Raw genomic sequence first — 72,089 nt, 5'->3', positions numbered from 1 at the left:
AAGCTGCACAATATCTGCATTTATTCTGGAATTAAACTATATATGTTTAGTTATGTGAGTTAAAAAACGGGAATTTACTTTGGGGCTCACAGGAGAAGTGGGTTATATGTATATTAATACAACAGATTTTTTTTTTTTAGATATATTTTTTTAAGGAGAATAAATCTTACCCAAGATAAATTAGACCCTGTTATAGTGAAAACAACTCAAAGGCTTACAAATAATTCGGACAAACCTGCAATGTTCCTTTTTTCCTTCTTGTTTCATTTATAGAGAAGTTACTGACCTTTAATACCAGCATGTGATAACAGTGTTTGTTAAAAGGGAAGGAACTGAAAACAATCTTACATCTAAAACCTTCACATTAGAAGTAACAAGGTCAAGAAGCTGTGGCTTTGCTGTTGCTACGAAAAACAAAAAAACAAACAAACAGCTCTTTCATTTTGTTGGATCAATAGCTCCATCTAGTGCTCAAAAAATGAAGGGATTTAATTAATAGGAACTTGAGCACCTTAGAAATAAAAGGGAATACTTGTGTACTTTGCTCTCCTTTTTAAGAGTGAAGTCCTTAGTCCTTGGGAGCTGGCTCAGAGCTCGTCTGTCTGGCTGTGTGTCTCCTTGATGTGGCCGCCTGTGGAGCTTCTGGACAGTTGCCTTTTTTTTTTCCTGCTTCTTTCTGTATGTCTGCTTCTGTCTCCTTGAACCCCAGTCGGCCTCAGCAGATGGCCGCTCACTCTGAGCCTGGTTCTGCTGGAGGATTCTTCCTGTTAAAAGGGAGTTTTTCCTCTCCACTGTCGCTACAACCATGCTTGGTGTGAAGGATTGCTTTCGAGTCAATGAGTCAACGCAATCAACTCGTTTTCCTTGGATAGAAAACTATTAATAAATCTGACTGTATGATCTGGTTGAATTGTAAAGTACCTTGAGATGACATGTGTTGACAATTGGCACTGTATAAATAAACTGAATTGGATTGAACTGAAGTCCAGAGGGGCAAGATGGCAAAATATATCTTTCCAAGTTAGAGATATGCACTTTCAGCTGAATTGCATATTTATCAGCAAAACAGTTTTTACCTGCTGTTACGTACATTTGACACAATTGCATTAATTTGTAACTGCTGTTTAGATCAGTTTTGCATGTGCTGACAAGTTTGCATATCTTTTTACATGCACAAACCTACATTTACATCTTATCTCCAAACATGGTAATGGCAGCATTATATGTTGGAAACTATTTTTTAACATATATAAGCCTTATATAATCTGTCCTTGACATCTATATTTTTTTTTGTTACCCCATCTTAATAAGAGACATACCAGTGCTAATTTAGAATCCTTAAATTTATCATTTTTTTGAAGTACAAGCTATGATTTTATGGGATTGTGGAGATGTTCAATCATGTCACTGGCAGATTAATCATTTTGCCCTGCATGCGTCATGGAAGGTCAGCAGGAAATCTGTTCTACTGAGATTCATCTTCTGGACTTTTTTCTTAGTTTGAATTGAGCTGCATGCAAAAAGAGATATCTTGAGCTCTACTTTAGCCCACAAGAATTCCTGAATTTAAATCTTTTCTCTCAAGTGTTTCTATATGGAATATGAATAATTGTGATGAAGTTTTTATATAGAATATGCATGCTGTCCTTGTATGGAGTGTCTCACCCTGTGTCTCTCCTAGTGTAAAAGCAGCAGGTATAGAAAATGTATGAATGAACAGACAATCCAATTATTCCTGAGACACATCTACTGATGGACCACATGGTGGCGCTTTAGGAAAACATTGGAACATTTTGAAAGAGAAAGTCAAGATAGTTCATGTTCTTTTCTGATATGTCCATAATCCAGAAAGACAAGTTCCAAAACAAAACAAATAGCCTTATAACATGAAGTTCCTATAAACATGGGCTGGACTTTTATGGATAAAATCTTAGAGATTAAATTTTTTGTGTCTTTATAGTAACATTATTTGAGCCTATACCATCAAGGGATTTTTCAATTTAGATTTATTGTTGAGCATTATTTTGATCTTAAAAATAAGTCCTTTTCGGTAGGATATCTCTTCTAATATATCCGTCGACTGTGCATGTATATTTAAAAAGATATCAAAATAAAAAGATCTAATAAGCGTCAAATATGTGTATTTCTGAAATTGCAAGCTTAACTTATCTGTGGCCTTTCTTCTGACTGAGCACAAAGCACATGGCTCTGAGCAGTTTTTGGAATAGTCTTTGAATCTGTGATGTTGTTAGTTGTAGTGTTCTGAAAAAGTGAAGAGATTTTTTATTGTTTGATGACCAACCAGTCATGTTTAGTGCTCTTACGCACTGATCCTACTGTTTGTCTCTGAGCAACAAACAGTAGGTGTGTCTGGGATTACATTTTCCTAAAGCAAGCAAATGAAAAGCTTTTCTATTTTAGCTTATAACATATTAAAATATTCAATAATGCATTATAAACTATTCAATCAATGCTTTCATTGAAATTGAATTCAAGCACACATTGAGTCATCATGTCAAATCAAATGTGGAATGAAATGAGCAGAGATAACAAGGTCAAAGTACTCTAAGTACTGCAAACACCAATTTGGTTTAGGTGAGATTACTTGCTAGTACATATAACTATTATGACTGCAGTGCTGTGGAAAAGTTTTTACATTTTTAACATTGTTTCACTTTACAAACCAGAAATGTCTATCATTTTTGAGTCTATCAGTTTTTGATCAAGATTCAGTCTGAAAGAACAACAGATTACAGTCTATGTTATAAATCTTTTTTTTTTTTTTCTTTGTGGGGGGGGGGGACGAATCTCTGGCAAAGTCTGTAGTGTAATGGAGTTTCCATCCCCTTCGGTGTTTAATCAATTAACAGATTCAGTGACAGCTAATTTACAAAGTTATCTAAACATTATTAAATTATTTGTGTAGTGAAAGAGACTCTTGTTAAGGACTGGTCTGATAATGATGACTATTTGTAAAACAAGAAGCAGAAGTAAATGAGTGTTTAAGACTTTAAAACATCTTTCAGCATCTCCACCTGCTGCTTATGTGTCTTAGCATAATTAGCTCCACTTTCAGTCTCTGCGGGTTGTTTTTTAACGCTTTGAAGTCACTACACTTAAGGATAAAATGTGAAATTCAAGTTAAAGGGGGTAAAAGAGTTTGGACTTGTGACACATGTAACACAACCAAAGCTAGAGAGGATATATGTGTTTTCTGTCATTTTCTTAAATATAATTTTTTTTAATTATCATTAAATGACTCTGTTACACTTATGATGTTTCAGGATAATGGTGTAGAAAAACTATTATGATTTGAAATATATGTGTGAAAGAAACCTATGTTTAGCATTAAGCATGGCAATAATACCTATTTAAGAACATATTTAAAAATACATACACTACTGTTCAAAAGTTTGGTGTCACATTGAAATGTCCTTATTTTTGAAGAAAAAGCACTGTACTTTTCAATGAAGATAACTTTAAACTAGTCTTAACTTTAAAGAAATACACTCTATACATTGCTAATGTGGTAAATGACTATTCTAGCTGCAAATGTCTGGTTTTTGGTGCAATATCTACATAGGTGTATAGAGGCCCATTTCCAGCAACTATCACTCCAACGCTAAACGCTAAAATGGCCAGAAAAAGAGAACTTTCATCTGAAACTCGACAGTCTATTCTTGTTCTTAGAAAGAAGGCTATTCCACGCGAGAAATTGAAGATTTCCTTCAACGGTGTGTACTACTCCCTTCAGAGGACAGCTCCTCCCATGTGCGGAGGCCTTGGCCCTCGGTGTGGCCGACCCGGGTTCGGGTCTGGCCTTTGGTCCTTTCCCACATGTCTCTCCCCCTTTCTCATACCGCCTTTCCTGTCACGTTGTTATTTGAAAAAACAAGCCACTAGTGCTGTAAAAAAAAAAAAAAAAACATTAGCTGCCGCCAGTCCTCTTAGTCATTCTTCTAGCATACAAGAACCCAGATAATTCTTTATTAGTTTGAGCTTGGAAAGGCTATGTGCAGGCCATCCTCAGAGCTCCCTAAAGATGTAGGTAAAACACAAAGTTTAGAGAGGTAAAAAATTCAAATGGGGCCTAATGTACATCAGGGACTTTTCCATCTATGTAGCCAATAAACTTCTATCACTGTCAGACTGTTCTCCAAAGATATGATGCAAATATTAAAAGCATGTCCAGGATGCTGGTACTGTACCCTCCTCTGGGGTGTAATCAGCCATCTTGGAATTTCTGAAACTGTTGGGTGACATGTCTTATTATCATTAACTGACATAGAAAATGGATATGTTTGATGTACGGTTGTATCCAATGCAAACCAATGGTGCTTAAAAAGACATCATACATAGTAACTATATCTTGTGGTGACTGAATATTTTGATACCCCTGTTCTTCCTTGTGGGGAAATCAAAGCGTCATGACATTTCTGTAATCCCCTATTTCCTTTTATCCTTCTCTTTGTCTTATAACAAAGAAAAAATGTTTTAGGTATGATCTTTATTGAGGTCAAACAAGATGAATATTCGTGAGATTTGGGAATTCACAAACATCCAAAAATACATCTTGCCAGAAGCAAAAATACTTTGGCTTTACAAAATTACACAAAAATGTATCAAGACCCATGTAGATACGGGTGATTATATATAATGTCCATTCATCAATCAAGCCATCCATCTTCTACCCCTTAGCCCTGTCATGGTCACAGTGGGGCTTGTGCCTATCTCCAACAGTCTATGGGCGAGATGCGGGGACAGGTTACTAGTTTGTCTCAGGGCTGCACAAGGACACATGAAGTCACACAACCATGAACACACACTCACACCTAAGGACAATTAAGAGAGGTCAATTAACCTAACAGTCACGCTTTTGGACTTAGGGAGAAAAACGGAGTACCCGGAGAGAAACAACGCATCCATGGGGAGAACATGCAAAATAGTTTATCTTTTGCCCAACATGTATTGACAAAAAGATCCCTCTGATGCTTTGCAGGCTTACCCAAGAACACAGCTATTGTTATGCAATAAAGAGAATGTCAAGAGCTAAAGAGACACTTTAAAAAGTGGCAGGTCTATAACGATTCCTATTTCTAATAAATTCCATAGATATAAGTGGATTAGTATGCCTGAGAATAGAAAAAGTTCTTCAATCATGAATCGTTTCATTTATCAACATTCCTAAGAACCAGAATTTCAGTCGTATCGTGTCGTTATATTACATCTAGTGTAAAATTTAAAGACACCTTGAAATATTTGCTATTTTGACTGATGCTGCAGTTTCTTTCAATTTTCAGTTAAATGTGGAGGATGGGAAAACGATACAAATAGTAACCAAAGAAGACAAATAAAAAAGAATTTCACAAATGCTGTTTATTTTAAAAACGTACAAAACAGGTTAAAAACATGTCACAATCTTTCCATACAGTCGCTGCACAGTAAAGTGCAGTACAAATTATGAAAAAGGAAATGTTTCTGTGGTCAAATTTAAGCAGAAGAGCTGCAAAATAGGGCTTGCAACCACAACTGCAAGCTTGGCTCTTTGTTAACAAAAGGGAACTGCAAACACTTCAACACACTGGTATCTGTGCAAAGTTCGTGGACAGATAGAAGTGTTGGAAATCCTTTTTCTTTTTTTTTTCCCTTTGGACAGTGTTTTGTTTCCAGCACCTTAAAGATATATCCAGTTTGACCAAACCTGCCCCAGCTTTTTTTTTTCTTTACAACAGTAAATAAATTATCTGATTATGAAAGCATCTGTCCTGGGACAGCTTTGCTGACAGTCAGCCGTCATCCTGTGCAAAACCGCAGACAACGTCCGTTTTTTTCTCTTGTGTCACGAAAACATTTTTCAAATCTTATCCCATTTCATCTTGTGATGTTCTAGAAAATGCTGAGCTTTAGTTGCTGTCTCAAAAAATAAAAAAATAGTTTTTACATTTTGTAACATAAACCAGTAATGTTTTTGAATCTATAAAACCAAAAAGTTTATCAGTTGCCTTTTTCAAGTTTCTTCATTGAAAATTTCTGCACTTAGAAATGCTTGTTTACCTAACATTAGCTAATATCCTAAAACTCTTAGTTTGAAGTCAAACATGAAAGTCACAATCACTCAGAGAAATATCCATTCATCCATCCATCTTTTCTCTCTTACTCTATCAGGGTCACAGTGGGGCTGGTGCCTATCTCCAGCAGTCTAGGCAACATGCAAACTCCATGCAGAAAGACCCCGGGCTAGAAATCAAACCTGTGAACTTCTTTTTGCAAGGAAACAGCACTAAAAACTGCATTACCGTGCAATAATAATAAGGCACAATACAAAAACAAAGACAAATAATTCATTAAAATCAATACAATCTCAACAGCACAGCAATTAAAAAATGTTTAACTCATTATAGACTTTATAAAAAAAATAAAAACAAAACTAAGACACTGTAAACCTTTTCAAATCTAAAGCATTTTCTTTTGTACACATTTCCTACTTTTTTTTAACTTTTCCTGCTGGTCCTTCTAGTTTCAGTCTTTCAGTATTCTGGTCCAGGTTTTAGCGCGTGCCTTTCCGGCCAGAGAGATGGATCTGACTTCTTCCCTGACTTGCAGATTTTTACCAGAAGAATTGTTATGATGCAGAGCAAGATGATGACAGTTACTGCAAATATTGCTATCCAAGTATTAGCCATGCATTCTGAACCAGCCAGAGCTTTGGCATCCCCTGTAAAAAAAAAAAAAAAGGTAATAAAAAACATGTTTCAACATAAGTGATTGCAACATCCCTAAAGAGGAAAGTAGCTGGAAGGTGAAGAGAGCTTACCTTCAGCACCAACAGTTATGTTCATTTTACCAGACCTTTCCACTGCAAGTTTTCTCCACCCATAAGCAAGAGAGTAAACCCACTCTTCTACTTCACAGAAATACAAGCCACTGTTTCTAGGCTTAGTATTTGAAACTTTAAGGTTGAATTGACCAGGTAGGGGGTGGCCATACATCACAGCAACATCCTCAACGCCGACTTGTAAGGTTGAATTTCTGTAAGCTGTAAACATGGGTGTAGCTTCAGTGCCTCTCTGCCAAAACCATTTGACCTGGAACTGGGAGTCATTGCTGGATTGTTGGGTGATATGGCAGGGAATGGAAAATTCCTCTGCAATGCTTATATTCTTCACTGTCTCTATGTTTTGAATGGACAATTGTGCTTCTGTAAAAAAAAAAAAAACACAAATACATACAAAATAAAAAAAAACTGAAACATGGGATTCAACAACATCTGAATGAGGCAAAGAATCAATAAGCAAAACTTAACAAGCTAGAGAAAAAGGCAAATATGGAAATTAACTGAAATAAGTGCAACAGAAGATATGGTAAAGGAGAAAATAAACGTAAAATAATAAGGGGCAGTGAGCAGATCTTGCTTTTATTAGGATAACAATACAAAGACAGAAAGTGTTAGGTGCAAGGGTAAGAAAAAAAGCTGCCATCCTGCAGACACCAACTGCACTTATAACATGGCAAATTAGGGGATGACACTTACTACTTTGGCTTTGAGAACTTTATCATAACCTAGACATATAGCCATTATGTATTTCTAGAGAACAGAGCTAATGTCTCTATTATCTAGCTAAATGTATTAACATATTCCAGGAAAAATCCACACTAGCTTAAAAACAACCCAAATCACATTAAATTGTTGCATGAATTTGTATACAGCTCTTTTTTTCTTCAAAACCACTATGTATATTTTTCTAAACTGCTTCATTCGAATCAACTAACTGATTTCAAATATTTCCAGAAGCCAAGAAGCCCAGCTCAGAAAGAGCTGCAGAGATCCGTAGCTTATGTGGGAGAATCCCTTATTAGCTTAGCATCTTACAAACTGGAAATTTTGGAGGAGTCTCCACGGGAAATCAGTCAGTAGAAATCTAGAGGTAGGTGTTGAAGTCTGATTAGGGCAAAATGCAACTTTTTATGCAAAATGCTGTGACAGAAAACTACAACTGCACATCACACTGAGCACACCCTCTTCACTGTGAAACATTGTAGTGGCAGCATCAAGCTGAGGGAATTATGTTATTCAGCAGTCATGTAGAAATGCAAAAAAAGATAAATGGGAAATTGAATTCAGGTAAATTCAGATAAATTCTGGAAAGAAACCGGAAAAACACTGTAAAAGACTTGGGTGGATATTCTTCTACAGTCCCTAACAATTAGACATAGCAATTAAAGAATGTCTTAGGTAAGATATTATTAGAAAGACCAAGACTTATCTCAATAGGGATCTTTGACACATAGTAAGAAAGTAGATTTACAGTTACTTCTAGTATGTTTGTACTTAAACTAATTTAAAGAAATGTATAAAGCTATGAATATGGATTTTTCGGGGGTAAGGAGTTTTTATCTAATATAAGGCAAATAGCTAGGAAAAGACAGAAGCAAAACTGAAAAGACATTCAAATCAAGCATTATATGATAATGTTAATCAAAATGAGAATTTTTCAATGAAAAAAAAAAAGAAATTTACCAGGCTCAGTAACGTCTAGGGTTGTGTTTGAATTTTTTTCTGAGAGTAAATAGCACTCTCCCAGTGGATTTTGTAGATACTCAGCCACGTTGCACACATAAACTCCTTTGTCTGACATTCTGGCTTGTCTGATAGTTAGCTCAAAGTTAGGGCCCGAAGTGCGGCCCATGCTGATGCGTTGCTGGTGACTCTCCTCAATCTCTGGCCCAAAAGTAACGAGAGCATTTTGATCTGAGCTCAAAATTCTTTTACTTCCAGTTTCTTGTTGGAGGTCCCAGGTGACGGCATATAGAGAAGACTGAGATGTTGCTGAGGTAACTTTACAAACAATTTGTATATCAGTGTTGATGCGTTGCATAATGGTTGGCTTAGATGATAGGGCAAGCTTGCTTTCTATAAGAGGGAGAGAAAAATATGTAATAAAAAGTCAACTGTAGAAAGAATAATAGAAAATAAGTAAAATAGCGTTATGTAGCATGTCAAATATCTGCATTACCTGGATTATTGACTTGCACCTTCAGGGGGTTGGATGGAAGAAGCTTTTTGTATACATTATCCAGGAAAACTGACACCCTACACTGGTAAGTTCCTGCCTCCTTGTGGCTTGCACCAAGGATTTTAAGATAGTACATGACAGAGTCCCTTTGTTTGTTCACCTCCACTTGGTAACGGTGCTGGTTTCCGGACCAGCTGATGGAACCATTTGACAAAACCAGGATGGTATTTAAGTTAGAGTCATCTGTCTGTTGACTCCAAGTCAGAGTAATTGGCATACTTGGAATTTCAAAAACCTTGCACATTAAATCTAAGTTCTTTCCTACAGTCACGGTGGGTTCTCGACTCTTCAGTGACGCTTTGACCAGGGTCTCTAAAATAGCAAGAAAAATCATATTTACATTAAATTCATTGTTTTTTTAGACCAATACTTCAGGATTTTTCATTTCACTTTAATGTAAAAAAGCTTCTGATTCAGCTGATTTTGTGTGTGACCAGCTGGCTTGAGTTGTTATGAAATGTTTCTGCGTATTATTCAGAAAGCTAATGTCCTCTTTCTTTTCTTCAGCCTTCAGGCATGGCTCATGATTTGTAAAAAGCTAAGTTATACTCTTTAACTTCCAGGAAACCTAATTAGATGCCTTTGTTTGGTACACTGCAAAAAATTTTAAGCTCAGTAAGTAATTTATTTCTTAAAATAAGCGCATTTTTTCTTGAATTAAGTAGACAAGTAAGACACTTTACCAATGGAACAAGACAATTTACAATTAAAATAAGAAAAAAAATGCATCATCTTATTTCAAGTGCATGATATCTAATTATCTTATAATAGGAGTAAAAATACTCATTCCATTGGCAAATCCTCTTATTTACCTGCTCAAATTAAGAGTAAATACACTTAATTTAAGACATTTTTACTCATTTTTAGATCATTTTTGCAGTGCATTATCGGCGGTCAAGACAAAAATACAATGTTTTAAAAAATAAGTCTCAATCTTTGCACATGGCTTCTGGTTTAACCAACTGTGGTCAATCTTTTTATAATCGCTATGGGTTCTTTAGCCCCTTCTCCTTAGAGGTGAGTATTGGCATGAGTGTTGCGATTCGATACATGTCGCGATACTTGGGTCACGATATGATATTATCACGATATTGCAGTATCACTATATATTGCCATATTTTCCTCAGCTATCAAAATTAAATGATGAGATAAAACAGTAGCCTATTTCCCACACCCCTACTTCTCCTAATGCAGTTTGGGGTAAAATTCATGTTGTCCATCTCTTTGCTTCCTTGGCCAATCCTTTTAATTTCTCCCCATCCAGAGACAAACTGCTAATCACATCCCTAGCCAATCAGTGAATAGCAGTTTATTCATGTGACATTGGGGCTCTGTTTGCCGCTGTTCAGCCCTGCCTCAGAGCAGATACCAAAACATAGGACACAACCAAAGTGCATTTGAAACTTCTGTTAAAATTGGGAGAAATAGGTCAGAGAAATTTTCCTCTGTGTAACATTGTATTTTTTTTTTCTAAACAGGAAGCTAGAGATTATTAGACAAAGGGTACTAAACACTGATAAACTGCCAATGCAAATTAAAAATCCCCAAATATTTTAGTTCCTTCTTTTTGGTATTATTGGGTTAATAATCATTTTTGCGACATGCATATAAGATTTGCTTCCAAAAATAAATCAACCGATATTTGTTGAAACTAGTATTTAGCTACAGTTTTTTCTCATCACTTTTATCACAATTTCTTTAAGGATTCACAAGTATCACAGAGTATTATGCCTTTAAAACACTCAACTACAATTGGAAAAAAAATCAGTAGGTTAATCACTAAACAAACATGCATATCTTACCAATAGGAGTCACAGTCACATTGGCACGTTGAGAGTGGCTTTGAGTTTTGCCGTTGGTTTGCGTTTCAGTGACAACACACTCGTAGATACCTGAATCCAACGGTCTCGCTTCATCCATCTCAAAGACAAAGCTTTGTGTTGCTGGACGTGTCACTCTCACCTTACGAGTCACAAAAGCTTCTGTTTTTTCTATGACACCATTCTGACTCAGACTAATGATGGTGGTGAATAAAGGGGACTGCGTCTGCATGAGCTTGCGTTGCCAGGAGACAGAGAGCCGGCCTTTGATCCCCTCCACCTTACAGATGAGGCTCAGTTTCTCTCCTTCGGAAACTTTTTGCTTCAAGTTTTGCATTTTGACTAAAAGCCCACTTTCTGTAAGCAGATAAGTCAGCAGACATTAATGGGTTTGACAAGATGATGATAGAAGGCAAAATGTTATCAATATTATTATCAGCTACCTCTAATCATCACAGATCTTTCTTACAAAAGTATTCATCGCCCCTGAACAATTTTGAATTTTAAAGCGAATCATTTACTTAATCAAACTGGGTTTCATATAATTGAACTGCACATAGTAAAAGGCGTTTATGAATTGAAAGGAAAACAACATGGTTTTAAAATCTTGAAAATAATTTTTTTGTACTGTAAGTCTGGAAGGTTATAGTCATACCAACTTTGCACATCTACTGACTGCAATGTTTGTCTTTTTTGGAAAATAACTGCAATAAATAACAGAGAATCTGAGAGTAAGGCCATTCTTAACTCTTGCCACAATTTTCTTACATCAGATTTCGATCTGGACTCTGAATAAGCCACCGTGTTTGGCTTTGTGTCTAGAGCGGTTAACCTACTGGATCCAGAACCCTTGCTCCAGTTTTAAGTAACTTTAAAACAACAACTTTAAAATGTCAGTGGTGGTCTAATCTGACCAGAGCACTCTTTGTTACATGTTTACTATGCTTTTTTACGTAGGGGAAGGGAGTTAACTGGGAAAGCAAACCACTTAAGATTTCTTTTTGTAAAAACAGAATATTTGAAACCATGCATCCACTTCAAAATCGACTATTGCATTGTATTCCAATGTAAATAAACACAATAATTCATTAAAGTAAGTTGTTTTATGCAAGAAAAGTACAGTCTGAAAGGGTGTGAATACATTTGTAAGTCACTATAGGAATTTGTAATCATATACTGTACTGTAAAGTTGTATTTAAGACGGTGTGTGTGCATTTTCCATGAACCTGGAGTTGAGATTGTGATATCCAGTGGTTGGGAGTTCTGAGCTGCTCCTTGTTGAAAGTTTCCGTCCTCACTCCTCTCTTCCGACCATGCCCTGCAGATATAACTCCCTCCATCTGTAGTTTTCACAGGCTGTACTTTTAGTTGGTAGTGTCCGTTCCCAATCCGGGTCACTCTTAATTCCCCATCTCTCTCTCTGTCACTGTATTCCTCACTCACAGTCAGAATGCCTGTAGGGCCAATCCGTGCCAGCTCATATTCTTTCCACACCCATGCTACAGAAAAGAGCCGTGTGGCGAGGTTCTGTGCGTTGATCCTGCAGGACAGTGTAAGTACCTGCCCCTCCTGCAGTGCGTTCTGTGCAGAAAGACTCACATCCAAAGATGACGTGTCTGTAACCACTATGTAGAGTAAAAGAAAAAATATACCAAGTACTTCTTGTCAATAATCCACAAAAGTGTGCTGATTTCACAACATGCCATCTAATTCAGTGCCTCATATAAGTAATTTAAATTATTGTTTCCTCTTACCTTTAGCTTTGACTGTAAGAGATATTTCCTCTGCATCCTTTTGAGCGATCCTGTACCAGGAACGATCAGGATCTTGAATCCACTCCTGGGCTTGGCAGTAAATTTTACCCTGGTCTGACAGCTCCAGCTCAGCTATCTTAAGCGTGTATGTGGCCTCCCCTATTTTATCTAACCTGATGGCTTTGTTTCTGTAGCGTTGCTCAAAGCCCTGACCAGGAGTAAGCTGGAAATCTTTATCCAAAGAAATGATAGGTTCAGCATCTTCGGCCCCATCTTTACGGAGATACCAGCCGAGAGACAGATGGACGTGCTGGATGGTGTTGGTGGAGGCATGGCAGGTTAAAGTGAGAGCTTCTCCTTCGGTAAAACTCAATGAGGAAGGAGAGTCGCTAGATGTAACACTTAAGGAGTTGTCAATCACTGTGGAAATTAAAGAAGGTAAAGATTGCAGCTTTTAAATTTTATAAGCATACCTCAATAAGCATCTAAAAGGATAATCAGTTACCTTTAACAACTGATTTTGCAGTGTAGGATCCAATAAGTGGACTTCCTGGATCTAGTACGGTGCATTCATATTCCCCATCATCCTCCTTGAGTAAGTTTTTTATTTCAAATATGATTGAGCATGGACCAGAGCGTATGAGGTTAATATCATTTCTCTCGATGCGACGCATAAAACGATTATAACTAAAATGTTCATCTGAGGAGCTAATAACATTCATCTCTCTTCCAGGGATGCCAGTTAGCTTCGTGCGGATTTCAAAACCTTTTTCAGAATTGGGGTTGGAGAAGCCACTGGCATTGCAGAACATGGAGAGCCGAGAGCCAACTACACGATACAGAGGTCCAGTCTGGATCTCAGTCGTCACTTTGGCCTCTGTGTGGCAAAGGAGACAAAACACAGATGGTAATGGATAACAGCTGATAAAAGGTTTACCATAGCTTAGATGTTATGCAATGATGATACCTTTTAGTAATATATACATTTAACATGCAGAGAAGACAAGGTAAAAACATCCTTTGGATTTTTTAATAATGGTGAAGTAAAAATAGTATGATTCAGGTTTTTGGAAAATATATCTTGAAAATTGTTTGTTTTATTTGCCCCTTGACTCTAACACCATGAAATCTAGCAACTGTCCTTTTTAGGAAAGAATAATCTTTGCAGTATTTGACTTTAGTTGAAATATATCTGTTCTGTAGAAGCATCATTGGTTTGGAAGAGAACATGATAGAACAAACCGGGGCATTTAAAAAAGGAGAAAAGCAGACAGCTCAGACGTAAATTTGTAATGTTTGTAATAAAAAACAATAAAAAACAACCAAAACTGGGAAGATTTACAGTATGGCCGACCAAGAGACGGTCGGCCATATATGGTAAACTGATTAAATTAAAGTAAGACTTGAAAACCTAACAGTCTCAGCTGTAGCTTCCTGACAGAGGCTGCATCACCAATGAACGCTCTGCTCCAAACCAACCACTAATTTATTCATTTCCACTTTGCTGCTGCAAGCTGTTACTATATTATTTTAATTCTCTTTGCACAATATTTTACATCACTTTCATTGTGTCAATTTGGCTTCTTTGTTCACTATAGTATTAAATGTAGATTATTGTTATTATTTATTTCTAACAATTTTAACTGGGCTGTAAGCCTTTTCTTTAAGGTGTGGTCATATAGAATATAATATCAAGTCTAATACTTCTGCTACTACAAACAATAATAACTTTCACAGTAATTGTTATTGTCATTTTATAACCATGAAAGTAGAAATATTTTAATATTATCTTTATGATCAATAATATAAAAATAATAAAAGCTACATTCATTGCAATTCAAATTTAAAAGTACTGAAAGTCTGAAGTTAAAGTATGAAGAGTATGTCATTTTTTTCATTAAAATAAAAATAAAATATTAATTAGATAACAGGAAAAGATTATTGCCGAGGGGGTAATTTGTTTATTAGATCACTTTCCCTGAATGGTCTAATTAAGCAAACTCTTAGCAAAAAGTAGTATACTTGAAGTAAATTCTATCAAGAATACTTAAGTATAAGTTTAGAAAGTATAACGAACAATGTACTGTTTGTGTACTTGAAGTATTACTAAAGTAATACTTCTTCAAACTAAATTGGGACATTTTTAAGTTTACTAAAGTATACTTTTGTAAACAATAAAGTAAACAATAGTATAGTCAAGTACACTTGACTATACTCTTGTTAGGTATATGAAATATAGTTTAAAATAAGTAAACTCTAAGTGCACTGCCTGATTTTAAGTATGAAATTAGTGCACTTTTAGCATACTTGAATAAACTACTTCTTGCTGAGGAAAGCTTTAAAATTGCGACAGAATGTTGCAATATTGGCTATGAAAATGATATAATTGTTATTGAAAGTAATATAAACACATGTTTATAAGTCTTTGGACTCATGATTGTCCCTTTTATCTTTTTTTTGTATAAGTAAATTATCCAAAATAAATCTAGTTAGAGAAATTAAGTTCTGTTAACATGTCCCTAAAAAAAAAATCCACAAGTATATTTTTGAACGGCTCATGAATTGTGGACGGTTTAACTATACGCTCAGGTTGGTGGCACGTAAGAATATAAAAACAAATGTTGTTCTTACCGCATCCTACAGATAAAGCCAGGAAAAGCAGCAAAGTTGGCCTCCAGAGAGAGAACTTCATATTGAACACCTCTGACTCTCGGCAGACACAATCTTGACAGACTGTGCTTCATTCTTCCTGTATGTGTTGTAAGAGGAAATGAAAGGCTGCATCATAGTACATTCACGCCCTTTAGGTAAGGTTTAAAAAAAAAAAAAAAAACAGACACATGCGCAACGCCCAGGTGTAGTTTGCGTAGCTTGAACTGGCTGTTCCTGCAGAACAGCCACTTCCTTTGGTTGAAGAAAAGAAAGACACACGCAAATGTCTTAAGTTAAAGCACCCGCACTTTGTTCTGCAATTATCATTTTTTCACAGTACAGTGTTTAAGAGCTATGTGACTCAATATAACTACCACAACGAAATATAACTTTTTTTCCCCCCAATAATCATCAAGCGCCGACTTGCTCTGCGTTGCTAGGTAACAACCTAAAAACACGTCTGACCTATTTCTCTGCTATAAGTCAGGAGATCAAATCCACCTTTGTGGGAAACATCAATGCAACAACAGTGCAGCCTGGTGGTGAATTAGGACACATACAGGTTTGTCTTATGATCTGTATTCTTTAAGTATCAGTGGATTAGAACTAGACTTTAAAACTATTTGCTAATAAAAATAATTCTGAATTATATCGGTATGTAGAAGAGGTAACATATTATGAGTGTATTCAGTCTTACTGCTCCTGCATTTGTTAGTTAGGATCAATTGCTTTCATTAATAAATTTTTTCTATTTTTTTATTTATTTATTTTATAAATTCATTCATTAAAAGAAAACAGCATAATAAAACCTGTGCAGGTGCAGAAAGAAATAAAAAATGTATAATATCTTAACGTATATCTGAATGTACATGTCTGAATGTAAAGATTTAAATGTATATATATTTAAGGTACTAGCTATATATAGAAAGGACTTTTTTATTAGATTAGAAATCAAATATAGTAGTGGAGTTCTGCTGTGTAAACATCTGCAATGATAAACCAGAATTGTAGAATATAGTCAATAAAGTTGATTTAAGAGTTTCCATATATTTATTTAGCTAGGTTTTCACAAATTTTTTCGTACATGCATTATTTATAGCTGCATTTGCAACAATTGAACTCAAATGATAGAAGCAAAAATTTGGTTTGTTAGGTAGTCAAAAAATTGTATTGGATAACTACAGCCTGAGAGGTTGTAATATAAAAACGCCTTCGCTAGTGTGGAGGAGACAAGAGGGGGGATAAGATCTAGGCTGCTTGAGGTCCAATGGGATGGCTGCATTATAATAATCAAAATGAAAAAAAAATGTATGCAAAAAATATAACCCAATTTATGTAAATGTATTTCTTATAAATAATTACTTAAATGTATAACTTCATTATTCATAATAAACTAAGATACAGAGTTATCTATTGAAATATAAAAAAATATCAAATTTCTGGAACAAATTTGCAGTAATAGGTTGACTGATCTTTTCTACTTTGACTTAAGCATTAGGCAAAACAGACAATATTGCCTTATATTACTTTATTGATAGACTCTTTTGATTGTTTGTTTGTTTATCAGGTAATATTCCTCTAGAACAACACAATCTAACAGAATCAGGGCCTCTGCACTATTGCAATCTGCCTTCTAATTTTATGTATTTACTTAAACAAAAAAAGAATGCATACTTCAATACTACTATGATTCTTTTTTTTTTTTTCTTTACATACTGTCCTTTTACTCCCTTTAAATATGCTTTTTAAAGAGTTCAGTTGTTGCTTTGGACCGCGGACTTCGATATGAGTCATTTGGAAACCAAAGTCAAATTCCTCATTTGTCAGCACAAACAATGACCATAAGAGCTAAACCACCAAAAATTTACTTGAAATCTGTAAAGTGGGAATGTGAGATATTATTACCTGGCTGCTGTTCCTTTTTGTTATTTTTGCTGCATTGGTAAGTTGAAGGAGCAATGGCAGCCTCGTGATTAGTGCATAGAGCTTGGAATCTTGAGGTTCTGAGTTAAAGCCCCACTCCCACAGACTGCCACTCTGCTTCTCTGAGCAAGATCCTTAAGCCCACACTGCTCCCCATGCACCCAACAATGGCAGCCCACTAAACCCCAAGAGGATGGGTTAAAAGCAGAGATAAATTTCTCTAATGTGAGATCCAGATAAGGTTGAATAATTAACAATGACATTGTATCCTCTCGTATATCGAGAGGCACAACAGTGCTCTGCCTTGTAGGAGGGATTTCTCTTATATTATATATTCTTAATTGCTTTTATGACACCAGAAGCCCTAAATGCTTCAATTGCTTTTTCTTTTTTATCATTGGTTACCCTAATCTTGATCTTTTTTTAAATTAAGAGTTGTTGTATAAATAACGGCCACAGTGAAAGTTTACTTCTACTTTCAGTATCAGTGTAATCAAAAGCTGAACTTGTACATAAGTCATGTCAAGTTTTACTTTCGTTGCTATTTAGATCCAGCAATATTAAATTTGTAAGTTAACACATATTGCATATTGACTATTTGTGATTGGAAATGGTAAATTCTAATCAAACTATTTTTCTTCTTATGTTCCTGTACATATTATAGCTTCATATGATTAGTAATATATCAATTGCTAGTGCTACATTTTCAAGTTTGCTCTCTAAACCATTGTTTTTTTTAGGTATGCATTGTCTAAGTCTAATAAAAATTTTGCAAAAATATTATTTAGGTCTTATATCCTCCACCAGAAAGGAGAACATTAGGGGATTTTACACAAGGGTTCATTTTTGGTTATGACAGGTTGCCATAAAGTTAAGCACAGATATATAAAAATCTTTACTGAATTTATAAGCAGCATCTATTCGTTTTAGTTGTCAGTTTTTAGCTATCAAGAAGACTGAGAAGGTGAACCAAACAAGAGAAAAACAAATTATTAGACTTCCCTAAACATTCATTTCATCAATTGTTAGCTGTTTATTGGTTTCCTTTAAAGTTATTTTACTTTGCTGAGGCTTTGGATGGTTTTAAATTTGTTTCATTTTTGCTTTGTTTCTTTTTTTCTTGCAAAAAGTGGAATATTGGGTAAATTAGGGGAAATCTACTCAGCTTAATAGAAGAGGAAGTGTTGAGAAACAGCATATGAATCTTCCTCACAGAACAGGAATAGGAAGTATGATGAGGACAGACGAAAAAAAAAAAAACGAATTCTCATCTCAACCCGTCACAACTGCTCTGAGCGTGAACCACAAAGGTTTGTTTTTCTCTTCTCTCTGTCTGAGCCTTCAGATGTTCCTAAAGGTGCGGACTGCTTTTTTTCTGTGAAAACCGTATTTCTGTGGAAATTGCTGGTGGGAAATAAGATGAGTGGCTCCCTGGAGAGGACGACAGACTGTCCGGTGTTGCCACTTGCAGATGGGCCAACTCTGACTGACGACAAAGAGAAGCCTGGAGGTGGAACTGAGCTATGTTGGCAAGATGGAGGCCTGGCTGTGGAGCTGCAGAGAGGGATGGAAACATTGCGGGTGAACAGAGAACTGACCGATGTGACCCTCTGTGTTGAAGGGAAAGACTTCCCCTGCCACAGGGCTATTCTGGCTGCTGCCAGTCAGTACTTCAGGTAAATAAAAGTTAGTTTATGAGTGAAGGTATTGCCAGAGACTTCTGGCTTCACCAACCCAATGTTTGTCCGAACAGGGCCATGTTTTGCAGTGGACTCAAGGAAACTCACGAGAAGCGTGTGGAAATAAAAGGCTTAGACAGCGGGACCATGCGCTCTCTCTTGGAGTATACCTACACCAGCAAAGCCCTCCTCACACACTCAAATGTTCAGGGAATACTGGAGGCAGCCAGCCAGTTTCAGGTACATCAGCTTGAAATTTTATAAAAGTACATAAATGTTAACGTTGAATGATTTTCACATGCAGGGTGGTTTTCCCATGTTTGACCTTTTAAAAAATACATAATGCCATCTACTGCAGGGTTCCTCATTTCAGCCAAGTATTAGGTTATCCCAGTTGTTGCTGCTTTAACATTCAAGTTATTTTCTATGCTCTATGTTTTGGCTGTTGTAAGTAAATTTAGCCATGCAATCCCTATGAACCTTATATAATAAATTCAGTTTTATCAGTGGTCATAATCTTTCAAATAAAATAAAAGTAAACTAGATCAAATGGAATCAGGATTTTAAAATGGAAACAAGGTCAAACACAAGGCAAAGTTTTCATGATGATACACAATTGATTTAAAGAATGTATAAGGTTTGAGCATTTTGTGATCATTCATCTTTCCTAACGCAAAGGAATTATTAGAAAACACTGGAAAAAATATAAATTTTGTACATGTCTGTTTGTGCTCTTTAAGTGTTAATTCCACATGAGGAGCTTACCTGTTTTAAGCTTTTAAAATGCTTACTTATTTTTGTTCACTGTTATTTTTCATAAGTGCAGTTTAAGCCAAATATAAGTCGGAACCTAGCGATGTAATACACACTGCAGATAAACAACCAAACAATTTTATTTTTTTTTAGCATTTTATTATAGTTTATCTTGAACTTAAAACATAAATTGCAATAAAAAAAAAAAACAGGGTTTAAGGAAGTATGTGTGAAACGGTTTGATTTTTTGTTAACTGTTAGTAGGAAAGGTCAAAATGTCAATGCTTGATTATAAAATAAAGGTTTAAAATAGTGAATGGACGGGACTTGAAATGATAAACTACACAAGACAACCCAAACTTTTTGAGAACTTACAGCTCTGTAATAAAAGCTTTAGGTTAGGAGATTTAAATATGCCTATCTGAGCTGATCAAAGTGGATTTTAAGTAGTTTCAATATTGATAGATTTTTTTGACAGGTATCTTTTGTGTGGGTAGAGAAACAAAATCATTATTATCTCTTTAAAGCTTTTGATAACCCCAGATATTATTTTTGACCACATGATTGACCCAATAGTATGTTATTTAGAAAAGCTGCTGCCCTATAGCACAAATTTAACAGAAAAAAATACATTCAGAAAAGCTGTAGCCCTGAACATTAATGCTGCATTAAACTAAGCTATCTTCTCATTCCACCTGTGGAAGACGCACAGTAAATGGGGTAAGACTTCAGTCACTCTGAGAGGGAAGTGAAAGTTGGCTGTTGTTTACAACTTGGATCAGTTTTCCATATAGGTTTAAATTTATTGCACAGCTGTGCCGTTCAAGGGAGGAGGCAGGTGTTTGTGTTTTTGTGTTTCTATTTTTGCAGCAAGCAATTTGTACGTTACAGTTTGAAAAAAGAAAATAAAAAAACAAGCATTTTGGCAGGTTTTTCTAGCTCTTTAAGGGGCACAAACTTAGTGTAACCATTAATTGTGGTTAGAGTTAAAATCAAACAAGATTTAGAATGCAATATAATCTATATCTTGAGTGAATTATTAAAGATGAATAAAAATCATGAACCACATTAGGGCAAATTAGAAATTATTTTTATTGTATTGATCAGCCTAACAAATCAGTTTCATATTTGATAAAATGTATTATTATGGGCAAAGTTCATTTTGCTTTTGTTTCAGTGATGACAAAGGTTTGTAGTAGGACATTAGATAAAGTTAACTTGAAAAAAATGACATTTGCAACCCGGTTTCCATTTCGTTGGTAAAGACAGAAAACAATACGTACCTCCAGCTATTTATATACTAAGATAAATGACTAAAGTTATTACGGTTCTGGAAATTCATAGAAAAGCTTATGAAGCTCTGAGACCCTAATGACAGAACCATATATAGACTCAAGTGCTTAAAAACACAGGCGGAAATAAGACAAGCACATTGGTGGGCAACTGTATGGAAATAAAATCACTGTTTCCATGTAAAGCGAAATTCAGCAAACATAACAGTTAAGTGGTGGAAATCAGGGCTCCAGTATTATAGAACAAACAATTATAGAAAGGTAAATATTTGTTCTTTATCATCATTACCTGAAAAATGTCTGAAATACTAAAAACACAGAAATGTGGTGGGTGAATAAACTAGGAATTTGTGGTATATAGAAATAATATTTATTTATTTTTATTCACTTTTTTTTTTTACGTTATTGTACCTGTGGGAATAAGAGATTATTTTACAACTAAACTTTATGCATAGGTAAAAAAACAAAAAAAACAATATGTATTACAAATTGATGTGTTATCAATCAACATATTCTCATTATTTCATACAAACTCATAATGAGAATACACTGTATCAATATGTATTTTATCTAAAAATAATTAGTTTAGTTTTAACTGGTCTGAGGTGGCGCGGCAGTGGTACAGTGGTTAAGCGTTGGTCCTCAACGCTGCGTTCACATGTTCACGTCCTAGTGAACTTTGCCGCATGTCTTCCCCCTTTCTTTAATCCCATTTGCTATCTATCTAATGTACTTTCTAAAATAAAGGTCACTAGAGGCCAAAAGACGGTTTTAGAACGGCTTTATTATGACCATAAATTTGAAGAATTCCAGTGTGCAAACTTGTCACGGTTGACTTTATTTCAAGAAGTACATTTTTATGGAGGCCAGCTTTAAATCTGTACAAACCAAACTTAAAGGTGAGCCCCATCAGACAACATTGGCATGGATTTTTCCTGCTTGAGCTCATCCATTTGATAATAGTTTGATTATTTCTAGCTGTCCACAAGCAGTACGCACACCTCTTCACCATTCACATAGCAATGACTTTAATCCAAGTAGAACAAACAGACTGACATCTAACATCCTTTTGCCCAAGAGTAGAGCTGTACCCACCCATGAAAAAGCTGTCAGTATGCTACCAAAGCCCTAATGGAATTTCAACTGCCACTGTGGAGTCATGCTGATTTCTTAGGTAGAGTGTTCTTAAAGATTTGGCTCCAAGAGATGAGAGAGTTGTTGTGGTTTTATCCTAATTATTACTGTATTAATGAATGTTGTATATGTGTCAGCTGGGACTGACCGTAAAATAAAGGAATGTATTCTTGTTTTTCAGTTTCTCCGTGTGGTAGACGCTTGTGCAAGCTTTTTGAGCAATTCTATTCACCTCGAAACCTGCGTAGGGATCCTAAATCTGGCTGACCGCCACGCTCTGCCCATGCTGAAGTCCAGGGCCCAGGACTTTATCACCTCCCAATTCTCTCAGGTGGTCCAGCAGCAGGACTTCCTGGAGCTGCCGAGCGAGTCTCTGGAGGCCATCTTGCAGAGGGACGACCTTGATGCAAAATGTGAGGAGTGTGTCTTTGTAGCTCTGATGCGCTGGGTAAGAGCCAAGCAAGATGAACGCTATCCATTTCTGGCAAGCTTGCTTTCGCATGTGCGGTTGCCACTGTTGGAACCGTCATACTTTGTGGAAAAAGTTGAGTCCGATGAGTTGATACGCCGCTGCACCGAGGCTTTCTATTTGCTACAAGAGGCCCGCATGTATCACCTTTCCGGTAGAGAGGTTGGTATCCACTAAATGTTCACAAGCAATCTTTCCATGACCAAAACCATTCCAAGCTTTGGAAACTCTATCTTTGTCATTGACCTGTTTATAGGTGGTCTCAGAGCGAACCAAACCACGAGTGCAGCACTTTTTGTCAGAAGTTTTTTTGATCATCGGAGGATGCACTAAAGATGAGCGCTTTATTTCCACTGTAACCTGCTTGGACCCTCTGAGACGCAGCCGTCTGGAGGTGGCCCGGCTGCCAATGACAGAGATGGAAGATGAGTCCCAGAACAGGAAATGGGTTGAGTTCTCTTGCATAACTTTCCACAATGAAGTTTACATATCAGGTAAGAGATCAATTCACATACTTCTTATATATATATAAAAAAGAATCAAACATGATTCCACCATCAGATTGGAGTTCTTGCTCCATGTTACATTATTAAACTGTAACTGAGATGTGATGTGATGGCTGTACTGATAAATTCAGAGTTTACCAGAGAACGAAACAAACAGGAAGATGAGCTATCATCTGCAGTAACAGTTATTGTGGTTTAAGGCGTTTCCCAGCCCGTAGAACTGACATTTCAGCTATTGTTATTTTAACTGCTAAGAATCACACTTGGCAACTGTTAAGACAAGGTCACTGAGCTGTTGATACTAAACACTCATAATAACACAACACAATACTGGAATACAGGCCAGAAGAACTGGCCTTAACCATATCCCATGATTAATCAGTGCTCAGAGGGACAAGAAGTCTAAATGGAAGTTGACATTTTTCTCATATGATTTTGTAAGGTGGTAAAGAGACCCAACATGATGTTTGGAAATATAACGGGGCCCTGGACAAGTGGATCCAAATTGAGTCGCTGTCTAGTGGACGCTGGAGACACAAAATGGCTGTTCATGGTGGGAAAGTCTACGCACTGGGTGGATTTGATGGGGTTCAAAGACTTGCCAGTGTGGAATCCTATGATCCTTTTCACAACCGTTGGACACAGGTAATACAATTGTAGTTCAAAACTGTCCTTGTTATCCCTAAGTTCCCTTTTACACTGGGATCATACCATACAATGTTAAAAATTCCCTTGAACCTGAATAGTCTTTGTTGAGGCTAAATAAGCTCTTCTGGGGTACATAAAATTTTTATGAGGGTTTATTATTGTAATAGAAGCAAACAGTTTCAAAATAATTCCCATTTATAAATGTGTTCTGTTTTTGCATTTCTGTCACATCTAAACATTTCAGATAAATACAATTTTATATCAGACCAACTCAGTTCAAAAAGCAGAAAATACATTACTTTACAAGCCACCTTAAATCATGAGCTCTTTCAGAATGAAGAAATTGCTTAATCAGAACCTTTCTGACAACATGAAATCACCTAAAGGTCTCTAAAAGAAAGATATGGCCGGATATTTAGAGATAAAAAAGATTAAGAAATAAGTCTAGCAACTTTGATCAAGATACAAAACAATTTAGAACTACAGTGAGAGTTATTATTCTGAAAACATGGTGATTAACATTATCAGGTCCAAACCACAGCAACAGCTTAAATGACTTGGAACCAACTTTTTAAGCAAAACAAGACATTTTAGCTTGTGGCCTTCACCATTAATTTGCAGCAGTAAACCTTTCCAAAGTGGATCAGCTATGAATATTACTCAAAGAACACATAGATCACTCATGCAAAAGGTTACAGGAGGACAAAAACAACATCTATGGCCTTGTAGGCTTTACTTGACCCCATTAAGAGGAACTAAATCATGCAGCAGGGAATTCCAGTGAAAACCATTGCTGAACAAAGAAAACAAAGGTCTGTCTTCTATTTACCTAAATAAGCCCTTGTAGATCTAAAAAAAAACGCTAAAAAAAACGCTATTGGTGAGATGTTATGACGTTTTTGACTGGTCTGCATCATCTTATATTGGGTGTGAAATGAACACAACATTTTAAAGAAATTACATCCCACTGAAGGTCAAACATCATGGTGGTAGTGTGGCGATCTGGGGCTTCTTTGGTTCTCCCAGAAATGTCAACTTTCAGTAATTAATGAAACCATGAATAACTGGAAATGCTTTAAGGAAAAGCTCCAGCCATCGGTTTCTGACCTCAAACTCAGATGAATTATGATTCGAAGTACATCTGCTGAATGACTCGGTTAGATTTAAAACCAATTAAGATGCAGCAGCTTAAACTTAAACAATTATCACAATCATGCATACATTAGGTTTAAGGACCATCCATAATATTTCTCTTATATTTATATTGCTGCCATATGGTTTGGATAGTTGTTGTTTTTCTAAATAAGAAATAAAACAGGACTTTTTTCATTTCTCAGATCATCTTTGTTTAATATTTGTTCAATAGATCCACTTGTTTGTTTGCATTAAGGTAACCTGATTATTATCAAATTAAAACCAAGGACCTTTATGCATTTGAAATAAAAAGTATTTTAGGTAAATATACTTTTTAAATTTCAAATCCATTAACCTGACAGTTATGTATTTGAAATAAATCAACTATAGTATACCAAAAACATGACTGTTAGGTTAATTGGCTTCTCTAAATTGTCCTTAGGTGTGAGTGTGTGTGTGAATGGTTGTTTGTCCTGTGTGTCTCTGTGTTGCCCTGCGATGGACTGGCGACCTGTCCAGGGTGTACCCCGCCTCTCGCCCATTGACTGCTGGAGATAGGCACCAGCACCACTCGCGACCCCAATTGGGACAAGCGTGTAAGATAATGGATGGATGGATGGATGGATGGATGGATGGATGGATGGAAACTATAGTATATTAATGAATATGCATCAAGGTAAGTTTTTTTAAGTAAGTGTGCTTTAATTTTCTAACAAAAAGATAAATGGAAATTTGAATTAAAATTAAATAAATATTAAAATTTGGGTGAAATATTGTTTTTTTAAACTATCTCATTTACCTACTCAAATCAAGGGTAAATACACTTAATTTATGAAATTTTTACTTATTTCTAGGTCGTTTTTCTAGTGAATGAAATAGACTTCTGTCTCAATCTATTTCACATTTTTTCATTTTACTGAATTGTTCTTGCTCAGTAGCCTTTTTAATTTTTTCTCTACAGGTGACACCTCTCGCAGTGGGTGTCAGCTCTTTCGCCGCAGCAAGTTTTGACAGATGGATCTATGTGATTGGTGGCGGGCCTAATGGAAAACTAGCCACGGATAAAGTTCAGTGCTGGGAACCAGGAGCAGACAGCTGGGAACTGCGGGCGCCCATCCCCATCGAAACCAAATGCACCAATGCTGTGACATTTAAGAACTGCATTTACGTTGTGGGTAAGTGTGAAGTGTAAAAATAGTTTGATTCTACCTAAAATATAAATTATGTAATGCAAGATTTGGCTAATCTGGTATCTAATCAAAATAGACACCCAGACAACATTTTATCTTTTATGTAAAATATGTGGCTATTTGATTTTGGACATTCTTCACTATCTGTCCCTATTAAGAAAGGACTCCCAATATCAAAGTCGGCAGGGAGATATTTCACTGCAAATATCATGATTTTTATTTGCAGCTCAGTCACAGGCATATATTAACCAGGGCTGCATTCCCCTAAAAGGAAGTTCTGTTTTTGCATAAGCACTACAGGATAACCAGCGTGCAAATTTGCAAAAGTGGAACACAGCCATTGTATCAGGAAAGGCAAACCCTTATCTTGGCGGCTCTTTGCCAAACCACATTCTCTGCAAATCTTACAGCAGCAAGAGTCCATGCATTGAGACATCTTACTTTCAAATCCAGAAACATAACCAGACTAAACATTTCATATCAAAAGCATCATTTAAAAGTATGTAAACAAACAAGGTTTATACCTGCTGCAAGGGACTTTTCCTACAGAAACTCCTAAGATAGATCATTATTTATTTCAACTAACTAGGGATCCATTTTTAAACACATTGGTGGCACTTAATCAAAATAAAGTCCTAATGTAAATGTATCTTTTGCGTCAACATTTGCTGTTTCTATTATTGCATTAATATTTCTATTGGCATTCTGTTTGAATTTTGAAATATGTTTTATTCTCTTTCCCAGTAGAGAATAAATTCACAGATTAATTGAAGTGTAGCTTTTTGTAGACAGGATATTTTTGTACCTCTATCTTTTACATTTTGTGAGTATATTACAGTACAATGATTATTGCCGTTTAAGGTTTTTCCACATTTTGCAGCACTACAGGAACAAGCTATGTTGTAATAAGAAAAAAATCTGATTGGCCAATGGAAAATATTGCGTTATAGTGAATTGGAGATACAAAATTACAAATCTTGAGACTCCTTGTAATATTTATAAGAAAAGTGAACAGTGCATTATGTTCCTTTTACTCTCTTACCACTAAATAGAAGCTTAAATCAGCCAAAGTCAGGTCCGGGAGAAAATTGGGGAGAAATTGTAAGCCGTATTAATTTAAAATTATATCCTGAGCTTTGAGCATTTTACTGAGCAGTCTTCAACAGATTATTTAAAAATGAAAAGGAATGGCTAAATGCAAACCTACAATGAGATTTTTTTTTCAACCAAAAATCTACTACCTAACTTTTATGGAGGATTGACAGAGATCCACAGCTCAGGTGGGATTATCTCTTGATTTCCTTCAGCTGCAATTCAGCTAGCCGCTGGCGATTTAGGACTTCAAGCAAACATGTGAAAGAAGGTCCTCTGGTCATATGAGAACAAAATTTTAGCATTTGGCCGACATACAAAAGCTATTATGTAGCAGAAAATGAATATCCTAAACACATTATAACCCCTGGGAGAACAGCTGGGAGAGACAGCAACAGTAAATCACTGTTAGCTCAAGAGGCTGCATACTAACCCTTTTAGAGTTTTATATGCACAAAAAGAGACTGTCTAACATTTTTCTTTCAGTTCAGAATTATGTATAGGTTTATCATATTCAGCTAAATGAGTTTTTATCATTACATAAGAAAGTGTGACAAAATTCAAGGGGTATAAATAGTTATTTAAGGCATTTCTTTATTTAATCAGAAATCCATTTGTGGCATTAATTAACAAATGGCTGTTCAAGTCATATTATTTATATCCTATTTAGTTGGAGGCACAGAGGACAGGAAATAAATGCAGAGAAGGACAGAAACAATCATTTAGGGCCTCTTTTATTTTTATTTTTTTGAAGTTTGGTGGCACTTGTGGCCTTTCTTTGAAAGTAGACAGACAGGAAAGGGGGTGGAGATTTTTGAGAACTTGGGACGGCGGTGTCAAACACTAAGGCCTACGTATAAAGGTTGCATACTCTACCCCTGCACCTTTGCTGTAACCTTCAGGAGCACATTTTAACTAAAAATGAGACATAATGAAACACATATAGTCCAATTATTACACAAACTGATGAGCTAAGATCGAAAACTAGTAAAAGCTTTTGATTCATTAAGACTGAAGTCACTGATTTCAGTAGCATGTATACATTTTTACAAATCTTTGTGTTTCCAGGTGGAGCCATGCATGCCATGTACTGCTACTCTCCTCTGTCTGACTCCTGGTCTCTTGTGACCCGTCTGGGGGAGAGGGCAAGCTGTGCCATCGCGGCATGCAACAACAAACTTTTTATCACTGGGGGAAGGGACAACAAGAACCAAGTAATCTCCACAGTGATGTGCTGGGACGTTGATCGAGGGGTGTTGACAGAGGAGTGTGTCTTACCGCTGGGGGTGTCCCACCACGGCAGTGTGACACTCATGAAATCTTACACACACATTCACAGAGTCCCGCCTCCGTCAGAGTGCCAGTGAAAAAGACTTTGGTGAATTGGACTTTATTTTTGATACAGCAAAGAAAAGAATGAAATGAAGCAGGAAAAGTACATTGTTTTTATTCACTTACCACTTTGAAACATTGCTGTGTTTATACTAATGTAAGCAGTCAAACTTAAAAAAAAAAAAAATTTTCTTTGATTTTTTTGTTATCTTTATCTTTTATGTTTTCTGATGGATAACCAATGTCTAAATGTTACTTTAGCATTAAAAATGCATCTTAACACATTAGATAATTGAAAAGAAATTTATCTTAGCATTTTAATTAAAGAGCAATTTTCCCTTTCTTTTAAAAAAGAGGTCCTGAGTAATGAATCACACTTGAACTTTTGAAGAAAACTTGAGTTTTGAATCAATAGGCTACTATAAAAACATTTACCGTATGTGGTTTATTGTAAAACTGGGGACTAACTGTTTTATTTGTTTTGTTTTTAGATTGGAGGACAAAGAAAAACATCAAAATTTTATAAGAAATTAAGATATACGCTTTCTTATGGTAATATTAATTTGAAAATATGAAGTCATTTTGTTTTGTAAAATACTATTATTGATGTAGAAGAGAATACCCAACTAAAACAAAAAAGTTAAATACTAAAGCATTGATTTTCAGCCTTACAATGATGATAAAATGTGTTCATTGTACCACAAATGCCTATCTGATGCTGGAATTTCATGCAGATATTGTAAACAACGCATTGGTAAAATGTGTTTAAAATAAATAATAAAACAATTGCCTTTTTCTTCATAACTGGGCACGCCCTTAGGACATAACATGATCATAGTGCAACTTTATTAAAAACACTGTTTTAATAATATAACATCCCCAAAACTATTGTTTTTTTTTTTTTTTTTTTACATAGCAAGATTTCTATTAATAATATTTCCCTCTCTAAGCATCCTATTTATTAAAATATTCATTATTAAGATCATTACTGCAAGATTTACGTTTTTCCATCATTTTCTAAAATTTGATATTCTGGTATGTTTTAAAAACCCCGTTGCTTAAAAATGTGATGACTAAAATCAGACGTTTGTTTTACTTAAACCCATAGATTTAAGTGGAGAAAACTACTATGATAGCAGCTGAAGTGTTGTGCTCTGTAGAATAAAAAAACAACAACTGTGTTTTTGTCTGTAAACTAATCAAAGTGGTTCTGCAGATGGAACTTTTTGTGAGCCTTATCTTCCAATATAAACGGTGGTAATCTTTTCCGACAAGGACGAATAGTAAAGCTGGAAAACAGCCGGAAAAAAAATCAAATCAAATCATCCGCTCGTGAAGACTTTCAAACTAAAAGTAGCCTATTTTATTTTATCTTGTTGAGAAAATGCATATTTAAATTTCGCTAACTATATTAAAATAAAGTAGAAATAAAAAGAACATATTCGGCACGCAATTTTTGGCTTTAAACCACTACTTTTCCCGATGCAAGTGTTTCAAAGTTAGCACTGTTAAAGTGAAATAATTGCTCTATTTCCGGTGTAAAGTCTGCCCGGAAGCTCAGGTGGATAGGTAGAAAATCTTTCGCAGGTGTTTCCTTTGAAAGCTCCTGGGATTTATACTTAAATTGGTTTCTACGATTTATTTTCAAACCAGCCCATAGTGGCTTAACTTAAAATGTTTGAGATTTTACGAATCCTTGCGTAATTTACTTGGAAAACCTCTCCTGTCGCCTACTTGAGATTGAAGCAAAGTGAAAGTCAAACTATGCCTTCAGTTGAAACTCCACCAGGTGTTTTCCGAATTTCTATTCGGGGTTTTCTCGTCTTTTTCACTCTTAGCGTCTGTTTGGGTAAGTTTTGCTTTAATGGAAAATTCCTTTTAAAACTATCTTGGTATTTCTGTAAACAGAGTATACCAAGGACAGTGGTTTGTAAATCAGACCAATAGAATAACACACTCCTTTAGTTTCGAGCTTGGTTTAGCCTAATTGTATTACCTGTGTTGATTTCACTTTTAGTAGTTCTATGTCGTTTCGAGTACATAATCATATACATTGTATTATGATTCATTAAAGATGGCTTAGGTATCAGGTTTCCTTTTACTTATGTAAATATAACAAACCACATTAATCTACCATCGACTATAATGTGTTGGTTGTATTTATGTGCCATCCTTAGAGTAATCTTAACTCCAATAAACTCACCATGGGCCAGGAATGGAGTTGTATTGAGATTAGCAGTACTTGGCAACAGGCCATGTAGAGGCTGCAGCAAATGTGTAGAAAATGTGCTTGGAGGGGAGACTAAAACTGAACATGTTGGTTCTGTAAAATGCTGTCTGGTCGAAAATTATACCACAGCACTTACTTTGGAAATTCAAACATTTTGGTAAGACAGGGTGATGGCAGTATCATGCTGTGGTAATACTTTCTTCAGCATGGAGAAGAAAGCTTCTCCGGGGCTATGTAAAGATGTTTGATGTGAAATTCGGGTATTTCTGGAAGAAAAATGGTTTGAGTTGGCAAATACTTTACAATGATTTGGATGCTCACCTTGTTACAGAAAATGAATCATAGATCCAGAGCTAAGATAATGCATGCTTTTCTGACACATTGTTTGATCTAAACTACTGCCAAACTTGACTGAAATCTAAAATCCGTTTAAATCAAAGCTTAACTTAGTGTAAAAACAAGGGACAAGCATTTTCAGGCTTTAAGGCTGAAGAACACTGATGCATTTGTACTCCTCTCTTACAAATACTCACATGATTGCAGTAGTGTTTCCTTTTTTATGTTTTTTTTTCTTTTCTTGAAATCTTCATTCATCTCCTTTGTTGTCCACATTCACAATGGAAAGAATGTTTCCTCACTGAGAAACAAACCAGTCCACCAACTTTGAATGAATCTGACAACTAGAGTGATCTGAGTAATTCTACAAATGAAAGTATAGTCTGCCTTTCATTGGAAGTTAGAAAACAATAAGCTTAACTGAAGAAAATAGTAAATTCTGAAAGACAGAGCAGACTGTATGTGCTATAATTCTTGAGGAGGTTGTGTTTCTTTAAGTGTTACAGTGATTAGGGCAATTTCTATTTCCCTGCAGCTACATGCCATCTGTCACCAATTTCAATTTGCCAGACAAGAAGGCGATCAGCACCAAAAACATGTTGGGTCAATTAAGTAAAACCAGACCACCCATACAAAGAAATACTGTTTAATGGAGGGTGTGATATCTCTCTTTTGGTAATAGCAGCAATGCAAGAAACATAAAGTGTTGATGATGGGATATTGATTTAATGTAATTTTGCAACTAAATCATGCAGCAGGACATACCAGGTGGTCAGTAGTCTAGTTGTTAAAAAAGGGGGATTGATACAGTCTGCTAACCTAAAGCAGTATGCATAGTATGGTTTTTACATGTCAGGTACGTTGGTCATTGACCTTGACCGTGGCACCTTACAGTAGAACAGCAGTCTTTCCCTGGACTGGCATGGCTATCAATGCTTTTACAAATTTAGGGACTAATGCAAAGGACAAATTTCCCACTGGGATTAGCTTTATAGTCATAGTAGGCCACTTATTTTATTTTATTTATTTTGCTCAGGCTAAGCCCACAGCCCCCCAAATGTCTAAATGGCAATATTGCTCTACATTCTGTAATGGAGATGGATGGAAACGCTGATGGTTGTCCCACAACCCGTTCAGGTCAGAACCTTCCAAAACAGACAGACCTCTAGCTCAGTGGTTCCCAAAAGGGGGTATGTGTACCCCTAGTGGTCCATAAGTGCATTGCAAGGGGTACATTAAAATATTGTATTTCTTAAGTAGTGAAATGAAATAGGGCTCTAATCTATTCTTCTTTCAGAGGACCCAACAAAAAAATTAAACAAGCTTATATCAACCAAAAAGTAAGTATTTCGTATATGTTTGAGTTCACCTTCAGCTTTGACACACATCCAAAACCAAGCAGAGGAACAGACTGGGGCCCCGTCCACACGAAGTCAAAACGAACACGAAACGCTGATATTTTCCAAAACGTTTGTCGTAAAGACGGAGACGTAAAATAAATGTGAGCGTCCACACGAATGCATGAAAACGCTGCAAAATGTATGCCAGGCCTGTAAGTGGCGCTGTGGTGCCAAAGCAAAAATAAGCGACGGAATGTTGGGCATGTGCACTAATATTTATACATGGTTGCCCTGCGGGTCCATTTTCGTGGTTCAGTCAAATTCAGGTGCTGAACTATGTCGTCGATATTGCTCTGTTCTTCCTGGAGATATTCCAGAAGAAGAAGATTCTGTTGTAAGCCCGACAGCAGGGTGAGTAGCATTAGCAGCAACGGCGCCATTGTTGTTGTGATACTGGTCGCGCATGCGTGCTTAGAGGCGACGCTATGACGCATGCGTGTAAAAAAAAAAATCCGGTTAGAGCGTAAAGATGGAAACGCGAAAACGGCGTTTCGAAATATTCCCACTCTGAAGGTTGAATAAAAAATAGATCGTTTACAGACACCCGAAACGCCTGCTTCGTGTGGATGAGAGGCTGGTTTGGTGAAAAATTTGTGCGTTTAGGCCAGGGCTCGTCTTCGTGTTGACGGGGCCTGGATGTAGAGAACAGCCTGGGATCAACTGTTTGTCACACTGAGCTATCGGAGCTCATCAAAGCTGTCCAGGTGTCTTGATGAAAACAAAATAAAACTAATTAAGTCAGTGTAACTATATTTTTTTGTTCTGCATTCTGTTCCCTATTTTGGTCTCTATTATAATGAAGTTAGGTTCTGACTTCGGTATTACAGAAGCTGATAACAATTAGCTTTGGGTCATAATATCAGACAGTAGTAATCTCCTATTTAACCTCCACATCAGCCTCCAGCTCTTCACTGACTATCGTTAAAATTTCCCTTACCCCAAAATCATCACAGCATGGCTATAAAGCTGGAACTTTTTTCTCTCTCTCCCCCCGGAGGGGTCGGAATAGCTCATGTTGGTGTTAGTGTTTTACTGAACAACCAAGAAACTCTTTTTAATGAGGGAATAAATAAAATAAAATAAAAAAACATCCATCTCAAAATGTTCCAAGCAGAGAAGACACGCATGGAGTGCTCCACGTTTCTTCCTATAACATCTGACCAACTAAACTTACTTTCAAAGCAGCTCAAGATCCTTGGCTACTTAAATGAACTGATACCATCCTTATTGCGGTTGAAGCAAAAAGCTTCAATGCAAAGGCATAGTTTAATCTTAATCCATGAAAACTTCAGCAGGGTTTCATAACAAACTCACTGTTCCACCTCTGTTGTTCCCTGTGTACATCAGTCATGTTTTCTCCCCTTATTCACTAAGCAGCACTAGAGTCCTCTCAATATAAGCAGTTTTTTGATAAAAGCTATTTTATTAGGGCACCCTTGAAACTATAACATTAACTTTGGTCTTAACATATTGGACTACATACAATTCTAGAAAATGTCAATATCATGTCATCAAAACTTTATATAAAGCTGATGAAGAACAGGAAGAACTGATCAGTAACAGCAGCATCTAATTTCTCTTTGGGAATATTTTTTATTGGATAAAAAAAAAAAAATGTTCAAAGCAAACTAAATGCGCCTTTTAGTTTTTTGTGATTTTTTTTTTTTTTTGTACCTTCAGACACTTTAAAGATAAAGTCCTTTAATATCAAATAAAAGTAATCATTTCCTCATGAATGTTTGCAAGCTGTTAATAATGTAAGTTATAATTAGAGCCTATGTGACATGTTTTGATTAAGAGATAACTGGATCAAGTGCATAGTGTTTTAAAATTTTGAAGTTACATTGATCCCATAATATTTTTAAAGAATACGAATCTGTTAAACTATTACATTAGTATTACAATAGTTCTTGATAAAGTTTGAATTAACATATCTCAGACAGAAGTATATTTTGCTGAAATTCCAGAACAAAGCATTGTTTTATATATACAACTTTTTACATTTATTTGCCTTCTCTCACAATTTCTTTTTAGTTGCTGGACAGACACCAAAATATTTACTGCAGGGGCAAACGGTCAGCTTTGTTACTGACATCAGAGAACCACCTAATGAAATATTGTGGAAGCATGATGGAAATAAAGTAGTGGAGTTTGATGGCAGCGAGCAGAAAGCCTTTGGGTCATATGAACACCGAGTCACTCTTGACTGGCATTCTGCAGATCTAACCATAAGCAACCTCAGATATGAAGACAGTGGACTGTATGAGCTGGAGACTTACATTAACAAGAAACTGGACCGCAAACAGTATCAACTGGAAGTCATTGGTAAGTTCTTCTTTTTTGCCCTTTTTAACCTTTCTAACAATAACTTCTGACAGCATTGTTTATATGGACACTTAATTTACTGTGTTTCTAAAGGAACCATGATTTTGATTAGAAAGTTGTTAGTCTTTATTCTATAGAAAATTTGCATTGTTAAAGATTACCACACAAACCTTGAAGCTTAATTTAGCATTTTCTCCGCCAGGATAAAGAAAATGGGGAATCTGCAAAAAAAAAAAAAAAAAAAAAAAAAAAAAAAAAAAAGCATTAAATTTTAGACATTTTTGTTTTGTGTCACAGTGAGTTTTATTTATCATTGAGTATATCTGGATTTCAATCTATCAATGTCCATAATTGTGTTTTACAGGTCCCTTGGAATACTGTAGAATTGTTATTAATTTTTGATACAGATCTTTACAAATTAGCCTAATATAGACATGGAACCCTGAAACCCTTAGCACTGAAATGTATACTATTTTGACATGAAGTGAGTAGGAACACTATAGTTATTATATAGATTAATTGCCAATGGGTTAAAGCAGATTCAATCATTTGAATGCTTGCAAAACTATGGTAAAGGGCTGGTTATACTCCTTGCAGCAGTGTGTCGCAGTGAGCTGTCGCAGATATTTTTGATTTATGCCCAAATTTTAAGCATGGTCTGCGCTATGTTATTCCACACCACAATGCAAGAGGGACAATCCCAAACTAGCTTTGGGTCAAGATGCGGCCGAGGCGGTGAGGATGTGGGGGCAACTTTGTGCTTCAACGGAGGGACATGAGGGCGAAAAAGAGCAGAGATCCAGGAGGAAAAAGGGTCCCAGCGTTCTTGTGCACCTCGCTCTTCTAGCTGGTCAAACTTCACGAGTCGTTTTCCACAATGGCGGTCATACAAACAAAACAAGCCCGTAAGGTACTAAACAGGAAATGCGCACCGTGTAGAGCAGATGTAGATTTGACCAATCACGGGCCTGCTGTTTGCGGCACTTTCTGCTGTCGCCTAAAATTTTGGAGAGGTGCAGCAGAGTGTCTGCAGCAGGTGAGGAGCCACATATGCATTCACTGCGACACACACGCAGAAAACCTTGTTTGTGACTATAAATCATCCTTAAGTCTTAAAACTTAAATAAAGAAATTTGGTTTCTGTACACTCTAGGCTTGCAGACATGTGAATGAAATTACTTTAATCACAGAATAACACACAAAACGTCTTGCAATTTAATCTTAATGCCCTTAAACTTGTGTGAGGATGTTACGTGGTGGCTTATGGGGGAGTTTAATGACACTGAAAACGTGTGGCTGCCCCATGTAAATGATTTGTGTCCTACAATTAAGTTAAATAAATTTATACCCTATGATTTACTGCAAAATGTAATTTCACTTTAAATTTTTTAGCATGATTTAAATGTTCAGGTGTGATAAATGTAAGCTCCTATCCAATAATTTACTTGCCCATTTGAGAGGACCTTTTACCCTCTATTATCCACACTACTAATATCGATCTAAGTAAATGCAACAGTTGTGGGGATCCTAAAGCTTAGGAAGATAAGATGCAGATAAGGATGACAGAAACCAGAAGAAAAGGCTAGAGGAATATGTTGGGTAATAGTAATGGTATCACAGTTTAGTAACATTGTAAGGGTTTTGTTTTGTAATATTGTTCATTCCTAATTTTTTACAGTCATTTAGACCTTAGATAATATTTTTGTTGTTTGGTTGCTACAATAGTGCCACATTAAATTACATAATTTAATTCTGGACAGTCTGTGGGGAGTGGTAGAGTATACTCTACCACTCCCCACAGACTGTCCAGATATAAAAAGGAGTTTTATCTATCAATAAGTTACCTGCAATCAACCTTTGATCCGAAAATGTTGGTTGCCAAATTTAAAAGGGGAAGACAGTGTTTAATTCAGTGTCTCAAAATGTTTTTAGATTACTGTTAAGTTGATGAAAGTACTTCAGATTATTTTTTATAAATTAAATAATTCACATGTAGTTCCTATTTTTTTAGTTACACAATTTGTATAATTAAAATGATAATGCATTTTTCTCTGATGGCTTGTTTTATTTTTTTGTGTTATTTTAGATAAAGTGGCCAAGCCTGAAATATCTTGCAAAATAATAAATGCAACCAGTCCTGATAAATCTGGGAGCCAGGCCACTTTGACATGCTCTTCAAAATCCCATGATCCTCAGTCTTTATTGACATATCAGTGGAGCTCTGAAACAAACTCACACCATGAACCAGAGATAATAATATCCCTCGGAGATGTTAATGATGATCACATCTACAATTGTACTGTAAGCAACCCACTTTCTAAAGAATCTGCAGTGTTTCAGGCTAAGGACTGCTACCCTGGTAAGAAATCAGCTTTTCCTTTTGGAAACATTAAGTCTTTAGAGGGCTTAGTAAAGACTGAACTGCTAAATAAAAGCAAATAAAATATTTAATTGAGGTATTTTTGTAAAATATTGTAATATAAGTTTGACTTATAGTTTTTTAAATGTTTAGTGTTAGTATTTATGAACTCTTTCTACAACGGTGTTGTTTTTTTTATATAGACTGAACTCTGTTTTCCTCCTTACACTTACAGAGAGCAATACCGGAAAGATGGCTGGTATAATTATTGGCAGTTTATTAATAATTTTAATTATTGTTGGTCTGGTGTTCTGGATCCACACTAAAAAAGGTACAGTAATCAATTAATAATGACATATGTCCATGTAGATTTAACAAAAAAAAAAAAAAGATTATTAAAAAGAAATTGAAAATTTTGAAATGACAGGTATTTTTAATTGGGGTGTGTATATATATATATATATATATATATATATACCCCCCAATTAAAAATACCTGTCATTTCAAGGTGATTTATAGAGACATTTTAGTCAAATCATACAGACTGATTGGTTTAAGGTTTCTATCTCAGGAAATCCCGTATCCAGTACTTGACATTGCAGGATTTGTTCCTCCTAGATGAGCATGTAGCAAAAATAGACATTTTTTTGCTTTATGCTTATTATGTAGCATGAGCATGTATATAGTGACAGTGGAGGAGAAAATTTCATTTTATAAGTAATGAACATTTTCACAATCTTCTCTGTTTATTTTTAACAGATAACTTATATACTCAAATGATGAAAAAAGCAGCTAGTTTCCTCACACATGAGATGTTTGTAGATGCAGCTATCACTGTCAAAACAGTTGCCTAAAAAGTAATCTGATATGTTTTTAGGTAATGTTCCTGTATTCATCATTTCAGTTAGTTTCAAATAAATTCTAGGCTCATACGTTTATCTGTATACAGATGTACTGTCTTGTTACTCCTATCTGGTTTAGATTTCCTATCAACAGTATAAAGAAAAGCATTCATTTCTTTAATTCTTATATTCCGTACTGTGTATTGTAATTATTTGTTAAAGATTTAAAAAGCTGGATGGGTCATAGACTAAACTATGACTGTATATACAGATTTAGGTATTTGTATTTTGAATGATAATTTGCTATAGTCATTTTTTTTTTTTTTTGTTTTCTAAGGGGAAATTATATTTTTTACTTAAAGACCCAAAATCTACATGTCATTTGGAGCTCAAAATATTAGCATATTGTGATAAAGTTCATTATTTTCCATAATATAATGATAAAACTTGAACATTCATGTATTTTAGATTCATTGCACACTAACTGAAATATTTCAGGTCTTTTATTGTCTTAATATGGATGATTTTGGCATACAGCTCATTAAAACCCAAAATTGCTATCTCACATAATTGGCATATTTCATCTCACCAATAAAAGAAAAGTGTTCTTAATACAAAAAACGTCAATCTTGTAATAAATATGTACAGTTATGCACTCAATACTTGGTGGGGAATCCTTTTGCAGAAATGACTGCTTCAGTGCGGCATGGCATGGAGGCAATCAGCCTGTGGCACTGCTGAGGTGTTATGGAGGCCCAGGATGCTTCCATAGCGGCCTTTAGCTCATCCACAGTGTTGGGTCTTGCGTCTCTCAACTTTCTCTTCACAATATCCCACAGATTCTCTAAGGCAGTGGTCCCCAAACTACGGCACGCCCCCTCAAAGAGATATGGAAGAGGATTAGGGCCATTGAAAAATATTAAAATAATAGTCTATTCAATTCTGACTTTTTTCTCAGAATTCTGAGGAAAAAGTCAGAATTGATTAGACTTTTTTTATTTTGAATGGCCCTAATCCTCTTCCGTAAAGAGAACTGAATAATGGCGAAAACATTAGGTAAGAGAGAAATTGATACAGAAAGCAGGGCATTTAACCTGAATTGGACAAACGATTATTTATTTTGTTCAATGCAAAGAAAAGGCTGTCTGTCTCATCTGTCAAGAGGTGGTGGCGGTATTCAAAGAATATAACCTGCGGAGACACTATGAATCCCATCATAAAGACATAAATCCCGTGATAAATTGAGACACTCTTGCAATCGTCACAATTTTTCTGTTACAAACTGACCCCGGCCCCCCCATCAGAGAAGGGAGAAGTTATGTGGCCCTCACAGGAAAAAGTTTGGGGACCTCTGCTCTAAGGGGTTCAGGTCAGGAGAGTTGGCAGTCTAATTGAGCACAGGGATACCATGGTCAGTAAGCCATTTACCAGTGGTTTGTGCACTGTGAGCAGGTTTCAGGTCCTGCTGAAAAAAAAAATCTTCATCTCAATAAAGCTTTTCAGCAGATGGAAGCATGAAGTTCTCCAAAATCTCCTGATAGCTAGCTGAATTGACCCTGCCGTTGATAAAACACAGTGGACCAACACCAGCAGCTGACATGGCACCCCAGACCATCACTGACTGTGGGTACTTGACACTGGACTTCTGGTATTTTGGTATTTCCTTCTCCCCAGTCTTCCTCCAGACTCTGGCACCTTGATTTCACAATGACATGAAAAACTGAGCAACAGTCCAGTGCTGCTTCTCTGTAGTCCAGGTCAGGCGCCTCTGCCGCTGTTTCTGGTTCAAAAGTGGCTTGACCTGGGGAATGCGGCACCTGTAGCCCATTTCCTGCACAGACCTGTGCACGACGGCTATGGATGTTTCTACTCCAGACTCAGTTCACTGCTTCTGCAGGTCCCCCAAGGTCTGGAATCAGCCCTCTCCACAATCTTCCTCAGGGTCCGGTCACCTCTTCTCGTTGTGTAGCGTTTTCTGCCACACGTTTTTCTTCCCACAGACTATCCACTGAGGTGCCTTGATACAGCACTCTGGGAAACAGCCTATTCGTTCAGAAATATCTTTCTTTGTCATACCCTCTTGCTTGAGGGTGTCAATGATGGCCTTCTGGACAGCAGTCAGGTCAGCAGTCTTACCCATGACTGTGGTTTTGAGTGATGAACCAGGCTGGGAGTTTTAAAGGCCTCAGGAATCTTTTGCAGGTGTTTAGAGTTAATTTGTTGATTCAGATGATTAGGTGAATAGCTCGTTTAGAGACCTTTTTCATGATATGCTAATTTTGTGAGACAGGAATTTTGGGTTTTCATGAGCTGTATTCCAAAATTATCTGTATTAAGACAATAAAAGACCTGAAATATTTCAGTTAGTTCGCAATGAATCTAAAACATATGGATGTTCAAGTTTTATCATTGCATTATGGAAAATAATGAACTTTATCACAATATGCTAATATTTTGAGAAGGACCCATATATTAGCTGTATTACTGAACAAACCTCAACACCTGCTGATTTTAAGTGGCTGTTTGATTTTTATTATTTTTTTTTTTTCTTGATTCTAGTATGTATGAAAGGTGGAGAGAAGTCTGACGTGGAAAATCACCCACCTCATGGTATGACAACGCTTTGTCTCAGTGCATTGTCCGGATCATGAATACAAGAAACAACAAAAAAAACCAAAAACATTCATTTGATCAAAGCCTTTATAATTTTTTATTTGTTTATCCTGTTAATATTTTTGTTGAAAAACTGCCTACTAAAATTAATATCTTAAAGGGGAACACCATTTTTTTTACATTGGCCCCTTGATTTTACGTTATTACATCATGTTCTACCCACCCATATGAGTTTTGTGTCATTTGGAGCTGTTCTGAAGATATTCTGTTTGGTTATATCCAAGTAACGTCTTCCTATGGGCAACGACTTGAAGGCACAAACTAAGCTGTTCATAATTTATCATTTATGGTACGCCAGCATTCATAACATGTAGTGGAAATCACTGTTTCCCAGACATCCACGGTTATATTTTTTATATTTATATATTTTTCTAAACAAAGCAGCACGTGTATGATGTCACCCGCACGCCTGACTGGAGTTGTGACAGGAAGCCCAGGCCACAGGCAGCTATGCTCTACCCCTTCTATTCGTTCGGCTAGCTAATCTGAATTGTTCAATTCCATTTCGAGAGCGAGATCATCTGTGGTAGTAGCACTAGACATCTTCCAGGCATGTGAGTAAAACTAGCAGTTCAGCTGACAGGATGAATGAATGGTAGCCGGCGCGCAAGGATGACGTCATACACGCGCTGCTTTATTTAAAAAAAATATAAATATAAACAATATAACCGCTGATGTCTGGGGGACAGTGATTCGCCTACATGTTATGAATGTTGGCTTACCATAAATAATAAATTCTGAACAGTTTAGTTTGTGCCTTCAAGTTGTTTGCCCATAGGAGGACGTTACTTGGATATAACCCAATGGAATATCTTCAGAATAACTCCAAATGACACAAAACTCATATGGGTGAGTAGAACAGGATGTAATAACGTAAAATCAAGGGCCCAATGTAAAAATAAAACGGCGTTCCCCTTTAAGCAGTAACTTAAATTCTAAATTTGCAGTCTCAACCAGTACTTTTTAAAGCTCTTTCAAAACATTTGCAGCCAATTAATAGGAACATTTGTATTCTTTAACTAAACAAAGTAGCAGTTCAATAGTGACAGATTAGGAAAAGTAATTATTTGATTTTCCTCTTTTTGAGTATTTGTTTAAATCATGAAAGATATTTATCTGGAACATGTAAAGCGTTTGCCTGTTTTAGTATGATTGTGATTTTCAATGAATTTCTAGTCATTTTCATTAAACCGTGTATTTCTTTTATGTTTTTCAGCGGCATTGTGTGACAGTGAGGAAAAAAGTCAACTTCTGCCTCAAACCCAAGAAAAACACAGCCAATATGGTAACATGTCAGATCAAACCCTTAATTTTTTACAAGCAACCTTGTCATGCGAAAGACCCAAAACTCTGTAAATAAATTAATTAAAAGTACTTTAGACTACATAATCCCTACACCCAATTAAAAAGGTAATATAAATACTTTCTCATTATTAATAAGAGGTGGTGTTTAAAATTTCTATTTAAAATTTGTTTAACAGTTTATTCCAAGCATGCCTGCCTACATAGACAAAGGTAAGAAAGCCAAGAAGAATGAAACATCTGAAAATGGTGGACACAGATTTCCTTGGGTCTTTAGTATGATTTACATAAGATTTAATTCATGTAACGGCCCGTCACACCCATCTGTTGTTATTGCAGAATAGGTTCTGTCGTTTCTGACAGGTACATTCTGTTAAGTGAAAGAACCTCACCTGAAAATTCATGTTTGACCAGTTTGATCACAACAGTGGAACTGATTATTTTTCGCGAAACTTTCTTAGTTGAACAAGCTGAAACATGCTTGCTGGGAAAGTCCTCCGTCTCTAGGCAGCTGATCCAACATAGAATACAATAGAAATTCCCTTTATTGTCCCACATTGGGGATATTATGGATTGTAGAAAAAAAATGGTAATACAAATGTGACTTCAGAACAGTGTTTAAGAATAACTAAATAGTGAAAAAATAAAAAATAGACAAATTAAATACTGTACTGTAAAGTGTTTTAGCAGTACAAATACGGTGCTCCTGGAGATAAACAAATAACCAATATACAGCTATGGACATTTTTACAGTGATGGATATTTGAAAATAGCAGCAACATCAGAGATGTGCAAAATGACAGCAGCATGTTATTTGACTGACCAAGGTAGAAACTGCAAAATCCGCATGAACGTAGCAACTTATTGAGGTTGTTGGGAACAGTGGTGGTTATAAAACCCTCCAGCTGCCGAGAGGAAGGATCTGTGATAACGCCTCCTGGTGCATTTAGGATGCAGCAGTCTGTCACTGAAGGAGCTCTTCAGTTCTGCAACAGCTTCATGCATGGGGTGGGAGACATTATCCAGTAAAGATGTTAGTTTAGTTACGGTCCTTTTGTTTCCCACCTCCTGCACTGAGTCCAGAGGGCATCCAATCATGGAGCTGGCCTTCCTGATCAGCTGATCCAACCACTTTCTCTCAGCTACAGATAAGCCACTGCTCCAACAGACAACTCCACAGAAAACAGCTGATTCCACCGCAGACATATAGCGCCCCCTGCACTCCAAAAGACCTCAGTCTCTTCAGCAGGAAGAGTCTGCTCTGACCTTTCTAATACAGAGCCTCTGTGTTGTGAGTCCAGTCCAGTTTGTTAATCAGGTAAACGTCTAGGTACTTTTAAGAGTCCATTTTTGGGTTCTGGATTTTGTAATTTGAGTCGTCCCCTCCTGCCATGAGGCCCCTTATAGCAGAATCGTCAGATAACTGCTCGAGGTGGCAGCATGGGGAGTACATGGAGAAGTGTGCAGTGTAGAGGTTAAAGAGGAACTGTGCCAGCACTGTTCCCTGTTTGCAGTGCGGGGTTCTGTTGCAGTTCTGGACCAGCTACAACTGGTCTAGAACGTAACCCCTGTTCTCCAACAGCTCCACTGCCTCCCTGTGCAGCTCCGGATTCAATATGAAATTTTTATGGTGACATTCAAGACCCTTCACCACCTTGCCCTCCCATATCTGTCTGGCCTCCTGCATGTTCCCACCCCCTCTTAGATCCTCATCGGCTTTATACCCGTCTGTCCCTTCTTCCCGTCTCAACACCATGGGGAACAAATCATTCAGCGGCTGTGCCCCCCGCCTCTGGGACTCTCTACCACCCTTGCTTGGAAACACAGACTCACTTCTCTATTACAAATCACAACTCAAAACTCATCTGTTTAAAATGGCCTGTTCTCTTTAATATTAATCTCCCTGTCCCAGCCTTTATATTTTTTTAATGATTTTATTCTATGTTTGGACTTTGTTTCTCCCACTGTGTTTTTATCTTTTGTACAGTGACTTTGAGTGTCCAGAAAGGCGCCTTTGAAAAAAATTTATTATTATTATTATTATTTACAGTCAACAGTTATCTCAGTTACCGTGCATTGACCGATCTCGGCACAGTTTCAAAAGGGTAGTGTAAATGGGGCTATTGTCTTCAGGCTTTTCCAGATCCCTCTAATGTTGTTCTGCTGCAGCTAAACCTCTATCTGTTTTTTTTGCAGCTTTTCTTCCCATCCCTGATTTTCTTCCTTATTTCTGCCTGCACTGCTCCCCCTTGTTCCCTGATCAAACGAGTTTCAATATTTGTAAAGTCAGCATACAATCTTTGTTATTTAGGTAAATTAGTCCCCACTGACTGTTTTTCATCTGGGGTGGGTACTTTTTTTTTGTACTTTCATTTTTTTTCTTTAAACTCAAGTTTGAACATGATGGGTGTATTAATGTCTTTCCAGGATCACAGTGCTGGATTCATTATGGAATTATGTTTGAAAAGATTCATTTTCATAGTAAATTATTTCAAATAAACAATTAAAGTAAAAACCAGGAAAGAAAAGAAAATACCTGGTAGAGATATTATATATATTGTTTGGTGAATTACAAAAACACCTCATCCATATCATTCTCATACACATGACAAATTTAAAATGGAGGCTTGGAAGTGCTTGGAAAATATACTGAGGTGGAGGAGGGTGATCCTGCAGACTCTGATAATAGAAAGGAGTCTTTATCTGAAAGTTGCTGTTTTCCATAGCTATGATTGGATGATACTCTAGCAGGTATTTTTGGAAGAGCTTCACTTAGACAAACTTTATTGAACGAAAGTTCAATGCATACAGCTTTCAACAGTAAATGAGCAGCTTACAACAACAGTGACATTATTATTACCCTTTATGGAGTGCAGTGTGTAGGAGAAAGGGAAAACCAGTTTAAAGACATAAAAGGCACTGATATGGAAAGGTTCAGTGCAGTGCAAAACAAATGAATATGGTACAAAATGCAACAGAACATTCAGTTGTATTTAAATGGATTATGAAAAATTAGCCATGTTGGTAGTGCAAATATCCCCTTGCCATGATTGTGTCCATCCAAAGTCTTGTCTAACCGCATTGGTCTTTTTTTTTTTTTTTGCAGCTCCTGTGAAAAATATGAATGAGGGTAATAGAGCTACAGTTGCTGCGCTCACTGAGAAATTCAATGAGCAAGGCGGAGGACCTGTAATTATTGCCCCCATATTTTATAAGAAGAAAGATCTGCATGATCCTGCAGACTCTGGGAGACCAAATGACGAAGTTCCTGCTGTGTCAGATGATCAGAGTGAGTACATGTGAGCTAAATAAGTTTTAAGGGCACTATGAAAAATATTTCTTAACAGCAATTTATGTTATACATAAATGAATGATATGACATATAGTAAAATTGTAACTTTTTATATTAAACTGACACTAACTCTAATGAATTCTGTTTATTTTGTCAGCATTTTGTGGAGCAAACCTTGTTAGCCTTTGTTAAGCCCGGTGTACACTGTGCAATTTTCGGGGCGATTTTCCAGTCATGCGACAATCTTTCGTTTGGGACGACTTTCAGCCTGATCGTACCACATGAGTCGTGTAGAGTACAGGGGGTTAAGAGGGGCGCTCAGCCTCTCACGACCACCTCGCGATCAGGAATACCAAACATGTTTGATGTTCTCCCGACCGTCGTGGGCAAATCGCTCTGGGCGCATGCGCAAAGAGGGATTCTCCTTTTTATTCTTCCTCTCAGAAAAAAGCAGCGTGGCAGGGATGCAATGAGTGAAATGCAGCTCCGTCTGAAAAATTGACAGACCGCAGCAGCCACCCCTGCTCAGCCACGTCCTTTTTCACCCTTTCTTTCTAGGACCCTCAGCACAAAATTGCACAAATTGCCAAGGCAGTGTGGTTCACTATAGTGAGCTTAATATCCCCCTTCTATTTGTTTGGCAAATAGCATCAGAGCGTCGGGCCGAACATAAATCGTGAGCTGCTGCTCACACTGTACGACTAAAAACCCTGCGTTTAGTCGTACAGTGTGAGCAGCAGATGAGTGCAACAATTGAAAAAAATTGCACAGAGAAAAACTAGAATCTGTGCCTCCAGGCTTCTACTCTGATCTGCTATATGACTGTAATATCTTCTTTGTAACATTGATTACCACCAAGGTTGTCCTTTGTATTTTCATAGATCTTGTGCTTGTCTCCCAGTTTTCGCCTGTATTTAAAGTTGCCTTTCTTTTGTGCCATTGTACTTAGTGAAGCTGTGTTTCTACTGTTTGTGTCCTTCTGACCTCTGGGTGTGGCACAGCTTTCTTCTGGCCTTTTTGTTGTTATAGCAGCTTTGTAAAATATGCATTTTCAGAATTTAAGAGTCAGAAAGCCCTTTATTTTCAAGTACTGTTTTACACATAAAAGGAATTTGCTTCAGTGGCAAAGGTGGCAAATGGCAGCCCATTTTGACACTTATTATACGCCCTGTCCTCTCTTTGCTTTCATGAATATTTCAGATATCTAAAATAAAATTTTTCCTATCTAAAATAAACATTTAAAATATTTTAGATTTTATTCTGGTACACATGACGTCACATTTCCCATTCGTGTAAATTGGGCCTTTACTTCCAGATATCTAAAATAACATTCTTCCTATCTAAAACCAAATTCTGAAGAGGATGAACTCTAAATTCTGATCCTAAATAATAGACTTACTGCTAGTTAAAATGACTATTTCAGATATCAAAAAGATAGATATCTAGAAATCAATTATTTACATCAAAAATATATTTCTACTAGTAGAAATATAATTACAGATACCAATTATTGATAAATGACTAGTTAAATTGGAATTTAGAATAACTTAATTTTAATAATGCCTATACAACCTTCAGTTTTAGATAATTAAAAACATTATGACTAACACTTAAAACAATAATGCGCCTGTGTTTTAACATAAAATACACAGGCTGACTAGTAACATTTCTATTTGAGATAGCACTAAAGCATTCTACCTAGTTACAATCACCTCTTTCTTTTCTTAGTCAGAATTCTATTTTAGATATCACTAATTACATTTCTACCATCAGAAATTACATTTTAAGTACTCTATAATTAAATTTGTATTAGTAAGAACTACATTTCAGATATCTACAAATCTTTCAAATATATATTTGCTTGACCCATTATGTTTTTCAGCTATCTGAGATAATTTTACTCGTATCTAAAATAAACATTCTGGATGTCAGTGAAGATTCTGGACTTTGTTTTCGAGTTTGAAGACGTTTCGCTTTCCATCCAGGAAGCTTTTTTTAATTCAAAATTTTAGGAATAGTGTTGAGTTTGTGGTTTTATTTATTTATTTATTTTTTTACTTTTTTTTTTTATTCTAGTGTCTAAAAATTTATTTCAGATCTCTGTAATCCAAATGTTACTTGTAATAATTTTTAATATGACCCCAAGGACACTAAGAAGGCTGGTACTGCTGTTCGGCCCATAGGCTAAAACAACGGTCAGAGATCTCCCCCCACCCTAAAGGGAAGGGATAGGACCATCTCGTCCACTGGGGTAAACTCGAACATTAGACGACTCAGCTGGGGGTAGAAATGCAGGCCCATCCCTCCCTCCATCTTTCCCCCCATGGGCCACTCCATTGTAGAACAGAGTCCGGCCTCTCTCCAGGATTTGGGTTCCAGAGCCCAGACAATGTGTGGAGGAGAGCCCAACTAACTTATCGCTCCACCTCCCGCATAAGCTCAGACTCCTTCACCCCCCCTAGCCAGGTGATATTCCACGTCCCCATAGCCAGTTTAAGTGCCTGCGGATCAGTTTGCTGAGTGCCCCATTGCTAACTGCCACCCAATACTCTCGGCACGGGTCTCTCGTGGTTTCTCCTGCAGCTGGTAGGCACTCTGGGGAATGGCCTTGCACTACTCCTTTGGGCTCGGCCCAATGAAGAACCCGACCAGCATGCACTTGCTGACAAACCCCAGGTGTTGTTCCAGAGTGGGGTCCAGGCTCTGCCATACCGAAGGAAGACAAGTGCCTTGATCTCTGGGACTTCATAGGGGTTTTTTGAACTGCGCTTTTTCTGACCCATCACACATAGCCTGTTTGCGTTCGGAGACGCTACCAGGGCCATTTAGGGCCCCGAGAACATAGCCTCTGGGATCATCCGGGCACGAAACCCCTCCACAGTGTTAAGGTGGCGGTTCAGGGAGGGGTCCCTTCTTCAGTGGCTCTAGAAAGTACAACCTTTTTTTTTTTCTTTTCAGTCTCTGATTTAAGATGCTTCTGTAGATAACCAGCACATCATGAAGATGATGTGCAGAATTGTCCAGCATAGATTTTATCCTGGCCGATTTTCTCCTCCCTGACACCTCTGTCAGGGAGTCCTCTCCAACAATGTAACTGGTCTTGTGGATGAGTTTAAGTCTATTGGCATCCTTCACCTTCAGTCTGCTGCACCAGCATGCAACAGCAAAAAGGATGGGACTGGCCACCACACACATAAAACTTCTGCAACATTGTGCAGTAGTTGTTGAATGACCTCAGTCCCTCAGAAAATAGAGCCGGCTCTTGCCCTTACCTCAGAGGTCATTTGTGTTGTTAGTCCAGTCCAATTTATTGTCCAAGTGCAGCCCCAAGTATGTATAATCCTCCACAGTGTCCATGTTGACCCCACAGATAGAAACAGTGGTCAGTGGGGCCTTAATCCTTCTCAGATCCACCACCTGTTCCTTGGTCTGTGCCACGTTGAGCTGCAGATGGTTTTGATCACACCAGGTCACAAAGTTGTCCACCACACCCCCCGTCTCCTCAACATTGTTGATATATCCAACTACTACAGAGTCCTCAGAAAACTTGTGAAGGTGTCAGGTCTCTGTGCATTAGCTGAAGAGGAAGGGAGAGAGGACAGTCCCCTGCAGGCCCCTGGTACTGCTCATCATCTTTCCTGACTTGCAGTGCTGCAGGCGCACATACTGTGGTTTGCCAGTCAGGTAATCTACAATCCAGGACACAATGGGAGCATCCAACTGCATCGCTGTCAGTTTTTTTACGCAGTAGAGCCGGCATAATGGTGTTGAGTGCACTAAAGATGTCAAAGAACATGACTCTCACAGTGCTCACTGGCTTGTCCAGGTCGGTGTAGACACAGTTGAGCAGGCAGAGGCGGAGGCTGTAAAGCTCTAAAGCAGTCCCACACCAGTCCTACTTATTTTTCTTATCTATGTTTGGAAGTACACTGAGTTAACCAGACTTAACCAGAGATTTACCCCAGCCAACATAGTATCCATTCAAAGTCTTGTCTAACCAGATTGGTCTTTCTTTGTTTAGCAGGTCCTGAGAAGAAATTGGATGAGGATGAAAAAGCTACAGTTGGTGAGCACCCTCAGAAATTCACTGAGCCACAAACAGCACCAGCTGGAATTGTTGTCCCCGAAGTTGAAGAGAAGCAAGATCTAGATGATCCTGCAGACTCTGGGAGACCAAATGATAAGGTTCCTGCTGTGTCAGATGATCAGAGTGAGTACATGTGAATTAGATAAAAATGCACTATAAAAACTGCTCTTTCTGAACGGCAATTTATTTTCTACTTAAATTTATGACATGACATAGAATGAAATTGTAACTTTTTATATTAGACTGACATCAAGTATAGTGTTCTGGTTATTTTTTCAGCATTTTGTGTTGCAAAATTTGTTGCCCTGGAGAAAAACTAGAATCTGTGTGTCCAGCCTGCTTCTCTGATCTCCTGTATGACTTTAATATTTGCTTCTGTTCAAGATATGAGTTTATTAACGAAAAGCATTCAGCTCTAAATCAAACATATTTCAGTTAAATACTATTGAATAAAAACCAATGAAACTCAGCTTTCATGAGGAGCCATGGTTCCTTCATCCTTTATGAACTTGTTGGACTTCATCACCCGAGTGGTCAGTGTAATAATCAGATTGGTATTTTTTTGTTTTGCAGGTCCTAAAAGAAATATGGATGAGGGTGAAAGAACTTCAGTAGCTGATCTCGCTAAGAAATTAAATGATTCACAAAAAGCAGGAGCTGGAGTTGTTTCCCCCAAAATGCAGAAGAACAAAGATGTGGATGATCCTGCAGACTCTGGGAAACCAGATGCCAAAGTTGCTGCTGTGTCAGATGATCAGAGTGAGTACATGTGAGCTAGATAACAGTTTAACACACTCTTATTAAAAACTCCTCTTTCTGAACAGCTATTTGTTTTACACAAAAATGTATGTTACGACATATAATGAAATTGTAACTTTTTATTTTTAACTGACATCAAGTCTAATGTCTTGCAACAAATTCTGTTTATTTTGTCAGCATATTGTGGAGTAATTTGTTAGCCTGGAGTAAAACTAAAATCTGTGCCTCCTGCCAGCTTCTCTGATCTGCTGTATGATTTAAATATCTGCTTTATAACATTAATTTCCAGAAAGATTGTCCTTTATCCTTAGATTTGCTGTTTGTCTTTTAGTATTCTCTTATGTTTAAAGTTGTCTTTCTTTTTTGTAACCAAGTATAAGCTTTCTGGAGTAGCTGGCTGTTTCTTTTATTGTTATTAGGTTTGCATATTTTATATTTCACAGGTGTTAGTATTTTACAGTAGAGGGAGTTTTTAAACAGTTTATACCACCCAGTAAGAGTGGTAAGTATTGTATATAATCAGATATTATTCGGGCTGTCATATATTGTTTATGAACACATGCCCTACTGGCTGTGTGTTAGAACAACAAATGAAAGTGTGAATAAAGTTCAAATCATAGTCAAACAGATCATTCTGCACATAAAAAGAATAAATTCACCATAACTTCTGTTCAAAATATAAGAGTTTATTAACGAAAATCATTCAGCTCTAAACTAAACATATTTCACTTAAATACTATTGAAGAAAAACCAGTGATACTCATCTAAACTAAACTACCATAAACAAAGAGGAAGGGAAAACATGGTGGAAAACCATATCACAGTTTGACATGGATTTTGGGTTTGAGAAGTAAAGTTTGTCTTGAAGAATTTGGGATGTGATCAAATTAGCTTTTCACTAAATTACAGTGTGGATTGTTTTCGATCATATTCATAACACAAATCCATCTGGCGAATTAAACATTATTTGGCCAAATAATGTTTTATTGAATGATTGGCTTAATCAGGAACTTATAACCTTTAGTTAAATGATTCTTTACCCTCTTTGAAATAGGTGGCAGCGAATAGACATGAGGATTCAATTAAATTACTTTGGTCATTTAATTAAATCCTCTGACTTTTGGAGCTACTGATGGTCAGTCTCCCATCAGTTAACAAGCTGGTGACTGAAGGTGCAGCTGGTGGTGAACAGGAAGAAGAGCAATGGGAGAGAACGTAGCCTGGGGGGTAACCACTGCTGATGGTCCAGGAATCAGAGACCTGTTTTCCCAGCTTCACATGCTGATTCCTGTCTGTCAGGAAGTCTGTGATCCACCTGCAGGGGAGTCAGTCACACTTACTTTGGAGACTATGTCTTACTGTAGGGCTGGGATGATGGTATTGATTGCAGAGCTGAAGTCCACAAACAGGATCTTAGCAGAGGTTGCAGGCTCTGGTGCAGCAGGCTATCATGAGGAGCCATGGTTCCTTCATCCTTTATGAACTTGTTGGACTTCATCACCCGAGTGGTCAGTGTAATAATCAGATTGGTATTTTTTTGTTTTGCAGGTCCTAAAAGAAATATGGATGAGGGTGAAAGAACTTCAGTAGCTGATCTCGCTAAGAAATTAAATGATTCACAAAAAGCAGCAGCTGGAGTTGTTTCCCCCAAAATGCAGAAGAACAAAGATGTGGATGATCCTGCAGACTCTGGGACACCAAATGCCAAAGTTGCTGCTGTGTCAGATGATCAGAGTGAGTACATGTGAGCTAGATAACAGTTTAACACACTCTATTAAAAACTCCTCTTTCTGAACAGCTATTTGTTTTACACAAAAATGTATGTTACGACATATAATGAAATTGTAACTTTTTATTTTTAACTGACATCAAGTCTAATGTCTTGCAACAAATTATGTTTATTTTGTCAGCATTTTGTGGAGTAATTTGTTAGCCTGGAGTAAAACTAAAATCTGTGCCTCCTGCCAGCTTCTCTGATCTGCTGTATGACTTAAATATCTGCGTTATAACATTAATTTCCAGAAAGATTGTCCTTTATCCTTAGATCTGCTGTTTGTCTTTTAGTATTCTCTTATGTTTAAAGTTGTCTTTCTTTTTTGTAACCAAGTATAAGCTTTCTGGAGTAGCTGGCTGTTTCTTTTATTGTTATTAGGTTTGCATATTTTATATTTCACAGGTGTTAGTATTTTACAGTAGAGGGAGTTTTTAAACAGTTTATACCACCCAGTAAGAGTGGTAAGTATTGTATATAATCAGATATTATTCGAGCTGTCATATATTGTTAATGAACACATGCCCTACTGGCTGTGTGTTAGAACAACAAATGAAAGTGTGAATAAAGTTCAAATCATAGTCAAACAGATCATTCTGCACATAAAAAGAATAAATTCACCATAACTTCTGTTCAAAATATAAGAGTTTATTAACGAAAATCATTCAGCTCTAAACCAAACATATTTCACTTAAATACTCTTGAAGAAAAACCAGTGATACTCATCTAAACTAAACTACCATAAACAAAGAGGAAGGGAAAACATGGTGGAAAACCATATCACAGTTTGACATGGATTTTGGGTTTGAGAAGTAAAGTTTGTCTTGAAGAATTTGGGATGTGATCAAATTAGCTTTTCACTAAATTAGAGTGTGGATTGTTTTCAATCAAATTCATAACACAAATCCATCTGGTGAATAAAACATTATTTGGCCAAATAATGTTTTATTGAGTGATTGGCTTAATCAGGAACTTATAACCTTTATTTAAATGATTCTTTACCCTCTTTGAAATAGGTGGCAGCGAATAGACATGATGATTCAATTAAATTACTTTGGTCATTTAATGAAATCCTCTGACTTTTGGAGCTACTGATGGTCAGTCTCCCATCAGTTAACAAGCTGGTGACTGAAGGTGCAGCTGGTGGTGAACAGGAAGAAGAGCAATGGGAGAGAACGTAGCCTGGGGGGTAACCACTGCTGATGGTCCAGGAATCAGAGACCTGTTTTCCCAGCTTCACATGCTGATTCCTGTCTGTCAGGAAGTCTGTGATCCACCTGCAGGGGAGTCAGTCACACTTACTTTGGAGACTATGTCTTACTGTAGGGCTGGGATGATGGTATTGATTGCAGAGCTGAAGTCCACAAACAGGATCTTAGCAGAGGTTGCAGGCTCTGGTGCAGCAGGCTATCATGAGGAGCCATGGTTCCTTCATCCTTTATGAACTTGTTGGACTTCATCACCCGAGTGGTCAGTGTAATAATCAGATTGGTATTTTTTTGTTTTGCAGGTCCTAAAAGAAATATGGATGAGGGTGAAAGAACTTCAGTAGCTGATCTCGCTAAGAAATTAAATGATTCACAAAAAGCAGCAGCTGGAGTTGTTTCCCCCAAAATGCAGAAGAACAAAGATGTGGATGATCCTGCAGACTCTGGGACACCAAATGCCAAAGTTGCTGCTGTGTCAGATGATCAGAGTGAGTACATGTGAGCTAGATAACAGTTTAACACACTCTATTAAAAACTCCTCTTTCTGAACAGCTATTTGTTTTACACAAAAATGTATGTTACGACATATAATGAAATTGTAACTTTTTATTTTTAACTGACATCAAGTCTAATGTCTTGCAACAAATTCTGTTTATTTTGTCAGCATATTGTGGAGTAATTTGTTAGCCTGGATTAAAACTAAAATCTGTGCCTCCTGCCAGCTTCTCTGATCTGCTGTATGACTTAAATATCTGCGTTATAACATTAATTTCCAGAAAGATTGTCCTTTATCCTTAGATTTGCTGTTTGTCTTTTAGTATTCTCTTATGTTTAAAGTTGTCTTTCTTTTTTGTAACCAAGTATAAGCTTTCTGGAGTAGCTGGCTGTTTCTTTTATTGTTATTAGGTTTGCATATTTTATATTTCACAGGTGTTAGTATTTTACAGTAGAGGGAGTTTTTAAACAGTTTATACCACCCAGTAAGAGTGGTAAGTATTGTATATAATCAGATATTATTCGAGCTGTCATATATTGTTTATGAACACATGCCCTACTGGCTGTGTGTTAGAACAACAAATGAAAGTGTGAATAAAGTTCAAATCATAGTCAAACAGATCATTCTGCACATAAAAAGAATAAATTCACCATAACTTCTGTTCAAAATATAAGAGTTTATTAACGAAAATCATTCAGCTCTAAACCAAACATATTTCACTTAAATACTATTGAAGAAAAACCAGTGATACTCATCTAAACTAAACTACCATAAACAAAGAGGAAGGGAAAACATGGTGGAAAACCATATCACAGTTTGACATGGATTTTGGGTTTGAGAAGTAAAGTTTGTCTTGAAGAATTTGGGATGTGATCAAATTAGTTTTTCACTAAATTAGAGTGTGGATTGTTTTCAATCATATTCATAACACAAATCCATCTGGCGAATTAAACATTATTTGGCCAAATAATGTTTTATTGAATGATTGGCTTAATCAGGAACTTATAACCTTTATTTAAATGATTCTTTACCCTCTTTGAAATAGGTGGCAGAGAATAGACATGAGGATTCAATTAAATTACTTTGGTCATTTAATGAAATCCTCTGACTTTTGGAGCTACTGATGGTCAGTCTCCCATCAGTTAACAAGCTGGTGACTGAAGGTGCAGCTGGTGGTGAACAGGAAGAAGAGCAATGGGAGAGAACGTAGCCTGGGGGGTAACCACTGCTGATGGTCCAGGAATCAGAGACCTGTTTTCCCAGCTTCACATGCTGATTCCTGTCTGTCAGGAAAACTGTGATCCACCTGCAGGGGAGTCAGTCACACTTACTTGGGAGAATATGTCTTACTGTAGGGCTGGGATGATGGTATTGATTGCAGAGCTGAAGTCCACAAACAGGATCTTAGCAGAGGTTGCAGGCTCTGGTGCAGCAGGCTATCATGAGGAGCCATGGTTCCTTCATCCTTTATGAACTTGTTGGACTTCATCACCCGAGTGGTCAGTGTAATAATCAGATTGGTATTTTTTTGTTTTGCAGGTCCTAAAAGAAATATGGATGAGGGTGAAAGAACTTCAGTAGCTGATCTCGCTAAGAAATTAAATGATTCACAAAAAGCAGCAGCTGGAGTTGTTTCCCCCAAAATGCAGAAGAACAAAGATGTGGATGATCCTGCAGACTCTGGGACACCAAATGCCAAAGTTGCTGCTGTGTCAGATGATCAGAGTGAGTACATGTGAGCTAGATAACAGTTTAACACACTCTATTAAAAACTCCTCTTTCTGAACAGCTATTTGTTTTACACAAAAATGTATGTTACGACATATAATGAAATTGTAACTTTTTATTTTTAACTGACATCAAGTCTAATGTCTTGCAACAAATTCTGTTTATTTTGTCAGCATATTGTGGAGTAATTTGTTAGCCTGGATTAAAACTAAAATCTGTGCCTCCTGCCAGCTTCTCTGATCTGCTGTATGACTTAAATATCTGCGTTATAACATTAATTTCCAGAAAGATTGTCCTTTATACTTAGATTTGCTGTTTGTCTTTTAGTATTCTCTTATGTTTAAAGTTGTCTTTCTTTTTTGTAACCAAGTATAAGCTTTCTGGAGTAGCTGGCTGTTTCTTTTATTGTTATTAGGTTTGCATATTTTATATTTCACAGGTGTTAGTATTTTACAGTAGAGGGAGTTTTTAAACAGTTTATACCACCCAGTAAGAGTGGTAAGTATTGTATATAATCAGATATTATTCGGGCTGTCATATATTGTTTATGAACACATGCCCTACTGGCTGTGTGTTAGAACAACAAATGAAAGTGTGATTAAAGTTCAAATCATAGTCAAACAGATCATTCTGCACATAAAAAGAATAAATTCACCATAACTTCTGTTCAAAATATGAGTTTATTAACGAAAATCATTCAGCTCTAAACCAAACATATTTCACTTAAATACTATTGAAGAAAAACCAGTGATACTCATCTAAACTAAACTACCATAAACAAAGAGGAAGGGAAAACATGGTGGAAAACCATATCACAGTTTGACATGGATTTTGGGTTTGAGAAGTAAAGTTTGTCTTGAAGAATTTGGGATGTGATCAAATTAGTTTTTCACTAAATTAGAGTGTGGATTGTTTTCAATCATATTCATAACACAAATCCATCTGGCGAATTAAACATTATTTGGCCAAATAATGTTTTATTGAATGATTGGCTTAATCAGGAACTTATAACCTTTATTTAAATGATTCTTTACCCTCTTTGAAATAGGTGGCAGCGAATAGACATGATGATTCAATTAAATTACTTTGGTCATTTAATGAAATCCTCTGACTTTTGGAGCTACTGATGGTCAGTCTCCCATCAGTTAACAAGCTGGTGACTGAAGGTGCAGCTGGTGGTGAACAGGAAGAAGAGCAATGGGAGAGAACGTAGCCTGGGGGGTAACCACTGCTGATGGTCCAGGAATCAGAGACCTGTTTTCCCAGCTTCACATGCTGATTCCTGTCTGTCAGGAAGTCTGTGATCCACCTGCAGGGGAGTCAGTCACACTTACTTTGGAGACTATGTCTTACTGTAGGGCTGGGATGATGGTATTGATTGCAGAGCTGAAGTCCACAAACAGGATCTTAGCAGAGGTTGCAGGCTCTGGTGCAGCAGGCTATCATGAGGAGCCATGGTTCCTTCATCCTTTATGAACTTGTTGGACTTCATCACCCGAGTGGTCAGTGTAATAATCAGATTGGTATTTTTTTGTTTTGCAGGTCCTAAAAGAAATATGGATGAGGGTGAAAGAACTTCAGTAGCTGATCTCGCTAAGAAATTAAATGATTCACAAAAAGCAGCAGCTGGAGTTGTTTCCCCCAAAATGCAGAAGAACAAAGATGTGGATGATCCTGCAGACTCTGGGACACCAAATGCCAAAGTTGCTGCTGTGTCAGATGATCAGAGTGAGTACATGTGAGCTAGATAACAGTTTAACACACTCTATTAAAAACTCCTCTTTCTGAACAGCTATTTGTTTTACACAAAAATGTATGTTACGACATATAATGAAATTGTAACTTTTTATTTTTAACTGACATCAAGTCTAATGTCTTGCAACAAATTCTGTTTATTTTGTCAGCATATTGTGGAGTAATTTGTTAGCCTGGAGTAAAACTAAAATCTGTGCCTCCTGCCAGCTTCTCTGATCTGCTGTATGACTTAAATATCTGCGTTATAACATTAATTTCCAGAAAGATTGTCCTTTATCCTTAGATCTGCTGTTTGTCTTTTAGTATTCTCTTATGTTTAAAGTTGTCTTTCTTTTTTGTAACCAAGTATAAGCTTTCTGGAGTAGCTGGATGTTTCTTTTATTGTTATTAGGTTTGCATATTTTATATTTCACAGGTGTTAGTATTTTACAGTAGAGGGAGTTTTTAAACAGTTTATACCACCCAGTAAGAGTGGTAAGTATTGTATATAATCAGATATTATTCGGGCTGTCATATATTGTTTATGAACACATGCCCTACTGGCTGTGTGTTAGAACAACAAATGAAAGTGTGAATAAAGTTCAAATCATAGTCAAACAGATCATTCTGCACATAAAAAGAATAAATTCACCATAACTTCTGTTCAAAATATAAGAGTTTATTAACGAAAATCATTCAGCTCTAAACCAAACATATTTCACTTAAATACTCTTGAATAAAAACCAGTGATATTCATCTAAACTAAACTACCATAAACAAAGAGGAAGGGAAAACATGGTGGAAAACCATATCACAGTTTGACATGGATTTTGGGTTTGAGAAGTAAAGTTTGTCTTGAAGAATTTGGGATGTGATCAAATTAGCTTTTCACTAAATTACAGTGTGGATTGTTTTCGATCATATTCATAACACAAATCCATCTGGCGAATTAAACATTATTTGGCCAAATAATGTTTTATTGAATGATTGGCTTAATCAGGAACTTATAACCTTTATTTAAATGATTCTTTACCCTCTTTGAAATAGGTGGCAGCGAATAGACATGAGGATTCAATTAAATTACTTTGGTCATTTAATTAAATCCTCTGACTTTTGGAGCTACTGATGGTCAGTCTCCCATCAGTTAACAAGCTGGTGACTGAAGGTGCAGCTGGTGGTGAACAGGAAGAAGAGCAATGGGAGAGAACGTAGCCTGGGGGGTAACCACTGCTGATGGTCCAGGAATCAGAGACCTGTTTTCCCAGCTTCACATGCTGATTCCTGTCTGTCAGGAAGTCTGTGATCCACCTGCAGGGGAGTCAGTCACACTTACTTTGGAGACTATGTCTTACTGTAGGGCTGGGATGATGGTATTGATTGCAGAGCTGAAGTCCACAAACAGGATCTTAGCAGAGGTTGCAGGCTCTGGTGCAGCAGGCTATCATGAGGAGCCATGGTTCCTTCATCCTTTATGAACTTGTTGGACTTCATCACCCGAGTGGTCAGTGTAATAATCAGATTGGTATTTTTTTGTTTTGCAGGTCCTAAAAGAAATATGGATGAGGGTGAAAGAACTTCAGTAGCTGATCTCGCTAAGAAATTAAATGATTCACAAAAAGCAGCAGCTGGAGTTGTTTCCCCCAAAATGCAGAAGAACAAAGATGTGGATGATCCTGCAGACTCTGGGACACCAAATGCCAAAGTTGCTGCTGTGTCAGATGATCAGAGTGAGTACATGTGAGCTAGATAACAGTTTAACACACTCTATTAAAAACTCCTCTTTCTGAACAGCTATTTGTTTTACACAAAAATGTATGTTACGACATATAATGAAATTGTAACTTTTTATTTTTAACTGACATCAAGTCTAATGTCTTGCAACAAATTATGTTTATTTTGTCAGCATTTTGTGGAGTAATTTGTTAGCCTGGAGTAAAACTAAAATCTGTGCCTCCTGCCAGCTTCTCTGATCTGATGTATGACTTAAATATCTGCGTTATAACATTAATTTCCAGAAAGATTGTCCTTTATCCTTAGATCTGCTGTTTGTCTTTTAGTATTCTCTTATGTTTAAAGTTGTCTTTCTTTTTTGTAACCAAGTATAAGCTTTCTGGAGTAGCTGGCTGTTTCTTTTATTGTTATTAGGTTTGCATATTTTATATTTCACAGGTGTTAGTATTTTACAGTAGAGGGAGTTTTTAAACAGTTTATACCACCCAGTAAGAGTGGTAAGTATTGTATATAATCAGATATTATTCGAGCTGTCATATATTGTTTATGAACACATGCCCTACTGGCTGTGTGTTAGAACAACAAATGAAAGTGTGAATAAAGTTCAAATCATAGTTAAACAGATCATTCTGCACATAAAAAGAATAAATTCACCATAACTTCTGTTCAAAATATAAGAGTTTATTAATATGCAGCTCAAAAATAGAGTTAAGGTTGTAGCTAATCACCTTCTATGAAGAGCTCGAATTATGATTGACCTGCCTTCATCCCAGGTGGTGGCAGAAGGGTACCAGATGGTAATGGAAGAGGTGAGGGTGGACCCATTGATGGGGATTAGAAGTACACTATCACTAGATGTTTTTTTTTTTTTTTTTCAAATTAAATTCCAAAATAAACAAAAGGCAAATTAGACAAGTTTCCATACACTGGAGCAAATAACCAAGTGATTTAAAGTGTAATGTCTTACCTTAAATACCTTAAAAACCAGGAAGTCGAGATAGCAAGATTTTTGGGGGAAAATGATTAAATAAGTCCTAATTCTTGTTTAACCACATTGTTCATTTTCTGTTTAACAGGTCCTGAGAGAAATCCAATTGGCCCAGAGGTGCCTGCAAAGACTGAACTTGCTCGTAGATTCTCCAAAAATGAGGCAGGAGATGGACGTATTAACCAAGAAGGTAATATGGAGCAAGGTTCAAATGATCCCGAAGACTCTGGGGATGCAAATAACGAGGTCGCTGCTCTGTCAGAAAATCAGAGTCAGTAAACATGAGCTAGATTTTTAAATAAAGTTTCAAAACTCCTCTTTCTGAACATTATTATTATTATTTTATTATATTCTTTTTTATGACATATTAAGAAAGGTTTACTTTTTCCTTTTAGTCTAATTTCTTGCAATATTTAACTTTTTCTATTGGCATTTCTCAAAGGTGAATTTTGGTCAAAGAAAACCTAAATCTGTGATACCTAAAGTTAAGCCCCTGTCACACCTTGACGATTTAGCCAGTATATATATATGACGTCCCAGAATCTTCTTAAAAGCTGGCATACGCTGAACTTTTTATGTATTTTTTCCAATTTTGGGTGTACGTTCAATAAAAACCTAACTTATGCATAACGCATGGCAGCGTAATGCCAAGCATATTCTTGATTGCGGTAGTAACCCAGCTGTTGTTTACCACCTGCCAAAAAAAAAAAAAAAAAAAAGAAAGACGGTTTGCACTCTGTCGTGGGAAAAAAAGTATTTAACTATTCACTCCAGTTAAATAAACCGAGATTGATGAATTTTACTCAGACGGCATTTTATTGCATCTTTGCAAAGAGAGAACAAGACATCATACCGTCTTTATTGCATGATAATCAGCCTCGTTCTTATCTGGCCAGGGTTTGTCTTCCTTACCTACAATAATTGAAAGTAGTCAGAGTCAAAAATAAATTATAGACAATTTGGTTAAACAGTATCATGTTATTTGTTATTGTTATTGCTCACCCTATGATGGGGACGAAGTCTGCCAATACGCCATTATACAGTAGCTGTAAGTTAGAAACACATTCAACGGTCACCTGGAACATGTGAAATAGGTTGATATGCATTGGAGATAAGTCATTGATAAGTTACACATAAGTTATGCACTTCTTAGTAATACATTTTTGAATAAGCTGGATACCACGAGTTAAGGTGACCGCAGACAGTGCCGCAGACAGGGGGCCTCTGGTCGAATCTACATCCGCTCTACTCTATGCGTATTTCCTGTTTGGTACCTTACCGACTTGTTTTATTTGTATGATCGCCATTGTGGAAAAAGACTCGTGAAAATGGACCAGCTAGAAGAGCGAGGTGCGCTAGAACGCTCTGAACTTTTTTCCACCTGGATCCCAGCTCTTTTTTGCCCTCATGTCCCTCCGTTGTCGAACAAACTTGCTGCCTATTCCCCACCGCCTCGGCCATATCTAGACCCACAGCTAGTTAGTGATTGTCCCTCCTGCGTTGTGGCGTGGAATAACATAACACAGACCACACTTCAAAATTTGGCATTTATCTAAAATATCTGCGTCAAAGTCACTACAACACACTGCTGCAGGAGTATAACCAGCCCTTTATCAGTGACTTACACTTAACAAATGTCAATGATCAGATAACTCACCTGTAACTTATGCCCCATGTTTTAGCATACGCTGGCATACCTCGGGAAATTTTGAGCATGCTTAATGTACTTACCATACAGTGACTTGTGCCAGCGTGCATCAGTCTACTCACAGGCTCATAAATTATACAAAATGTATCCATAACTTGTCCAACTTCTGGCATACACTGTCTAAATCGTCAAGGTGTGACAGGTGCTTTAGCTCCTTGGATTCCTAAAATATCCAAATTAAAAGTGATTCTATGAAAAAAAACAGAAAACAGTTTTGTGATACCACTGCAATATTTATCATTTCAAAGCAAGGTTATTTCTGTTTTAAGAGCAAAACCTATTTATTCTAAAATCACAAACAAGTCCCCAAAGGATCCAAATAGACACAAATAAAAATCAAAACAATAAATCACAACAGGACTTTCTGCAGCTATTTTTAAAAATTTTGAGGCATATGATAAAACTAAAAGAATACGGTTTTATTAAGTTATAAATAAGAATAAATAAAACAAGATAAAGTTAATGTATTTTCAAGAATGATATAGGCTACAGATGTTTCTCTTTTTTTTGTATTTAAGATATTTGTGCTGTTATCAGTTCTTGCCCTTGATAGAATTCAACCCAGGATAAACTTTCATGTTTCGTAAACACTAGACTATAAAACTCTTAACTTCAACTTTGAAAGTATTTTTTCCTTTTATCCTCTTTTATTGTTTTCTAATTGTATCTGGTTTATTGCCTTTTCTTGATGATAATGACGATTTAGTCATACAATTATTGGATCTTATTTGCTAATTATTAATGTACCAATGTGTGCTTCCATTTGCCTCATAATTTGCTAAAGCTTATGAATTTCAGACTGCCGGAGATAGGCACCGGTCCCACTGCAATCCCTGACAAGGACTAAGCGGGAGAGGACAGATTATTTTTTTCACCAAAAATCGAACATCGATCAGACTCAAATCAGGACCAAATTTATTTCTAAATGCAACTAAGGATTGGGTCAGTGCAAAAGTATTTAGCAGCAGCCTTATGCAGTGTCTGTCCCTGGCGATATTGCATAATATTTTCTTTAATTATTAACTAAAGCAACAGAGTAGGAAGCTTTTTTTCTAGTTTGTCAGCTTCAGTCTGACTATCATAATCTGTTTTTATGAAGCACATTAGCCAATAATAGATTTGCAACTAAATGGAGGAGTGCGAGCAAGGTATACTGGTGTGCGTCTTTATAGGGCCAGTTAGAGGTTGGGAGCCATTTATAGTTGGCTGTGTGATATTTTCAGTTTTTGTGCTCAACTACAACTCAAACTGCACAACAAAAACTGTAGGATTTAAAATTCCACAGCTCACAATATATGTTGGTGCTTGTCTTACTCGTTGATCTGGAAGCCTCCTATGAATCTGTCATAAAAGCAAAAGATTTCCCTTGTTTACATGTACAGTGCATGAGGTTGTTGTAAATCAGCTTGTAGCTTTGCTTCAACAGCAGAATATGCTCATGATCCCTTCAAGAGAGCCAACTGAATTTCAAACCTGTTTGATTTCATCTGACTGTATGATTGCCGATTGGGAGGTGGTCATGAGAGACTAATCATCCTTGTTACTCCCTTTATACTGAAGGATGCATGACAAACGATGAGGCTGAAACGTGGCCTGTTCCAAAACGGCCCATAAAGGGCAAAAAGGCCATGCAGTGTATGCCAGACTTTAGATAAAGCAACATTTTGCTCTTCTTTATATTAAAATTGTGAATTAGTAATGTAGCATCTGGTTGATTTGTTTTCCTTGACGGTAGTATGTACATTGTAACCAGCTAAATAACTACAGTACTTAATAAACAGGTTGACAATGATTTTGGTCAATAAGAGATGATAGAAGAACAGTCTTTTAAATTGTTGTTGCTTGTGATATGAAACATGTTTTCTTTGTTGTTTAACTATAGCCAGCAAGATAGGATATAATTGAATTGAGTCTTTAGATAATAATAAATTACTTACTTTTTTCATTTAGTGGGGGAATATTAGTACAGTCAGATAAACACAAATCAAATGAACTTTTTGCCAAATAAAACAAAAAAATCGGCATCAGAGCCGGTGGTACTTCACACACGGCTATGGGCTGCTGCAGATGGGCTGAAATTTGCACTGGCTGCGGTTAGCCACCAAGGTCAGCTGGTTGCCATGGTCCCCACATTATCTGAACCCTTTTTTTAAATTACACACTAATGTAATGTACGTACAGGTCTGCTCTGATGCATGCTCGGTGTCACTATCCGATCTGTACCGGAAGCATAATTTGTACCATCTAGGGTGGCCATTTCTATAGCACCAAAAAGGAGGACATTGTGCGGCATATCAATAAATTACTAAGGTGTACATAAGAATCGGGTAAAGTTACATTTATAGCACAATTCTTAGTAGTTTAAAGAGGATGCTTGTGTAGCTGAATAGAACAAAATATTAAAGAAATGTAAAAAAGAATTGGTTCCCAGCATTTGTATTTATTTAATACATTGTGGTGTTTAAAAAGTGACCATTTTTTAACACGATTAATTTGCGCAGAACTGCTGCAATTGATCATAAAGCAGTTGTTTGGAAAAGAAGCTCGAGAAAGAGCTAGAGAATAGGACGATGCAAACTGCAAAAAGTGGCTGGAAAAGAGGAATTCATGACATGGCTGCAGCCTGTCGAGAGTAAAGATGATTTCACCATGTTCTCTATCTATCCATATCTATATATATATATATATATATATATATAAACTTGAGTCATGGAACTGTGCTTACAGCTCCTTATTTCATGTAAACTAATAACTTGTGTACATGATACTTGTTGATGGCATAAAAATTATTTCTAATAGCATTAAAAGAGCATTAAATTAGAGTTCCTCATTCCTGTATAAAACCTGTGAACGCTTAATTTAATCTGACATATTAAAAAAATCCCCATCATCATCCAGCAGATGTTCAGTTTCTGCCCAAATATTTTCTTTCTGTTGTGGATTTTTGTAACAGGGATAACTAGGATCATACATAGTTTGTATGAACTCTGTTTATTCTCTGCTTCCAAACTCATCATCTCTTCATCCATTCCTGCAATAAGAATTTTCTTTTAAAGTTGTGAGATTCACTCTAGAATCTCACAACTTCTTCCTGGTCTGTTGAAGCACCAATAGTCTGCATCCAATTATTTAATTAATTGCTCTTAGTTTTTGGGAATATATACAAACTATGCTCTAATTTCTAGATACCGATCTGTTTTACTATAATTTAATTTGACAAACCGGGTCTTCTCTACATTCTTTTTTCTGTTTGGTGCGATTGCAATAGCGGGTCTTGATCTGGACGGACCGGAGGGGAGCAAAAAATAGCTCAGCTCCGTATTTTGACGGTGAAGGACAGAGAAGACGTACGTGGGCGGTGACGAGCGGAGGATGTGGAACAGCTCTCATTGATTTACATGACAGACAAGTACTCCGTACGTGAGCGGGGCGGAGCGCTGACGGAGTATGTGGGGTAAAGGAGGACAAATACACGTCCGGCTGGGTGCAGCGCCGGACGCCGGACAGTGCAATGAAAATCCGGACTGTCCGCCCTAAAGCCGGACATCTGGCCACCCTAGTACCATCAGCTAATTTGCGCACATGAAAGCAGATATTCATCCAGGTTAAAAGTAGATAATTTAATTTTGGTACTAAAAGTACTTATTTTTATCTTTAAATCAATAAATAATGCCACACTGCATCTCTAAAAACGATTTTTATGACTTTTCTGAGACAGTTTGATGTTTTTTACATTTTCTCTGCATATTAGTTGTTTTCTTTCTTTAAATCATGCAGTATATACCATAAGGTTAACGCGAAAGGAAAAAAGAACACTCAACTAGTTATGTAGTAGCAATCCCATTTCTGGCAAATACCAGTGATAAAACAGAGAGGATTTATATGCATTTATTTTCTCAGTAAATACATTATTAACCTTTGACACATTATAGTTTAGTATGCTTACTAGTTTTAGGGAGGGAAAACGTAATTTTGGTATTTTTTTAAAAATAAAATCAAGGTTGAATATCTTTTAACAATTGGTATTTCCGTCCGGTTTTCACGAAGTTGTATCACTTAAGGAGAGCTATTGATGGACCAACCACACAGCTGTGGCCGCATAGAAGTTAGGAGATTACTTTTTCAAATATAGTCAGTGCTTTTTAAGGGATTGTTTCCCGGGTTCTGTGAGCTTTGGGTTCTCAGGCCACCAGAAAGTATGCCACAAAATATTGTGTTTGTTTTTTTTGTTGTTTGTCCCCTTTTTTCCTTGTGTAAAAGAGCTTATACGTTTATTTTATAGGATTCTGAGTTGTTAATAATGTTTTGACTGCCAAGTAGAATGTAGTGACTTAACTGAAAGTAAACTTTAAGATAAATATTAGATAATGACTTAATGTTTTCTACTTGTTCTTAAAAAACATTGATTTAATATGTGTTATTTTAAGAAAAGTATAACGGTGTGGCGAGTAAAAAGGTTTACTGTAACAGGCTTGAAATCAAGTTAAAATTAAGTCTAATTTCTTCAACAACCTAGAAGGAAACAAATCACTAGATATCTAATATTTTAAAATTGGGTTTAAATAATATTACAGATTAAATAGATCTGTTTGATAAATTTAAAGTTCCTGGGATTGAATCAGGGCTGGACTGGGAGCAATTTGTGGCTTTTGAGCAGACTGGTCCACCTGGTATTGATGAAAGGACGGTAAAACCCATGAATAGTAAGGTTATGGGAAGTCATAGCTGGATGACTTAATAAAATAAAAGGGGCTAATTTTTTTAATAAAATGATGATTAATGTATTTTTTTTTTTTATAACTGGTTGCGTATGCGAAAATGAGCCGATGGTAGGGATCGTGCTTTCAGAGCGGATCGGATAGTGACACTCGGTAAAGAGGGAGGGGCGAGAGCAGCATCCAGGAACTTTGTTCGTTCTTGGTCTTGTGAATTGGAACAGTACTAGGGCACAGGCTCATGATGTTCCACGAGCACATGAGAACCCACAAGCAGACATACTGAGAAACAGCCTTTTATTATTCTTCAAATGTGTCGCACTTATTTGTTCTTTAATGCTTCCGTTTTAGATCCTTAGCCCCATTTTCAACTGCCTCAGACTCAGTTCCATTTAGCTGCAAACACTGCAATGCAAATATGCAACTACTATAAACAATAAGAGGACTTAAATAGCCTCTGAATGGTGGTCAAGGACAGTGGCAAGCAGGTGAAATAAATACCTGGTTCTGGAGTGATCACAGAATCTGGATTTTCAAAATAATTCACTAGATTACTAGATTTACTCAGAATCCTTGTTTTGATAATCAATTTTTTTATATTAGAAATTCCATCCATTCCATTACATCAGTAACTGAGCTGCATATATAAATGTAGATAATCAAATCATATGGATTAAACACTAAATATACCAATAGGCAGCAAACTTAGCCTCCCTGAATTCAATGCATTCACCCATTGCAGAATGTAACTATATATGGATCCCAACTATATATCTGGATTGAACTATTTAAAATCCATAGGAGTTGTTTTGGTCTGACGTCTACTTTTATCACTAGCTTATTGTGTGATTGGCATTTGCTCCATGATCTGCTGCCTGATTAATCTCTTTTAACATATTTTGACCACTTCTGGGCACTGAAAAAAGAAGGTGGGGGCATTTTAAAACTCTTAAATCATTTCATAAACATCACACTGATAACACCGAACCAAAAATACTCCATATTTGCACCATATATATTAATGCTATGAACTTCCATGTGTGTTTTTTTTTCTCCCATACTGCTTACATTTGAACACTGCTGCACTTTATGAAATGGAAATGTTAATTTACTCTCTAAAAACTGTACTAAACAAAGTTTCAACAAAATTTATATACACTCTGTGTATACAAAATCACAATAAAAGTTGTCTTAGTGTACTGTAAGTCTCGAGCACTCAGTAACGGTGATGCAGAGACAACACTATGTTTCACTCCCTTGATTTATAACTGAACCTTGTACGATACATTTAAAAAAAACCTGGTACATACTTTAAATAAATGACTAAATCTTTCAATTTATTTATTTAACGGTAATCTATCATTTATACTTTATTTTAAAAGGTGAACATTCCTCTTTTGAGTAATTGCTTAAAACCATTTTTTTTAAACCATCACTGTGTTTTTTTTTTTTTTCAAATTGAATCCATGCAATTGAACATAAACTGTAAACCAAAAGTAACTTTATTTTTGTTATGTTCTTTACTCCAATGCTCAAAAGTTCTGAGATCAGATTATGTGTCCCTTAGTAAAATATGGAACCCAACACAATAGGTTCGGCATCAGCAGTTTCATTATTATTTTTTTCATGATTCTGGTGTTTCTTGATTCAGAGAAGGAAAAACTCATAATGAATAAGCTTTGCCTTTTCGGGAATGACTAACATTGATCAGCTTTAACAGATTAAATTGTATATACACAGGCATGTCGTAACCTGGAAGATTAATTAAAATTTTATTACATTTAATGGGCTCCATTGCTTTGGTTGGAAGAAGGTTTAATTATTTTTTTCGCTTTGTTTCCTTTTAAAAAGCCCATTTAGATCATTTTTTGTTGGAATACTGTCAATAAACTGATGTATTGGCATTTTCTTAGCAGATGAGTTTAAACAGAACTGTTCCTCTCTGTTCCAGATAAGGAAGTGAAGGAAGAGGAGAAACATGGTACAACATCAACCTCTGAAAGTGATGATGACTAATCCACAGAAGTTAAAAAACCCTGAAAAATGACTGATTAGCATCATATAGAGCATATACAACAGTGGAATACACATCCCTGAACTTTTTGAAGGCCCAGAAATCAACACTTTATTGTAAGATTTTCAGGACTGAATTGCCGTTTCAGAGGGACAAGACTGGGCATTGAATTATAATCTGGTGAATAAAGGGACTCACTTAGAAGATAAAAAATATAAAACCAGAATTTAAATGAGAATAAAGGTGGACATATTGTTCACTTGGCCCCTGTTGGATGCTGCATTTTATACAAGATTAAAAATAAATGGGTACAATACAACAACCAAGCACTAAAGGAGTCGATGAAAGGGGCAAAAAAAAGCCCAAAATAGAATGGAATGAGAACTTTTATTCAGAGATAGTACACAAGAATACTTATTTTACTCTGAGCTAAAGAGAGATGAGTGTTCCATCACTTGGGTTTTCTTCTTTTTGTAGATTTTTTAAGCAGTGTTCATAACCATAGAAAGTTTTGTAACAACCACCAGCTTCACAGTGTTTTATTGGGCTTTTATTAGTGATGCATTAGAACATAAAAGTGCATATTTTTATCATTATTTTCGAGGTAAAAGGAAAATAATTGTTTGCTTTTCAAAAGGAAAATCAGATTGTGGCATTCGTATGGCTTTAGCTTCTTGATGGCTTTATTTATCGTACCATTTGTTCTGTTTCACAAGTTCAGTTACCCTGGATGAAGAGCATTTGTGTAGGTAAATATTAAAGTCTGCTAAATTAGATTTTTAGCCTAGCGACACAAATGTTTTATTTAAACAATTTAGTTGAATCTGTGGCTGAACTTTTAGGAACTTTATCCTCTTGTAAGGTGAACCTCTGTCTAATTTCATGAGGTCTGCAGATTCTTGCAGCTTTTACTCCATCAAACCAGGACCATGTCCTGCTGAGGATCAAAAGAAATTAATTCTCTTGCAAGGTGCTACATGACACATATTTGATAAAGCAAGTGAACAAAAATTAACTGAAGCAAGTAAACAATAATTAACTGTAGCTTTAAAATAATTGATAATACACAACTACAGGAACTTTATGATAGCTACATTCTTTTACTTTCTACATTTCAGGACACTTGTATGTCTGTGTGTATGTATGTATGTATGTATGTATGTATGTATGTATATATATATATATATATATATATAAAACCCTATATATTATTATTTTTTTCAACAAAGTATCATGATTTTATACCTTGTTCCACTTCTTTAAACAGCTCCACCTATTGGAAGAACCTGTGTATTTTGACCATTGGATAAAAATGGATAAGATACAAAAGATATAAAGTCTAATTTTCATACTGATACAAGTTTGAATCATGGAATATTTTTATTGCTGTTAAATAGTTTACAATTCATTGATACTTCCTTTATTAATATATAGACCTAATAATTTAGAAAAGGATAGTTGTTTTAAAAATGAAATCTTCTGATAAACATGAGATTAATTAGTTGTATTTAGTTGCATTTTACATTTTTCTTTCATGTTTGTGGTTATTACCTGTACATTTTAATATCTTATTTTGAAAGCCTAATTAGCATTTTGTATATTTATCAGTAAAAACGTTTTTCTAACGTCATAATAAACCTGTATATTAAGCAGCCAATCATATCTGTATTCTGTAGCATGATACCTCTCTGTACATGTGAAAGTGGCTGAATGTTTTTTCCTTCTTTAATTTTTGTTTAAAGATTAATGATTTTATACAAATTTATTGTGAGGATCACACTTTGTTTAACATCACTTTGTTTAACATGTGTAAAGTTTTCTTTTTTCAATAAATTTAAATATAATTGAGAAGTTATCTCTTTCCAGAACTGAATTCAAATAATAAAACTACAGTTGGGTCTAAGCCAGGGTTAGGTGGTCCTGGAGTGCCAGTGTCCTGAAGTTTTTGCATGCATCCCTGCTCCAACCTAACCTGACAACAGCCAGATGCATGTCTCGCTCCGCCTAGCTCCACTCACATGCATCTGGCTGTTGTCAGGTTAGCTCCAACCTGCAACAAAAAGTCAAATTACCTCCTTGGGATGTCAGCAAGTTTAGCAGAGGCCTTGCCATTAACCTTTCATCTGATTCAGATGTGCTGAAGGAAGAAGGGATGCATGCAAAAGCTACAGGACAGTGGCACTCTAGGACCGATGTTGCCTACCCCTGCTTTAGGATGCTTGGAATCAACACTTTCTTAAATGCCTATAATTCATTTAATGTTTTTTAAGTCGTTTTTAAGACAAAGGATTGTATGCAAAGAAAATATTTAAGTTCATTATTATTCTTTATCACAGAAAAGTTAGCTTCTTTAAGATGTCCACTTACAGTGCGCTATGCACTTGGCATTGGTAAAGGCTCCCTTGGATGAGTTCTTTCAGTTCACATTATGGCATGAAAAAACACTTGGCATAATGTACGAGATATTTTAATTTATGTTTCACTTGTCGATTTATTGGCTTAATTCAAGTCAGAATGCTTTATATTGTAAAGGGGAACACTTTGTAGAACATAAAATAAAATAAGCTCTTACTGAACTAAAATGCACATTAAAACGATAAGGTGTCTTGTGCTTTAAACTGCAAATCAATATCCTGTACAGCACACAAGAATGACACCTGGATAATGAAATGTAGTAGTTTTTGTACATCAGTAGGGGGCAGTGTTAAACAACTTGTAGCATGCTGTTTTATTCTTCTTCATTTAGACATTTGTCCTTTAAATACTCAATTACTAAGATGCATGATTGCAGTTTCTATACAGGCATCTTGAATTCAATATGTTAAGAAGTAAATGTTAAAGTGTCCCATTGTATGAAATTATTAACAATATTTCTCAATGTCTGGAACATCTAGATAAGTGATTTGCCATAGTGGGTTATAGGCTGTATGTTGAAGTGCTGTTGAGCTGCATTATGAGGGCAAATGATAGATCTAAGATATAATTTTTAAGATGTTCAGATTTCTTTTTTGTCTACTTATATATGATGATCCCCTTTAATCTTTAAGATTAGTTAGCATTTGTGGCCTGGACACCTAAACAGAAGTTCCACCTAGAAGAAGAAGGAAAAACCTAGCAGCTCGTCCATTTGAACTGTTCTGTGATATGACTGCATGCCAAGCTGGTGTAGATTTGGGAGGGCAGTGGTTGGGCCGTGTGAGAGAGTCGTGCATGATTAGTTTAGCCTCTGAGTCACCGAGAAGTCTGTGATCTGCTACCACCTGCCCTGTGGGTTCAAGGCACACAGACAGAATGAACAATATCGTATTTCTGTGGCCACAACAAATACTGTGGCTTTATTGGAATATGCAGTTATTTGTGAGTCTCTGCCTTCTCAGATCCCAGGCTCAGAGCACTTCTGCAGTTGTACTGATTTAAAAATCATTTTTAGTCATTCTTAATGTACAAAGAATGATTTGAAATACACGAAGCATAACATAGGAGTGTGCTATTTAGGATCTAGTCTAGATTGAACATCTTTAAATTGTTTTTCCCCTTTTGTCCTTGTTGCAAGAGGAAAAAAAAAAAGAAGTGCTAAAAGAAGAATGGGCTCCCCTCCAGAATTGCCTTTTATACAGGGGGTTATTAGCATGCTGGGTTGTTTAAATTGCCTCCTGGAGGGCTGACTTGAAATCGAACAATATCCCCTGGCTTTAAAGACTACAACCCCACGGCTTCTCATTTATTTTTATGCAGAGTTAGGACAGAGCTTTGGCACAGCTTTGCTGAGGAAGTTGAGCCCAGGGAGGCCAGGTCTGGGTAGGTCAGGACAAATCAATTAATATCCGCTCAATAAAACTACTTGGCTATTTCTGGGCCATTCTTTTCTGTGACAGTGCAACCTGGGCGCCAACATAACGATGTGGCTGTGCTGTTAAATATTTTTAAGACCCATCTCTA

General features: G+C 36.5%; 3 protein-coding genes across 3 annotated transcripts; 2 read left to right on the top strand and 1 right to left on the bottom strand.

The window, feature by feature from the left end:
* Window positions 1-6,485: 6,485 nt before the first annotated feature.
* LOC119788800 (immunoglobulin superfamily member 2-like) lies at window positions 6,486-15,438 on the bottom strand. Its single transcript, XM_038293443.1, has 9 exons — window positions 15,280-15,438; window positions 13,154-13,525; window positions 12,649-13,068; window positions 12,121-12,519; window positions 10,877-11,251; window positions 9,015-9,386; window positions 8,519-8,911; window positions 6,815-7,198; window positions 6,486-6,715 (listed from the first exon to the last, which is right to left on the bottom strand). The coding sequence occupies exons 1-9, from the start codon at window positions 15,338-15,340 to the stop codon at window positions 6,528-6,530; spliced, it is 2,964 nt and encodes a 987-aa protein (XP_038149371.1). The 5' UTR covers window positions 15,341-15,438; the 3' UTR covers window positions 6,486-6,527.
* A 3,056-nt stretch (window positions 15,439-18,494) lies between these two features.
* klhl6 (kelch-like family member 6) lies at window positions 18,495-29,325 on the top strand. Its single transcript, XM_038293440.1, has 7 exons — window positions 18,495-18,899; window positions 18,977-19,142; window positions 22,263-22,712; window positions 22,807-23,044; window positions 23,499-23,701; window positions 25,800-26,013; window positions 28,189-29,325. Exons 1-7 carry the CDS (start codon window positions 18,643-18,645, stop codon window positions 28,485-28,487), a joined length of 1,827 nt encoding a protein of 608 aa, XP_038149368.1. The 5' UTR covers window positions 18,495-18,642; the 3' UTR covers window positions 28,488-29,325.
* Window positions 29,326-29,985: 660 nt separating this feature from the next.
* LOC119788771 lies at window positions 29,986-69,305 on the top strand. The gene is made up of 16 exons (XM_038293398.1): window positions 29,986-30,301; window positions 34,453-34,743; window positions 36,830-37,102; window positions 37,338-37,433; window positions 40,504-40,554; window positions 41,834-41,902; window positions 45,026-45,208; window positions 49,236-49,421; window positions 49,872-50,057; window positions 51,606-51,791; window positions 53,339-53,524; window positions 55,072-55,257; window positions 56,803-56,988; window positions 58,536-58,721; window positions 59,802-59,903; window positions 68,088-69,305. Exons 1-16 carry the CDS (start codon window positions 30,217-30,219, stop codon window positions 68,150-68,152), a joined length of 2,517 nt encoding a protein of 838 aa, XP_038149326.1. The 5' UTR covers window positions 29,986-30,216; the 3' UTR covers window positions 68,153-69,305.
* Window positions 69,306-72,089: the final 2,784 nt, after the last annotated feature.

This window comes from Cyprinodon tularosa, unplaced genomic scaffold, assembly GCF_016077235.1.
Source record: "Cyprinodon tularosa strain WSP-4 unplaced genomic scaffold, ASM1607723v1 ctg326, whole genome shotgun sequence".
Lineage (NCBI taxonomy): Eukaryota > Metazoa > Chordata > Actinopteri > Cyprinodontiformes > Cyprinodontidae > Cyprinodon > Cyprinodon tularosa.
Note: the sequence above shows the minus strand (reverse complement) of the source record. Positions and strands in the feature narration are given on the sequence as shown.

Excerpts from the sequence above, each read along its gene's own strand:
- LOC119788800 (XM_038293443.1), bottom strand. The coding sequence starts at position 15,340 with ATGAAGTTCTCTCTCTGGAGGCCAACTTTGCTGCTTTTCCTGGCTTTA. Across the intron at positions 13,069-13,153 it reads TGCAAAATCAGTTGTTAAAG|TGATTGACAACTCCTTAAGT; the intron begins GTAACTGATTAT and ends TAATTTCCACAG. Across the intron at positions 8,912-9,014 it reads GGTGCAAGTCAATAATCCAG|AAAGCAAGCTTGCCCTATCA; the intron begins GTAATGCAGATA and ends TCCCTCTTATAG.
- klhl6 (XM_038293440.1), top strand. The coding sequence starts at position 18,643 with ATGAGTGGCTCCCTGGAGAGGACGACAGACTGTCCGGTGTTGCCACTT. Across the intron at positions 23,045-23,498 it reads CAATGAAGTTTACATATCAG|GTGGTAAAGAGACCCAACAT; the intron begins GTAAGAGATCAA and ends TGATTTTGTAAG. Across the intron at positions 23,702-25,799 it reads TTCACAACCGTTGGACACAG|GTGACACCTCTCGCAGTGGG; the intron begins GTAATACAATTG and ends TTTTCTCTACAG.
- LOC119788771 (XM_038293398.1), top strand. The coding sequence starts at position 30,217 with ATGCCTTCAGTTGAAACTCCACCAGGTGTTTTCCGAATTTCTATTCGG. Across the intron at positions 41,903-45,025 it reads AGAAAAACACAGCCAATATG|CTCCTGTGAAAAATATGAAT; the intron begins GTAACATGTCAG and ends TTTTTTTTGCAG. Across the intron at positions 56,989-58,535 it reads TGCTGTGTCAGATGATCAGA|GTCCTAAAAGAAATATGGAT; the intron begins GTGAGTACATGT and ends TTTGTTTTGCAG.